General features: G+C 43.8%; 2 protein-coding genes and 1 pseudogene across 2 annotated transcripts; all 3 read right to left on the minus strand.

The window, feature by feature from the left end:
* Nucleotides 1-4,830: 4,830 nt before the first annotated feature.
* Nucleotides 4,831-8,182, minus strand: LOC146041578 (nicotinamide N-methyltransferase-like). Its single transcript, XM_083161528.1, has 3 exons — nt 8,083-8,182; nt 6,296-6,503; nt 4,831-5,453 (listed from the first exon to the last, which is right to left on the minus strand). The coding sequence occupies exons 1-3, from the start codon at nt 8,180-8,182 to the stop codon at nt 5,021-5,023; spliced, it is 741 nt and encodes a 246-aa protein (XP_083017654.1). The 3' UTR covers nt 4,831-5,020.
* Nucleotides 8,183-13,669: 5,487 nt separating this feature from the next.
* Nucleotides 13,670-42,821, minus strand: LOC146041579 (nicotinamide N-methyltransferase-like). Its single transcript, XM_083161529.1, has 4 exons — nt 42,407-42,821; nt 31,513-31,713; nt 27,096-27,119; nt 13,670-14,097 (listed from the first exon to the last, which is right to left on the minus strand). The coding sequence occupies exons 1-4, from the start codon at nt 42,819-42,821 to the stop codon at nt 13,670-13,672; spliced, it is 1,068 nt and encodes a 355-aa protein (XP_083017655.1).
* A 7,724-nt stretch (nt 42,822-50,545) lies between these two features.
* Nucleotides 50,546-57,131, minus strand: LOC146041580 (nicotinamide N-methyltransferase-like; annotated as a pseudogene).
* Nucleotides 57,132-72,089: the final 14,958 nt, after the last annotated feature.

A 72,089-nucleotide genomic window follows, 5' to 3' on the forward strand; every position in this document is an offset into this window, starting at 1 on the left:
AAAAATTGAAGGGGTAAAAAAAAAAAAAAAAAAAAGGCCCTGCGCCAAAAATTGAGCACAGATGTTGGTCAGTAACGTCCGTCACTGAACAGCGCTCAAAGGCAACAGGAATTTGATCAAAAAAAAAAAATAGATCAACCCTGTGCCGAAAAAGCTGATCAGTGATGTACGTCACTGATCAGCGCACAGTGGCCACAGGACACCCACAAAATCACAGTGTGTGTAAAAAAAAATTTAAAAAAAGACCCCACAGCACCCACAAAAAAAAAAAGGTGATCAGTGATGCGACACTGATTACCAGTGAGGGGCAGCAGGTGCACAACCTTTGGTGCAACTGACAGTGCAACTGGCAGCAACTGACAGGTATATATATAAAAAAAAAACCTCTGCACCCCCAAAAAGTTGCTGATCACCTCAGATATAGTGATCAGCACAAAAGGCGGGGGCAGCAGACACAAAATTTAGCACTCTCTATCACTCTCTGTCACTATCTCTCTCTATCTCTCTATCTCTCACTATCTATCACTCTATGACACTGCAGCAGCAGTGACAGGTATATATATATAAAAAAAAAAACCTGCGCCCCCAAAAAGTTGCTGATCAGTTAATTTATACTGATCAGCACAAAAGGGGGGGCAGCAGTCAGTTATATAAAAAATATATAGCACTATCTGTCACTCTCTCTATCTCTCTCTATCTCTCTATCTATAACTATCACACTGCAGCAGCACAAAATATAGCACTCTCTGTCACTAGGCCTCTCTATCTGTCTATATCTCTCTCTCTCTATCTCTCTCTATCTCTCTATCTATAACTATATCACACTGCAGCAGCACAAAATATAGCACTCTCTGACACTATCTCTCTCTATCTCTCTATCTCTCTCTATCTAACGCTATTACACTGCAGCAGCACAAGTTCACAGGACGTCACAAGTAACAGGATCCAGGAAGCATCCAGCACACTACAAGCAGGATCCAGGAAGCATCCAGCACACTACAAGCAGTGATCAGGCAAGGTATTTGCAAGGATCGGGTAAGTATTTGGCAAGGTTCAGGTCAGTATACTGCGGCAGCTAGGCACGGTGACCGCACTGCACGCAATTCCAGACCGGAATGGCGTCTGCAGTGCAGTCACCGTTAGTTTAAATCCCCCTCCTTGGCTGTGATTGGTCCGTCGGTCCGACGAACCAATCACGGCCTTTGGGGGCGGGCGGGGTGAGGTGGGGTGACACCAGTGTCACCCTTACACCCCGCGGTGATTGGTGCTGTACTTTACAGCACCAATCACCTCCGATCCCGTGTCACCGGCGAACGTTATTCGCCGGTGACACAGGAAAATGCTGTGAATGGCTGTTCACACTGAACAGCCAATCACAGCGATCGCCGACGGGGGGGCGGCATCGCTGCCCCCCCTGGGCATGCACGGACATGTCTGCTGTCAGGGACAGCAGACATGTTGAAACTGTCACCGCGTCTATAGACGCGGTGACAGTTACAAGCCATGACGTACATTTACGCCATGTGTCGAGAAGTACTTCCCGACCATGACGTAAATGTACGTCAATTGTCGGGAAGGGGTTAAAATACATCACCACCCCTCGCCGCCAGACAGCAGCAATGCTAGCACATACATATTAACATATGCAGCTAGCATCCCAGGACGGTGACGGAGGCCCCCCTGCGATACCTGTAATGTGGTCTCCGTCACCTTTCTGGGCACCTCCTCCAGCCCTCATGCCAGGAAGCCTAAGCAGGCTGTCCCCGGGGCGCTTCCTCTTCGCCTCATGCCAGGAAGCCTAAGCAGGCTGTCCCTGGGGTGCTTCCTCCTCCCCCATGCAGCTGGAAGGAGGTCCGGCTGCGTTGCTAGGAGTTTACCTTCCTGGGACCTGGAGGAAAGTAAGCCAGGGGGAGGGGGGTTGGTATCTGCAGTGGAGGCAGCGGGTTGTGGCTGGCGGCGATAGAAGAAAACAGGGCATCTGGGTGTTAGTACACTTGAAAATGCGGTATAACCCCCAAAAACGGGTGTTTTACCACATTTTCCCCCTTAGTACATCCCGCCCTATGTGTATTATGGTTAGCGGTCAGGGGATGTTGAGGTTGTTGTGTACTATGTCTGTATAGCGAGTAATTGAAGTGTATTATGATACTGTCCATTAGTCCTGTCATCAGTCACATCAAGTTGGGATACAGTACCCTATGATGTATATTATTTTCACTTTCTTAACCCTTTGAGTGTAAAGGGAATATATCAAAATAGGTGTGAAAATTTCTAGCAAATCTTTTATTATATCCTTTGAGTGTCAACATTGCTGTAAGAGATCCTCAAAATATGCCAGCGTCGCTCACAGCTTCCAATTACTATATACAGTAGACTAAGGAGACACTAATGTGGCTGCAGAACATTGAGCAGTTTAGGTGAACGCCAATACCTTTTATTACAGAGCAGAACTTGTTTTTGTTTATTATTTACAAGAAAAAATGCACCCCTACCCATTATACAAAGATTACAGTGATTGCAAATATACTCGGGAATCAACAGTGTGGACTCAAAAATAAAAAGGCGCTGGATTGCCCAGGATACACTAGGACCAATAAGCATGCTGCAACTCCACACTACAAAGGAAGGGGAGGAGACTGTGATATCCCACAATCCCCTGCTCCATCCGTACAGGATCTGGATCATCCTACTGTGGGGATGTGGGTCTCTTCCACACAGGTAAGCGGTCTGGCAGTCGCTGATAGTAATTGGCTGCCAGACTGCCAGCTCCATTTGGAGGTGGCTTCATATTTGCAAATGGCTCAGTGATGGGTAGCAGAAGCATGCTGTCCACTCTACTTCCATCAGAGAGGGATGGGTTGGCACAATTATGGACCAAATCTAACTATCTGAGATTGGACCAAGGGCGCCTGACAGGAGTTTGTCTTACCCAGCTGCTGCTCTAAAACAGGATAGTCAGTCTTGTATAATATACGAAAATAAAAAATTGAGCAGTGCTAATTGTTTTAAAAAAGACCAGATTTGTGGGTCTATCACAATAATTTATTAATACATACTAAATGAATAAGCCAGCAACATAAAACATTGATGGTATGAATCATAAAATTGGGTACTTATATGTTAGTTGGGCGCCCACTAAGCTATTTGTTTAGTTTTCCGCGTCCCCTCGTTGGGCTCGCTACGCTCCCCAAGCTTTGGGCTCGGTGGCTCACCGCTCGCCACACTATATAATATCAACTCCATGCCAACATGGATAGTGGGGGTATGAGCGTAATAACTATAGTGGGTGCCCAACTAACATAGAAGTACCTAAAATTGGATTAGCTTATAATAAAAGTTTACTCAAGAATCCTCACCAACCATGTAGATTTTAGAGGTCCATTGAAAACAACATGAGTCCGCAAAGCGAAGATCCAGAAGGAGAACTGATGAAATGCAGGTTTTGCGAGGAGTGGCCCAAGACGGCACAAATAACCAACTCCTACCGCAGATCTTAGCAAAGCGGGATAGTCACCCCAACCTCCTGGTACCATAATGTATTCAGTGCTTGTATCCAAATTGGAAATAAAGAAGGGGGTCCAAATAAAGATAATTGGGTCTGCAATCCAAAGACACTTGGTTGGGAGGATCAGCAGTTTTCTCTTTCCTTATGCGTTTCGCTACACCTGGTTGCTATATCACCTTTGATGGAGGTGTAGCAAAACGCGTAAGGAATGGGTTGCAGACCCGATTATCTTTATTTGAACCCCCTTCTTTATTTCCAATATGGATACAAGCACTGAATCCATTATGGTACCAGGAGGTTGGGGACACTATCCCGCTTTACTAAGATCTGCGGTAGGAGTTGATGATTTGGGCCACTCCTCGCAAAACCTGCATTTCATCAGTTCTCCCTCTGGATCATCGCTTTGGGGACTCATGTTGTTTTCAATGGACCTCTAAAATTAGGACTCTCCAGGTCACTAAAACTACATGGTTGGCGAGGACTCTGAGTAAACTTTTATTATAAACTAATCCAATTTTATCATTCATATCATTGATGTTTTATGTTGATGGCTTATTATTTATTTAGTATGTAATAATAAATTACTGTGATAGATCCACCAATTTGGTCTTTTTTAAAACAATTAGCGCTGCTCAATATTTTCTTTTTTTCAGCTGCAGTGGTGGAGGCTCGGGTGGCCGTGATTCATATTGCCATTATGTATGTGTCACTATTGGAGCATTATGTATAAATGGCACTACTGGGGGCATTATGTATAGAGGCACAGGTGGAGGCATTATGTACTGTATAGGTGTCACTACTGGGGTATTATATGTGAGTAGAACTACTGAGGCATTAAGTTTAAGTGGCACTACTGGGGGCATTAGGGCACATGTATTAAGCAGTGATAAGGGAGAAGTGATCCAGTGGAGAAGTTGTCAATGGCAACCAATCAGCGCTGAAGTAACATCTATAATTGGCATACTATAAAATTAAATAGAGCAGCTGACTAGTTGGGGGATTATGTATACTTAAAAATATTGTTATAGAAATTTTTATCTGTTTCATGATAAGAGCTATGCAGTACATATTTACGCATATGGCTGAGAGATATCGAAGGTAAGAATAGCTAAGGTAGATTAGTAGTAATTGGGAATGTTTTGAATGAATTATCCAGCTAAGGGTCTCTATTCTTAAACTGGCCATACACTTATACAGTTCGGGCCCTTTTCACTTGATTCCGATGGAGCTGGCCAAGAATTTGAGCGAAAGGTGCCAAAACCATATGTTCCTAACCTCCGATTCCAATCCCAGTCCCGTACAAATTGGATCGGATCCAAAGATTGCAAGTGCTACACTCAAGATTTATCGGACATACCATATATTGTATGCTAAAGGGAAGCATACGATATATCGTATGCAGTCCAGCTGCTGAAGAACTCAGCAGGCAGTTGTGAGGATGCATGTGATACCTTACATTAGTGTATGGGGGTCTAGGTATGCAGAATGTTCCCTTTGACAGCAGTGTATGGGGGCCTAGGCATGCTGAAGGTTCCCTTTGAAAGCAGTAAGGACCATCATTTGCTTATAATCCATGAGATCACTTTCTACTTTTCTATCAAGTAACTCACAGGAATCTATTACATATCCTTCATCAGTGAGGGTCTTTCTTACAAAGCTTTCATCATAATTACATGAATGCAGCCTATCATTACCTACAGTGCAATATGTGCAATGTAAACATCCAATGACAATGATGTGTCCCCCAGGTTTCAGCAGCTTTGACATCTTCCTCAGGTTGCTGGTGTACTCCTGTTGGTCCCGACAGGCTGCATCCAGCACCCAGGCTGTGAGCAGACAGTCAGCTTGTGGTAGCACCTCCGGATCCGTCAGGTTTTCTTTGCTGAAGTCAAATTTCACAATGCGATTTATTGTTTCCTTCAACTTTTCTTCCTGTATTTCTTCTTCACTACAAAATTAAATCAATCAGTATCAGTACTATATATTAGAGTGTGTTTTAGTGTCATTGCCACCCTTTCTGGTCCATGCCACAACACAGCTCTTGGAGCTGACACTGCCTCCTCCCTATAGTGTGAACGGACCCGGGTCGCTCAACCCTGATTATTCATTCACACTGCCTAGCAACCAGGGTCCAACCCGGATAAAACCCTTCTTTTAAAACCGGGTCGGATTGCCGGGTTACTGGACCAAGGATTTTTCAAAAGCCCCTTTCACACTGCACAGTTACCCAGGTTGACCGTGTGAAAGGGGTGTAACTGTATGATCTCCATTCAAGTTAAAACTGTTATTTTTTTATTTATTTTTTGGTTATTTATTTATCTATTATATACTTATATGCTGGATCGGACTGGGGCTAAAGCGCAGTTGATCTAACCAAAAATTTTTTGCGTAAATATTATGGGGCATGAAGGGCCAATCGGGGAATGTAGTGATAGGGGCCATTGCTTATGGGTGTGGCCAGTCACTACAGAGACTTAGCGAGTGCATGGACTGTACCTTTTTATTGATTGATAGATAGATATATGTATATTAAATAATTTTAGTGCATGCATTATAATATAACAGATCATTTACAGCAATGCTCTGTAGAGATTATACCATCGTCCTGTGCAGTATAAGGTAACATGTAAAATTCAAGTACACATTCTGGATTCAGATCCCAAGAAATGGAGATGGGCTCCCAGGCATTTTCCCTGTGGGCCAGTAAAATCCTGGTTATACAGGCTGGCGTCGCCATCCCCTGCAAGGAAGAGACCCGCTCCATCTGTATGTTTAGAATTATATATTTACCTGATACCTTGCAGCTGAGTAATCATCTTAGATGCATGAGTCCAATCAAAGGCCCCGGTGCGGGTGTTCACCCATTTGTTGAGTTCCATAATACAGGACTCCCTTAGTTTTAGTATAATAATCTCCTTAAAAAATTCACTGATACCAAAAAGATGATGGACGAAGGATCCAACACTGATGTCAATCAACGTATCTCCTTTAATGCGACCTGCAGAAAGAGATTCGCAAAATGAAATGCCACATTCTATAGAGGTAAAGTGAGTTGGTAGTGGTCCATGCTGGGACTTAAAGTTGGAATTGCCTTACTGTGCTGCCCGATTAAAGGACTTTTACTTGCTAAAGACTGGTGAGCGCACGCTTCTTTTGATTATATACAGTATAATTAGAAAGGTTTATGAACAATAATATACATTTATCACAAATGTTCTATAAGAAACTAACAGCACCAATATCCACTGTTCATATCTAGCAAAACAATCAAAATCCTCGGTTCCCTTTCTGTTCGCAAATCTTTTAGATTGTCTCCCTCTTCAATGAAAACCCGTATCCACACACGGTCAAATGATCTAAATCAATGAGAATAACAAGAGCACTTCATAGTGCATGAATCCATAGGTAATTTCTGTTGTTCCAACAGCATCAACATGAACACAGGTTTAAAGACAACTCATACCATAAAAGATGGTATAAACCATCCTCTGAATAATACACATGGACATTAGTGCAATATCACAACATGGAGAGAGTGTTGCATAAACCACTTCACGCTAGGCCACACCCCTTACACGTTTCATCATGATGACTTCGTCAGAGGGCTGAACCAGAACTACTCAGACGCTCATTTTCTAATCCCGCCAGTTTTTCAGCTAATTGAAAACACAGAGAATCCAATTATAGCAGGGAAAGAATTTATTCACATAAAGTCAAGGGTGTAACAGCATGATATTACAACATATAAAAACATACACAATTGTTACAAAGTTATTCGGTACTTGTTTCCTAGAACGGCGCCCACGATTTCCTTCGTATGGGCGCCTAAAAATCGCATCGCATAGCAATAACTGGTACTTGTTTCCTAGCACGGCGCCCATTGCATGGCATTGTGTACCTTATTTAGTGGTGTGCTTGTACAATTAAACATTGCATAGCATCGCATGCTGCGCTCGCCACGCTTCGGGCTCGGTGGCTCGCTTGCCACACTATCTAAAATCGACTCCTCGCCTATGTGGATAGTGGGAGTATGAAAAGGTCGGAAGAGGCGTACCGCGGCCCCTCGCCACGCTTCGGGATGGCGTGGATACTGGGGGTTACATCTCATTGTAAGCACCCATCACATCTCATGGCATGGGTGCTTGTACAATAAAAAATCTCATTGCATCTCATTTGCTGGCATGCGATGCTATGCAATATTTAATTGTACAAGCATCGCATCGCACACCCCTAAATAAGGTACACAATGTCATGCGATGGGCGCCGTGCTAGGAAACAAGTACCAGTTATTCTATTGTCACGCAATCAATGCAGTTTAAAACCCTTATCTATCTGATAATTATCCATCTTAACTGTATTAATAAGATCATCAAAATAACATATATCAGATTGGATCTATCATCCCCACATGCCGAATACATGTTATCATTACCTTTGGAGATACTGTAAGTTATATTTGTACTTTTTGAATATAGACATCAAGAGCCGGCATAGATCAACTAGGCAAATGCAAGGGATAATCTAAGCCTAGGGCTAAAAGAGGAAAGACCACTAGCTGACTGCTGCCCAGCTGGTACTCGGCCCCAATGTTAGTGCTTTAGAGTTTGCATTGCTGCTGCTCTGCAAGTCCTTTCCTATGGTGAAGCCATTGACTGAGTCGCCTGTGCAAGATTTCATGGTGGAGCACAGCAAGGAGGCATTCCTGATTTGGCAGTATCATTTTTTACCCCTGCTGCTTCCTCTCCAGCTCTCCCATACTCCTCTTATGTGCGTGTGTGGAGTATCTGTAGGTGAACCTGGACTATGAGCATGCATCAAAGGGTGTGTGTCGGTTGTGCAATGTGTGCCATATGCGTAAGGCATTATGTTTGGCATTGTGTATAAGGGCATTAATAATGTATGGCACATTCATGTGAGAAGCATTGTGTGGCATTGCATATAAGGGCATTGATAATGTGAATCATATATGTAAGGGCATAAAATAATTGTGGCATATGTATAAGGGCATAAATAATGAGTGGCAAAATATGTAAGATTTACTATTTATAAAAGTGCATTAATAATGCTTGGCATATTTGTAAGGGGCATTTACTAAGTGCCATTTTGTGCATAAGGTTCACTACTTTGTTGCATAACATGTAGAAAGGTCGATACGCGGTGGAATAATGTGAATAAAGAGCAATACAGGGTGACATAATATCAATTAGGAGCAATTCGCAATTGAATAAGGGAGACTACTGTAATAGTAACAAGTAAAAGTAACAGGGACATTCTTTTGTGTGATGTAGTGTCAATAAGGGCCATCATGTGATGTAATGTCAAAAGGGAACACATCCTATAATGTAAATAAGGGATACCATCATTTGACAAAACATGAAAAAGGTTGCACTACTGTGTGGCATAATTTGAATTGGGGATATTATTGTATGGTTAAGCCCCTTCCCAGCAAGAACGTCATGCCCCTTATTTGTGGCGCAGTGTTTCTCTTTAAAATATAGGAGGGGATCAATTATCTTGCTGGCACAGGGCACCAAAGTGAGTATTGGTACTTCTGAACGCATATACTGTACCTTATGGCAATGACTCTCTAAACTCCTAAGGATTTGCTGTATATACATTATATTGATACAGGGTTCTCATAACTGCTAAAAATGCAGAAAGTTTGTATATTAACTGTGGTTATACTGTGCAAACCAATGTAAAGTTGTGTAACGGAAGATACAATATTTCCTGAACACACACCTGTTGTTAATGCGCTGTGCAACTTCTCCATAATAAATCCCACTGTCTCATCTAGGAACACACTTTCTGACTCAAAGTAATGTTTAAGGTGGTCCCTGGAATCCATCCCATGTAGATGATAATGCTTCAACTTGGGTCTGACTTCCATTCTTGTGTCTTCTGTATCACAGGTTTGGAGTCTCTGATCTATAATCTTTTGTCTTATATTAAAATGAATGGCTGATCTATTTATATGAAGCAGTAGTTGTTTACTCTCCTTACACAGCTGACCTATAGTTGTTTACTCTGTTACCTATAGTTGGTTACTCTCCTTGCACAGCTGACTATACATTTGTTAATATGTGCAATATCTTATGATTAAATATTTGACATACTCATGTGATAATGTCACATCGCTACTAAGTTGTACATTGCACAAGTATTATTTGGATGTTTCTTATTTTTATGTTTAACCCTGTACACCTCCCCTATTTAAAAAAAAAAAAGAAACATTGTGCAGCAAAAAAGGGAGGCATTTGCATTGGGAAGGAGCTTGACAACACAATAGTGCACCCAATTCAATTGACAGCACACAGTAGTGCAACCCTATTGATGTTGTCAAGTGATAATGTCCCCTTTTGATGTTACAATATTGTCCCTTTTTCACTCTACATCATACAGTAGAGTCCCCTATCTTATACTTCTTACTCCTCAGAGTAGTGCCCCTTATTCACATTACACCATGCCATATGGCTGCTTATTCACATTACACTGCCCCAAATTGCTCCTTTTTCACATAAAGCCACCTCGTATTGCTCCTTATTGACATTACACCACATAGTAGTGCTGTTTCTTTATGTTATGTCACACAGCAGTGCACTATAAAAACATAGTAATGCTCTTTTTAAATGCCAAACATTAATAATGCCCATTTACCCATAATGCCCTTTACACATTATGCCCTTCATTATTAATGAGGGACATGAGACACACATTGCTAATACCCTTAGACACAATGCCAAATATGGGATGCGGCCAGCAGGTGGTCATTAAGTAGGTTGACAGTCAATAGGTGGTACTTGTGTAGTTTCACGGCACCAGTATGGCACCGTGCGTCTGAGACCCCTTGTGGGGCTCACTTCGCTCGCCCACGCTGCGGGCTCGGTGGCTCGCTACGCTTGCCACGATATTTAAAATCAACTCCATGCCAACATGGATAGTGGATTTATGAACTATCCATGTTGGCATGGAGTTAAGTTACTTTTTTAACATAGTTTGTGGCGAGCGTAGAACCCGGAAGTAGGGGTCTCAGACGCACGGCGCCATACTGGCGCCGTGAAACTACACAAGTACCATAGGTCAACCACTATAGATCGACACATGAAAATGGTCAACCTACTTTAGGTCCGCATGGTCAAAAGGTCGAAACATACAATAGGTCGATGTGGAAAAGGTCTACATAAAGAAAAAAGTTGACATGAGTTTTTATCATTTTGTTTCTGTCCACCTATGGTCTGTCAACCAATAATGGTTGACCTATTGATTGTCGACCTTAAAAGTCGGCCGGTATAACCCATACCGGCCAAACATAACTCTCTTTACAAACATACACTGCATTACACAACCAAGCACATCACTAGCATGATCACTAGCACATCACTAGCATGATCACGAGCCCTCTTCTCTCCATTCTTAGTACTCACCTAGCCCACATACATTCCAGGTTCTTCTGCAGATACTCCACACACACCAGTGCAAAAAATACTTTGTGAAATATCAATGCCTGTAGGTGCAATGCAGCCCTGAATAGAGTAATGACTCAAAAGATGTCACCATATCTTCAGACAATAAAGTGCTACAGGAAAAGAGTGAGTAATAATTTACTTCAATGGCGCTTGTGAAAATATAGTCATATACTTAAATAACGTCCCTTAGAGTGTCGGTGAAAACATTTATTTAGGTTGAATGTACAGTAGTTCAAACGTGTATAACCAGTTGTTTTTTCAAGTGCTTCCCATGAAGAATCTCAATATGAATATTGTGCTCCAAATTGATTCAGTGTGGAGAATGGAAAAAAAAGTGCATATAACTGTTTATAACATAGTGAATTTGATAATAACATAAAAGTAAAATGAAAAAGTAAAAAATATATTTATGGTCTTCTTTGTGTTTTTATTTCACTTACCTCGCATACCTCACACTGAGGGGTGAGAAAGCTCATCAGGGTATCTTTTCTCACAATAACAAACTTTTTCCACGACAACAAAGTTTCAAAAATTTCACTTCAAGCTTCAATCAATGGAGGACCGTACCCCTAATGTAGCTTTCACATCACATAAAACATTTTGAAACGTTTTGAAAAACTGTAATTTTAAATGGTATTTTAAACGGGTCTAGTGTTCATATTGCAGCAGATTACCATTTAAAAATACCGTTTAAGTACCATTCACATCACCAGTCAAGCCGTTTAACCTCTGAACACGTTTCTACCCACAGCTTATTTCCTGGTTCAGGGAAGGGACACAAGACAAGGGACAGCCTATCACAGTGCTCTAACCTTTATTTTTTACTAAATACCATTTCAGTGCCATTCAGACAGCACAAAAAACGGCTCTGAATTGGCTTTAAAACGGGTAGGACTCTGCTTTTTAAACGTGTTGAAATACCAGTTAACTTTAAATGGTATTTCAACTATGACACTTTCACACTGCAGCCTTAAACGTTTTAAAAGGCAAAAAAACGGCAATATACCGTTTTAAAAGTGTGATGTGAAAGCTAGAAAGTCAGGTGTTTTTTAAACATATAATGGTTTCTATTTAGATGTCACAATACTGGGGATTCCCCTGATCCTGGATGTGAAGGTTTAGGACCTCCAGCATATATGTGGCTGGCGTTATTTTTGGGTGAAGGAAAAAACCACCTTGTGATTTTTTTTATGAGGACACCCTTTATGATTTAGTGTACCTAACTTACAAAACGTGGTCGGTAATACATGCACATAACAGTTTCTTTGGTTTAAAATGCAGTTTGTTAGGGTTATGGGCATACCATTAATCACAATGCTACAGCTGCAGCCCATAGAATCCTCGGTTTGTGCATGTTCAGTACCGAGGCCGATACTGCCCATGCGCTGGTCCCGGTGCCTGTTATCTGCAGTGTACAGGCACCGAAACCGTGTTTTAGCTTCTATGGGCTGCCGCCGAGCAATCATGGCAGCAAGTAACTACGCAGCTCAGCTTTTCTGATTAGCAGAGAAGCTTTGCAAACCAGCACACCTGCTTCTGATGTATCCCTCTCCCAAGCAGATGCAATGAGTTATCAAACTTCCAAGGATCGCAGGATAGCAAATCCAACCACAACTAAGGGTGTGTAACAACAAAACAATACAAGCAGCACTCAGAGGACTTTGTAAAGGCACAGGAAAGACATCAAGTCACTGCAGTTAGCACTTCCAATGGACGAAAGATAAATGTATCTGAAATGCTTAAATCATTTTGGTATACTACATACATTAATTATTATGATTATGGTACTTGTGTATTATCACGGCGCCCCCGATATTTAGTCGCACGATTTTTCATCGCATCGCATGCCATACACCCGATGCACTGCGATGCGATGTAAGCCCCCTATACTATGTTAAATTGTATAAACACCCTAATGGGTGGTTACAATGTTAAATGCACCCCCACGCCACCCCCCAGTATGAACGTGAACCCGAAGCGTGGCGAGCGTCCTCTGACCTTTTCATACCCCCACTATCCACGTCGGTGTGGAGTTGATTTCATAAAGTGTGGTGAGCGCAGCGAGCCACCGAGCCCAAAGCGTGGCGAGCGGACGCTTATACCTGTGAAGTTACGCTTCGGGTTCACGTTCATAGTGGGGGTGCATTTAACATTGTAAGCACCCATTAGGGTGCTTATACAAGTTATAATCACATTGCATCACATTGTATGCCATATTCAATGCCATACAATTTTAACATTGTATGAGATTGTGGAACATTGCGCGATATCGCATACCATCGCATGCCTTATGGTCTGCGATGCGATGGGCGCCGTGATACTACACAAGTACCATGATTATTAATAATATTTTGAACTATTTAAAAGATAAGGAAAATAATTAGATATGGCTGCGGGCGATAGCTCAGAATAACTAAAGGTGCCCATACACGCTACAATTATTGTATACAATATCGCATTGCATAGGTTCTACAATGAAATGAGATGAGATCTAGTACAAAAAGTATGTGCAGCACGTACTTCTTGAGCTGTACGTCGAGATGTGTGATGGGAGTGCGCATCTCATCGCACATAACAATTGTACCGTGTATGGGCACCTTTAGGAAGATCAGTGGTTATTGAGAAGTTTGGATGGAATCATTCAGCCAACGATCACTATTCACAAATCTTGTTCCCTTTGACAGCAGTGTATGGGGGCCTAGGCATGCTGAAGGTTGCCTTTGACAGCAGTAAGGACCATCAGATGCTTATAATCTATGAGATCACTTTCTACTTTCCTGTCAAGTAACTCACAAGAACCTATTACAAATCCTTCATCGGTGTAGGTCTTTCTTACAAAGCTTTCATCATAACTAAGTGCATGCAGCCTATCATTACCCACAGTGTAATATGTACAATATAGGCATCCAATGACAATGATGTGTCCCCCAGGCTTAATGAGCTTTGACATCTTCCTCAGGTTGCTGGTGTACTCCTCTTGGTCCTGACTAGCCACGTCCAGCACCCAGGCTGTGAGCAGACAGTCAGCTTGTGGTAACACCTCCGGATCCGTGAGATTTTCCTTGCTCAAGTCCCCTTTCACAATGAGCTTTATTGCTTCCTTTAATTTTTCTTCCTGTATTTCTTCTTCACTAAAAAATACAATTAGTCCATTATATAATACAGTAGGTGTTAGTGTCATTTCAGATTTTTGAGTGGGAAGTACCAACCTCTTGCGGTACATCCCACCACACATCGGGGTAAATATACTAAGATGAAAGTTCTATAGAAGACGTGATGTTGCTCATAGCACATTGGTGACTGTTTCTTGTTTTTATATTCCTTTAGTAGGGGTGTGCACCAGGCATTTTTCAAGTCTTGTGTTTTGGATCTGGATCTCCCATCGTGTTTTGTTTCTGGATTGGTTTTGGCAAAACCACCCATTCGGGTTTTGATTTTGGATCTGTATTTTTTTTAACACATCATAAAAACACCTAAAATTAGCCCAGGTGTGATGACCGCATGATATTGGTGGCGTTGTCAGATATCACAAATCCCCTGGAGAGTCTAAATGGGTAAGCCATTTTGCGATGATTTCCCTCAGTTTCTCAAAGAGGTTCTCGGCGTTGTGCCTCTTAGTGAAACCGGTGATACACAGCATAGCCTGCCTTGGAACAAGTTGGCATTTCAAAGATGCTGGTGCTGCTGCTGTTGCTGCGGAAGGTGATGCATCTACTCAGTGGGCTGTCAGTCATATAGGGTGAGATTTAATAGGATGAGAGATTCAGAAAGTGAGAGATTTGGGAAGAAATCTCCAGTTTTTTTTAAAGCGGCAATCATTTACACTTCAAAATCAAACTGGTTTTGCAGTGTAAATGATTGCCGCTTTAAAAAAACTGGAGATTTCTTCCCAAATCTCTCACTTTCTGAATCTCTCATCCTGTTAAATCTCACCCTTTGTCCTTAATTTGCTTTGTACCACTGGTCCACATGTCTGTTGTTAAGTGGACAGTGGGTCAACCACATTTTTCAGGACACTGAGGACACTTTTGCGATGTCGTACTTCGTCTTCATCGCAAACAACTGTTGGACAATCATTTGATGATGAATGACTCCCAGCAGCAGTAGGCGTAGCACTGTAGGATACTCCGGATGAATCCTGGATGGAATAGGAGTCAGTCATGACAGTGACATAGCCTGTAGGAGTACTACCCATCCTGACTGAGGAGGAAATTTATTAGGAGGGAGTTGGTGGTGTGGATTGCAGGTGCTTGGATACACCAGGAGGCCAACAAATTTAGCTGTCACTGGACTGCTTATGCTCTTAGCCAAACTGTCAGAACTTGAGGGTGACTTATGATGTCAGCGCTGTAGGTGACATAATAGGGAGGATGTTCCCAGGTGGTTAACATCCTTACAGCTACTAATTTTACCATCACATAGGTAATGGTGACATAGTTGTTGTCCGGATTGGGGTAGAAATAATTCCAGATACATGAAGTGGATCTTTTGGTCCTCTGCCAAGGCATGTTGATGTCTTTTTTTCTGCCCCATGGACAACAACTGTCTCGCCCAGTGCCTGATATAAACAAACCACATCACCATCCTACTAGTCAACTTCCTCCTCAGCGCCAGCTACATCAATATCCTGCTTTTGGTTTATTTTAACAGTGACACCTTCAATCTCAACATCAGGAACTGAACTGTGGGTGCTCCTTCCAGCACTTGCAGAGGGCATGCAAATTGTGGAAGGAGCCACCTCTTCCCGTCTAGTGTTGGAAAGGTCAGGCATCGCAACCGCCAACACACTTGGACTCTCCTTGGGGATTTGTGATAGCATTTTAGAGTGCACAGTGTGTTCCTTTGCTTTTACTAGCTTCATTTCTTTCATTTTGCAAGCAGGAGGTGGGTTTCCATCATCATGTGAAGCTGAACCACTAGACATGAACATAGGCCAGGACCTCATTGACAGGCAGGGGGCGTTCCGGGGTGGACACCTAGCATACCCATAAAAACGATGGTTGCACCCATAAAAATGATGGGCGGGCCCCAGCGAATGAAGGATTTCCCGTGCCTGCTCGGGGTGGGTGGCTGACGTCACATTACGTCAGCGCCCACCCCCAATTCGGAGAAGACTGTGCAGCTAAAATTAAGTCCTGGGCTACTCTTCGGCTGCGTGCAGAGGAAAAGTTATTCGATGGTGACTAACCATCGAATGATTTTTTTTTCTGTGCGGGCACTTGTGAATAGATGTGTACATATCTGCTGGCAGCATAGCGAGGGGATTCAGCATAGGGGGGAGGGAGTGTGGTCGTCAAGGTGGCATTTACCTGCTCACTAGGCTTTGAATAAATGCAGCCAAGTGAGCAGGCTTGAATTACCTCCTCGATCTATTCCTGTATGTTGACATTTATTGATCTTTCTGACAGCACAATGGGAAAATAAGTTTCTATAGCAAGGGTGGGCAATTATTTCAGCCAGGGGGGGCCATATGACACTTCAAGTAAATATTCGAGGGCCGCACTCCAGAGAAGGGGGTTTGGTCACTCAAAAGGGGGCATGTCCACTCAAATAGGGTGGTGTCCCTGAGTGTAGTGTACCACAGCATATACCCATTATACACATTATGCAATACAAAATAAGACCCCCTTATACTTGCCCTCTACACATTATGCCACAAGCAATAAGAAAAAAATCCCATTATGCCACACGGAATAACCCAAAATTCACATGGAATAAGTCAACATTCACATTATGCCACAACGAATGATCCAAAATGCATGTTATACCACCCGGATTGAGCCAAAACTAACATTATGCCACAAAGTTTGAGCCAAAATTCACATAATATAAACCAGTAATAATACAAAAAAAGATCCAGTACAATGCTTAATATCTGCTGCAATCCTGTGCCCTACAGAGCATATATAACACTACCTTGTTACTGTACCTTGATGTCATACATTTAACCCCTGCGCACTGAGGGCTAGATTCTCTAAGCTTCAAAAGTGATAAAATGGAGAGTGATAAACAGCCAGCCAATCAGCTCCTACCTGCCATGTCACAGACTGTGTTTGAAAAATGTCAGACAGAAGCTGATTGGCTGGCTGTTTATCACTCTCCATTTTATCACTTTTGAAGCTTAGAGAATCTGGCCCTCTGTCTGCATTATGAATGAAGGCCAAAAGTTTACAGTCAGGAGGAACAAGCCGCAGTCACCATTATTCATATGTAAACAAGGGGGTAGTTAGGGAGTATGGAGGTGGCAGCAATTAGTCTCCTACAACTGGAATAAAAATTTCAATTATAACTTTGAATGGCAGAATAAAAGACTCTGACGAAACCTACTAGTTTGCATCACTGGGGCAGCCGGCTGGTATTTCCTGTCAGGCGCTGGGTGGTGTGGGAGCAAAGCCAAGACGCAAAAGTGGAGCGTAACTGGTGTGCCGCTGTGATTCTTTCCCGCGCTGTGGATCCGCCCCAACACTGCCCAGCGTCTGACATCACAAATGAAATCCCAGCCAGCCTTCCAAGTGACAAGAACAAGGTTTCTTCAGCGGGTCCCATGCTGCAGTGCAATGACCAGGGCAGGCAACAGGGGGGGTCAAGGGGGAGAAGTGGGACGGGCCCCAGAGATCTGAAGGGCCCCAGAGTTTCCATACCCCGGCACAGCCACTGCCTGTACTAGCTGGCCTGTCAGTGACCCTTGCAGCCCGGCCGTCTACTGTGCACCATCTGTTTTTTGCTGAGTCTGACTGACTCACTGTGTGCCACTGCCGTCTACTGAGTGTGCGTCCTGCAGCTTGGCACTCAGAGCCATCTACTCTGTGTGTGCGCACGGCCTGGGGCCGCAGGCGCACAGCCGTACCCGCCACTGGCGCTGTGGCCTCAGTCTCTGGCTCCTGTACATTTACTGCACATGCGCGGGTCGTCTGTTCCGCACTCTGCGAAAGACCTGCCCTGCCTGCTCGTAGTGCTCAGCATTCTTTTGTGAAAGTGACAGGCAGCAGCAGCCAGAGCCAGTTGGAAGCACCAGCAGGACTGAGAACGAGAGAAGTCCGCACCTGAAAGCAGGATCTGGAGCAGAGAAAGGTTAAATGAGGCTCATGCAGAAGAGCGTTGTGTGGCTTTGAGATTAGGTGGGGGCCCCAGAAATATCATTGCACAGGGCCCCAAGATTTCTGTTGCCGGCCCTTGCAATGACAAGCCGCGTTGGGCCACTTGTCATTGCTACCTGGTGGGGGGCAGCGGGCCAGGCATGATCGGTTCGCGGGCTGCATCCGGTCCGCGGGCCGTATGTTGCCCACCCCTGGTCTATAGGGTAATGCCAGCAGTTTCACTACCCTCTGCTCTAATGCTTGACATTAGCGTGCTTGGTTAATTTTGCAAATGTTGTAAAAAAAAACAGGAAATTTAGTCTTTCCTGCAATTTTCTTCAGTACATACTGCCCTTTCTGCTTTACTTTAATTCTTTTATACCTGATCCACAAAAATCCTCAAACATCTTACAGATGTGTCCACATACATCTTCGTTTTATTGTGCTATGTATGGCACAATTTGACACGTCTTGGTCTCTGCAAAAGTCAAGCTTTGTGATTTTTCAAAAAATTTACTTCTCTAATCTATTACAAATCTCTACTGTTGTAAAAAATGTATAGAATCCATCTACAGTACTTGCTACATTTGGAAAAACAGCTAAGCCATGTTTTGCGTGTTATGCCAAATTGCGAAAAATAGGCAAAATGTATGTGGACACATGTAGCATAAATATTTCACTTCTAACTCTCAATTAATTTTATAAAGCAGTGGGGTATTCTCTGCCATCTTCCGTATTCTTTATGTTTAACATGATTTAACCCCTTCACTGGCAATCCCGAGAATTTTCTTGATTGACAATGTATGTCTCTAAAGCTGTGTACACACGGGGGCGATAGGGGCTGAAATCGCTGGAAATATGGTCGCTGGCGACCATATTGCCAGTGATGGGAGTGTGCCCCGGCGATAAATCACCGGGTGCGCGCTCCCAGTTTCAGCCCTGTTCTAATTGTCGATTACCTCTGCGGCTCCCCCGGCAGAGGTTCCCTTTAATCAGCGACCATCTCTGGTTGCTGATGAAAAGGAGATACTGAGCAATATATTGCTCAGCAATGTATTGCTAGCAATATATTGCTGAACAATATATCTCCCCCGTGTGTACGCACCTTTAGGGCCTTATTGTAGTTCACTCTTAGAGGTAAATTCCTTCTTAGCTGGTCAAAACCATGTGCACTGCGCAGGGGTTGGGGGGAGATGTAAGATGTGCAGAGAGAGTTAGCTTTGGGTGATTTATTTTGTTTCTGTGCAGGGAAAATACTGACTGCTTTATTTTTACACTGCACTATAGATCTCACTTTGAAGAAAAACCCCACCCAAATCTAATTCTCTCTGCACGTTACATCTGCCCCACCTGCAGTGCACATGGTTTTGTCCAGCTAAGAAGGAATTTGGGTACTTATGTAATATCTGGGCTCGCCACGCTTCGGGCACAGCACTATATAAAATCAACTCCATGTGTAGTTGGATAGTAGGGGTATGAAAAAATGGGGTGCATTTAACATGGGAGCCCAGATAATACATAAGTCCCGGAATTTGCCTCTAAGAGTGAACTAGAATAAGGCCCTTAGTGCCGGGCAGCGCCGCTGAGCTGATCACTAAACTCAGCTTCAGCTGCTGCCCGGCTCCGCTCCCTATAAAAAAAAAGGTACTTGTGTACTTTCACGGCTCCCACGATGTGCATCGTACAGGGAAAAATCGCATGAGATCGCATGCGATCTCATGCGATGCGATGTCTTTTTTTTACAGAAATTATGGACATGAGTTGACATCATGTAAAATGCACCCCAAATGTCATTTTTCACACTGTACCACCCCCACTATCAACGCCAACCTGAAGCGTGGCCCGCGAGGAGCGGCGGTATGCGTCCTACGACCTTTTCATACCCCCACTATCCACGTCGGCGTGGAGTTGAAAATAGAAAGTGTGGCGAGCCACCGAGCCCGAAGCGTGGCGAGCGGGCACGGATACCTGTGAAGCCCGCGAGGGGACACGGATACCTGTGAAGGTATCCACGTCCCCTCGCGGGGCTCGCTGCGCTCGCCACACTTCGGGCTCGGTGGCTCGCTGCGCTCGCCACACTTTCTATTCTCAACTCCACGCCGACGTAGATAGTGGGTGTATGAAAAGGTCATAGGACGCGTACCGCCGCCCCTCGTGGGCTCGCTGCGCTCGCCACGCTTTGGGTTGGCGTTGATAGTGGGGGTGGTATAGTGTGAAAACTGACATTTGGGGTGCATTTTACATGATGTCAACTCATGTTCATAATTTCTGTGAAAAATGACATCGCATCAGATCTCATGCGATGCGACCCCATGCTATTTTATAAAAATGCATAAAAACACGGGAAAGTCGCATCGCATGCCATCGCATGCCACTACATATGGCATGCGATGGCATGCGATGGGAGCCGTGGAAGTACACAAGTACCAAAAAAAAACACTGAAGGGATTAATGTTTTTTTTTTCTCCTTTTGACTGCTACAATTATGTTTTGAACAGATGAATCAGCATCATATAGATATATGTCTAGTGCAGTGGTTCCCAAACTGTGCGCCTAGGCTCCCTGGGGTGCCTCGGGACACTTGCAGGGGTGCCTCAGGTTGGTCGTCCAGGACCAATTCAAATTATTTATGATCAATTATTTCTGGATAAAATCAGTGCTGGTGGCTGCCAATCATAAAATGTGTACAATCAGAACCAAATCCTGCCCTTTACCACATAACTGAACTTAAGCAGCACATATAAACACAATCTACTTAATTTGATATATATTTGTTGGGGCCTAGGGGTGCCTTGGAAAAATTATGATACTCTAGGGTGCCGTGATTAGAAAAAGATTGGGAACCCCTGGTCTAGTGTCTGTGTGGCTCTGCAACACTGCCATCTGTTAGCAGTAAGAGAAACTACAGCTACTGTACTAGCTTTTGAAGCAGAGCAAAGCTGAGTTTTGCCAGTCGCACTGGAAAAGTTTTTCAATAGTATATAGTGTGATGTGCTGCCACATATATTGAAGAAAGAAAAGATTGTCATAGGTGTGGCGCACCTAAAGAAAGTAAGAACCAATTATAAAATGTAACTTTTACTCTTTGTATTTCTAAAAACTTGCGACAAATAAAACCAAATAACATACAGTACAAGGGTAGAGGACAAGGTATGTATGTTAAAAGAAGGATATGAATCCTAACGTAGTGGACCCCAATGTCAATATGTCCCTATAATTAACTTTAATTGAATTGGGTCAATGCGTCTTGTCATGTTTTTCAGAATGTGTTTCCAAACATATATCACTGGGCAGATAATCAGATTTGATTATTAACTGTAACTTTATCTTTATTATGTATTTATAGTGTTTACTGTTACCAGCTGCGTATCTGTCTCTAGGCATGAGGTAGTTTCCTCCCATAATCCAAAAATATACTGGTAGGTCAATTGGCTTCCAACAAATGAACCCTAGAATGTCTGTGTATGGTGACATGTGGTAGGGAATATAGAGTGCAAGCTCCACTGGGGCAGGGACTGATGTGAATGTTCAAATATTGTCTGTACAGCACTGCAGAATATGTGTGCACTATAGAAATAACTTAATAATACTTCTAAAAAACGCTACATTGTATTGTAACTAACTATCTATATTGTATATTACTTTTCATTACATTATCTGCCTCAAGCACATATTCTGTCATATCTAAATGAAGGTCCCACACATTTACGATTTATTTAATCAATTGTGTCATTATGACATCCCCTTGCACTAAGGCCCTCCTTCTGATCGGTTCGCTATGTTGCGAATTCGAAATGGTGACCAATGTAGAAGATATGCGCATAATCGAATATGCGCTTGTGCAGGTCTTCACTGCGGGCAACTTCGGAGACTTGCATAGTCTCCGTAGTGCTTGCAGTTAGGGGGGGGGTGCAGGAGATGGGTAGGGGGTGTTTGCATGCGAATGCCCTGTGTTTTCTGGGCATACCCATGGCGACTACCGGCCTTCCGTGGGTGGGCAGCAGACGTCACCGGATGTGAGCTGCCCACCCTGTTCACGGAGCAGGGCACCACTAATCTATGGCACCCAGTGAGTGACTTAGATTGGCGAGCTCTTGAAAAATCATTAGATAGTCGGCGACCATAGAAGGATTTCGGCCACCCCACGCAAGGCTGCGAATGGATGTTTATGCCAAACATCCATTCGCAGCCATGTGGGGAAAATTGGTGAATAGTGTGGGGCGGGCGTTCGGACGCATGGGGGGCAGCACCACAAGGCTTTCAAAGCAGTGAACTAACGCTGCTTTGTGAGCCAACCAGAATAAGGGCCTAAGAGTGCCCTGCGGACCTTTTTCAAGGCGATGGCAATACAAGCAGCATTAAACAGCAAACCAATAATGGGGTAGGGGTACTGGGACAAATTGTTTTTGTCCCAGTACCCCTACCCCATTGTTGGTTTGTTGTTTACTGCTGCTTGTATTGCCATCGCCTTGATAAAGGTCCACACCTGGCCCCCTATCACCCTTGGTTTTTGCACTAGCCATTGAACCACTTGCCGAGACTATAAGATCATCAGATACTATTAAAGGCCCAAAGATATCGTGTGTACCATATAAAATTTGCCTATTTGCGGACGATGTCCTGCTCTCTCTCACTGACCCAGAGTATTCCCTTCCCGGCCTGCATGAGATCCTAGATGAATATGCCTGTATCCTATTACAAGTTAAACGGGTCCAAAACAGAAGCACTCCCCTTAAACTTCCCCTCTGATCTCCTCCAATCCCTAAAAACTAAATTTCAATACTCCTGGCAAACAAGTAGCCTTAAATATTTGGGAATTCACATCACCCCCACCATCGGGGACATGATTCAAGCTAACTATGCCCCACTCCTTCACAAGATCTCGCTGATGTCTACGGACTGGATGATGTTGCATATCTCATGGCTAGGGAGAATAGCGGCTCTAAAAATGATGATATTACCTAAGATCCTTTACCTATTTAGAACCATCCCCCTCCTGATCCCCACTCCTTTGTTAAATAAATTCCAATCATCCTTTACTAAATACATATGGCGGGGGTCCAAGCCAAGGGTGGCCCGAAGAACTCTGTCACTCCCAAAACGGGAAGGGGGGGTGGCATACCCTGACCTGCACAAATACCAAGTCGCTAGCATACTCTCCCAAATTGGGGCTTGGTTTGAGTTGGATGACCCCAAAGTGTGGGTGACCATGGAACGTAATTTAATGGCCCCCTGCCCACTTTCAGACTGTCTCTGGCTCCCCGTTTCAGTGGATATTCGCCATCTGACACCAGTTTCCTCTACCATACACACTCGTAAGGCATGGCTGGAGGCGATAAAACTAACATCAGACATATCATTACCTTGTACCCAGCTATCACTCCAGGCCATTGCTTCCCTAATACCAAACCTCTCCTTTACCTCATGGTCCTCGCGGGGGGTACCATCACTCGCTGAGGTTACAACCTCTGGAACCCTATTACCATTCTCACAACTACAATCTCAATTCTCCCTCCCACGTGGGGACTTCTTCAAATACCTTCAGCTCCGACACTGGCTGTCCACCGTAACCCAGAACCCACATGTTGTGTCCACACTCCCTCGATACATCCAGAATAAATTGACAAGTGCGGGTAGCAGAGGAAGTATCTCCTGGTGGTACAATTTATTAATAGAACCATCGAGCTTCACAAAATTCCCCTCCTTACAGAAATGGGAACAAGATTTGAATGAACCTATTAGCGAGGAAGAGTGGCATCACATCTTTCAAATAGGTTTCAAAGTGTCTAAATGTATCTCGCACACCGAACAATACTATAAACTTCTGCATCGCATGTATATGACTCCAGTATTACTGAATAAATTCAGTCCAGCCAACCCTAATCTATGTTGGCGAAACTGTGGATGTGTGGGCTCCCTTTTCCACATATTCTGGGAATGTCCTTATATATCCAGGCTTTGGAAAGCGGTCTTTGTACTTATCTCTACAGTGCTGAAGGCTCCCATTCCTCCGACCCCGAAAGTGGCGATTTTCCACCTGACCACCGGAGGCCTCCCCAATAACGATAGGTACATCATGGGCCATATTCTGATCACAACTAAAACCCTGATTGGCCAGTGTTGGCGCTCCACTCGAATCCCTACTATCCCCCAAATAGAACAAGCGGTTCAACATCACTGTGAATACGAGACCGCAGGAGTACATTACTCTTCCTCGGCCTCCAACCCGTTAATAAAGTGGTTCGGCTGGACTGAATACCAGGCCTCTAGAACGGGCGGGCCCCCGTAGAATAGAGTAGAGTCAGGATTCTAGTTCCTTGTCTACACTTAAATCTGACTATCATGGAACGGGCACTTGACCGTTTGACCTTTTGACCTTTCTCTACGGGTTAGTCTATAAATGCCAATTACAGAACTTTTTTGATACAGTTAAAGATGGAAATATTGCTTTGTGAATGAAAACTTAATTCACTGTGTGCTCTCCCCTCCCTTTCCCTAATATTATTTTTGTTGTTCTTTTTTTTTTGCCTCTCTGTATCCTACAATTCTGTCCATTATTTTGAAAAACTAATAAAAATTAATGTTGAAGAAAGGTCCACACCTGGACCGAAACATCGGCAGGCTATCGTTTCGATTGGAATAAACTCTGGACTTATATTTTCATGAGAAGACTGGTGAGTGCTATTTTTCCCTCTTTTGGGATTTCTGGGTATGGTTACATATAAAGAAAAAAAAGGGGGGTATTTACCAACAGGTAAAAAGCAGGCGCCAAGGATGGGAAGTGTGTGATTCGAGCTGCTCACACCAAGGAATAGTCAATTCCTTAAAATTGTAAAGACAAAAAAAGAGAAAGAGAAGTGGAGCGCTGAATATGGAAAATATGTGAAAATATGGTATTTAATATCTAAAAAAATGATCAACTGGGTATCACAAAATATAACAATATTTATTTTACCTAATATAAAGGATTAATGACCAATACACTTAAATAAATGTATTAATTATAAACAATATAAAAAAAAAGGAATAAAATTCAATTCAATGATAAAAATTCAAAGATAAAAATTGGACCGGGCAATATACAGCGGCGAATTATCCCAGCATGGTCTATGGATACACACTTCTTCAATCCCCAGTAAAGAACTAAGGAGGACAAGTCCACTCAGAACTACATACAAGCGGGAGTTCACCATAAGTATATTGCCCGGTCCAATTTTTATCTTTGAATTTTTATCATTGAATTTTTTTATATTGTTTATAATTAATACATTTATTTAAGTGTATTGGTCATTAATCCTTTATATTAGGTAAAATAAATATTGTTATATTTTGTGATACCCAGTTGATAATTTTTTTATATATTAACTACCATATTTTAACATATTTTCCATATTCAGCGCTCCACTTCTCTTTCTCTTTTTTTTTTATGGTTACATATGTAGACACAATACAAACTCAATAGGGTGTGGTACAGGGGTCCGACAGTCGGGATCCGACAGTCATTAGCCCGACGTCGGGATCCCGACTGGCCGGACGCAGATAGCATGGTGAGCGCAACTAAGACCCTTGCAGACTCGCTGCGCTCGCCACGCTGCGGGCACGGTTGCTCGCTAAGCTTGCTACCTACAGATGGGTCTTTTGCCATCCTTGCTGGCGGGTCGCCAGAACGTACGCGCTGGCGACCCGCCAGCAGCCTCGCCAGCGAGGAGACTGAGACGCGCGTGCGTCTCACGCGCACGCGCGTCTCAGTCTCCGTCGCTAGCGCGACGGAAACCCTGTCCGTCTCCGCCTCAGGGAGACGGACAGGGCTAGGGGGGTTAGTGGGGGGTGCGGGCAGGCGGCGGGGACCCCGGGTTACCGCCGGCAAGCCGGCGGGGACCCGGGGGAACGCATCGAAGCGCCGTCGGAAGGGGACGCGCGCGCCTCTCGTGCGCGCGCGTCCGCTTCTCACCGTCGCCATGGCGCTGGCGGGGGATGGCGGCTGGCGACGCCAGCGCCATCCCCTGCAAAGATGGGACAAGACCCATCTGTATTCTATTCTCCCTCTATGGCGGTCATGGACCCCCACGAGGGAAAATAGCAGGTGGCCGACGGGAACCCGGCTGTCTGTGTTTTGACAGCTGGGATCCCGACGTCGGGTAAATGCCTGTCAGGACCCCGACTGTCGGGACCCCGTCCGGCACCCACTCAATACCACTTATGTGCTGAGAACAGCAATTTGTGTATTTCTCCCTCGGCCAGCAGGGGACACTGCAGAGTCATGACGTATGGGATAGAGTTGGTGCTGTGGAGTCGGCACTTTAAGATGCTTTTGAAGTGGCTGGCTCCTCCCCCCTCTATCCCCACCAAGCCCCAGTCTTAGTAAAAGTGCCCAATGGAGTCGGTCACTGCGTGTGAGTCTCCTTAGGGAGACTCCATTTTTTTCTTATAATTTTTCTTTTAAACTTTTAATTTTTACTGAGGACAGGCATCTGCCTGCTACGTGGGACCTGGAGGGGTCCGGTCGACACTGCACGCAGTGTTTCCTCCGGTACCCAGGCCACCAGAGCCACCGCTCTGGGGATCCGTAGCGGCTGCACGCAGCTTAGCAGGACGGGTCCAAGGCTTCTCCCCCGCACTCCAGGAGCTGCCTACGGGTAAGCGGCGCTGAGCGCCATTAGCAGGGGGCCGGCTGTAGTGAGCGCGTCAGCCGCGACGGAGAAGGAGACAGCCGCAGCGTCCAGTGCTCGCGGCGGTCTCCGTTACTGCTGCTTTTAAGATTGGCGCCATTGATTCAGCGCGGGAAGGACACACCAGAAGGGAGGAGGAGTTTACTCTCCTTCTCTCCGGCGGCGCCATTGTTACCAGCAGCAAGTCTCCTGCACGCTGTGCATTGTGACCGGCAGCACCTGGCTTTCCAGCATCTGCGACTGTCAGCGCTCTCCCTGACGATCACAGGGACACTGTGAGTCTTAGGGGGTGAATTTGGGGCGCCATTATATATATATTGGCAGCCTTTTATTGGGAGGGTTGTGGCTCCTCTCTTCCTATCGAAGCACAAGCCTCAGCTATCCTTCAGCTGTCCTGTATTTGCTATTTCTGTGTGAGTGTGTGTTACTTGTTATACACTGTTTGTCATGGCTGACAGAACCACTTCTTCTAAAGCAGCCCAGAAGGTTTACACCTGTAAGACTTGTAAAGGTCAATACACTCAGCATGTTAAGGGAGTATCCCTCTGTGAGTCATGCTATGCCTCTAAGCAGGGAAACAGTGTAAGCCAGTCACCTTTACCTCAGTCCCCCTTACAGTCCCCAGAGGCTTTGCAGGCTATTCTGGCTAACCTCACAGCCGAGCTAGCGGCATCAAAAAGGGACAGGGAGGTTTTTCAGTCCCAATTGACTCAAATCTCCTCCACAGTGGATTCCCTGCAGCAGTCGGTGACTGCCTCAGTACAGGTTAGGCCATCCTCTCCAGGAACTGGGAAAAGGAAGGCTACTTCAGTGGTTTTTGTCACAGATGATGATAACCAACCGGACCCTGACTACATAGACGAACCTTACCAGTATGTACCTACTGATGATATAGATGATCAAGATGCTCAGGGCATTGAGGGTCTCATAAGAGAGATCAGATCTACTCTCAATATTGCTGACTCGCCTATACCGCCTCAGGTATCTATTTTTGGCAGGGTTCAGAAACAGCCAATAACTTTTCCAGACTCTGAGGAATTAGATACCGGCTCACTTGGGGGATCCCAAGGTGGGCGCCAGATTGTTACTGTTCGCGGAGGAATGGAGGTCTCATTGCACCGACGCGTGGGTTCTCCAGATTATCTCTCAGGGGTACAAACTGGAATTTGCCACACAACCTCCAAACAGGTTCTTCCCAATAGGCCTACCTCCATCGGTAGAGGCAGGTTTGAGCCTAGTTGGGGCCATACAAACCCTGCTCGAGGCGGGAGTAGTTATCCCGGTGCCTGCCCATCAGCAGTGCACGGGATACTATTCAAGCATTTTCGTGGTCCCAAAGCCAGACGGATCTGTCCGACCCATTTTAAATCTGAAACCCCTGAACGAATTTGTTATTTACCACAGATTCAAGATGGAATCAATTCGGTCAGTTATTGCATCCCTAGAGAAGGGAGAATTTCTCCTCTCTCTAGATATAAAGGATGCGTACCTGCACGTCCCAATCTGGGAACCTCATCAGCGATTCTTGAGATTCGCACTACAGGATCGCCATTTCCAGTTCCGAGGACTACCCTTCGGACTTTCTTCCGCTCCTCGGGTTTTTACAAAAATAATGGCATGTATGACCAAGGCTCTTCGTCTGCAGGGGATAACTATTATCCCCTACTTAGACGACCTCCTCCTCAAAGCTCCAACTCGGGAAAAGCTGATGGCAGATGCCATGACGACTTACAAGTTTTTAGTGAAAAATGGGTGGGTTGTGAACTTCAAAAAATCACAACTCAACCCATCACAACGCCTGCAATTTCTGGGCCTCATATTGGACACAGTAGAGGAAAGGATTTTTCTTCCACCAGACAAGATCATAGCCCTACAAGCAAAGGTCAGACAGGTACTGCATCAGAAAAGACTCTCAGCACATCTGTGCACTCAACTCTTGGGTTTGATGGTAGCTGCGTTCGAGGCGGTCCCTTACGGTCGCTTCCATTCTCGAACTTTCCAAGAGAATCTACTATCACAATGGTCGGGCTCACACCTTCAAATTCACAAGCGCATCATCTTGTTTCAGAAGGCCCGCTCTTCCCTGCTCTGGTGGCTTCACACCCCAAACCTGCTTCAAGGACGCAGTTTCAGCCCTTGCACATGGACAGTGGTCACAACAGACGCCAGTCTCAAGGGCTGGGGAGCAGTCGCCCTAGGCCACAGGTTCCAAGGACGCTGGTCGCTGCAGGAGGCAAAGCTTCCGATCAATATCTTAGAACTACGAGCAATCAGACTAACTCTACTACAGGCTCACAGCCTGCTTCAAGGTCTACAGATCAGGATACAATCAGACAACGTGACCGCAGTCGCATATATAAACCGACAAGGGGGCCCCAAGAGCAGGGCTGCCATGCGAGAGGTTCGTCCCATATTAGAATGGGCAGAAGCCCACTCCAGGGCCTTTTCAGCAATATTTATTCCGGGAGTAGAGAATTGGCAGGCGGACTATCTAAGCCGCCAGACGTTCCTCCCAGGGGAGTGGTCCCTTCACCCGGAGGTCTTCCATCAACTGACGCTTCGGTGGGGGACCCCCGACATAGACCTGATGGCCTCCAGATTGAATCATCGGGTCCCTCTCTACTGTGCCAGGTCCCTGGATCCAGGAGCGGTGGCAGTCGACGCCTTATCAATACCATGGCACTACCAACTGGTATACATTTTTCCACCCTTCCCGTTATTTCCAAGAGTTCTGAAGAAACTGAAAAGGGAAACAACAACAGCCATCTTAATTGCCCCGAACTGGCCGAGGAGGGCATGGTACTCGGATCTAAGACTAATGTCAATAGACAACCCGTGGTTCCTGCCTCAAAGAGAAGACTTACTTCTCCAAGGACCATTCACCTTCCAAAACTTACGGCTTCTGCATTTAACGGCATGGTTGTTGAGGCCGAATTGCTGAAACGCAGAGGTATCCCATCCAGGGTTATTCCAACAATGCTCCATGCTAGGAAGAGTGTGACTTCGGCACATTACCACAGGATTTGGAAGTCATACATTTCCTGGTGCGAAAGGCTTGGATATCCTAAGGCGGTGTTTAGCCTACCCAGGTTACTAGAATTTCTCCAGGAAGGACTGGACAAAGGTCTTCGTTTAGCCTCTCTGAAAGTGCAACTAGCGGCGCTATCTGTTTTCTTTCACCGCAGGGTAGCGGTCTTTCCAGAGATACAAACGTTCCTAAAGGGGGTGTTGAGGCTTCAACCTCCCTTCAGATCACCCACTGAGCCCTGGGACTTATCAGTGGTTTTGCGATACTTGCAATCAGACCTTTTTGAACCGTTAGACTCGGTACATCTAAAATATGTCACCTGGAAGACCGTTATGCTAGTTGCATTAGCTTCAGCGCGTCGTGTTTCGGAACTAGGGGCCTTATCATGTCGGGCTCCTTTCCTACAGTTCTTTACTGACAGGGCAGAATTAAGGACTAATAGTTCTTTTCTCCCTAAGGTGGTTTCTTCTTTTCACCTTAACCAGCCGATTATCATTCCAGCTTTCACTGAAGACTCTGCTTCCCTAGATGCTGTAAGGGCATTGCGTATATACTTGGAGAAAACGTCAGCATTGCGGAAGACTGATAGTCTTTTTATTCTCTATTGTCATGAACGCAGGGGATGGCCTGCGTCCAAAAGAACGTTGGCTCGTTGGATGTGCATCACCATTAAGGAGGCCTACAGACATGCAAACAGGAACTAGATCGGTTAGCACATCATGGGCCCTGGCAAGAGGGGTTTCCCTCTCTCAGGTGTGCAGAGCTGCGACTTGGGCAAGTGCGAACACCTTTGCCCGGTTCTATAAATTCGACGCCTTTGCCAAAGCTGAAACATCCTTTGGCAGGGCTGTTCTGGGGGAATCTCAGCGCTCTCCCACCCGGGAGTAGTGCTTTGGTATTCTTCCCATACGTCATGACTCTGCAGTGTCCCCTGCTGGCCGAGGGAGAAATAAGGAATTTGGTACTCACCGATAATTCCCTTTCTCCAAGGCAGCAGGGGACACTGCACGCCCTCCCAGCGCTGTGTTCTGACCAGGTTATATAGGTTACTACATGTTCCTACAGGTTGGTCCTTTCTCAGGGGGACTCAGTTACTATGAGTATATCATTCATGTTGTTATTATGTTGGATGATTCTGTTATCTATACCTTACTTACTAACTCAGATCGTTCAGCTGATTAAATATTACATGTTGTATGTTGTATATCCTCCTCCTTCTAGTTCTTCTTGACTTGTTTCTCTTCCTCTCTCGGTCACAGTTTTACTAAGACTGGGGCTTGGTGGGGATAGAGGGGGGAGGAGCCAGCCACTTCAAAAGCATCTTAAAGTGCCGACTCCACAGCACCAACTCTATCCCATACGTCATGACTCTGCAGTGTCCCCTGCTGCCTTGGAGAAAGGGAATTATCGGTGAGTACCAAATTCCTTATTTTGTGTCTCTGACTTACTGTTCTATTAATATTTGCTCTCAAGCCAGAATCGATCAATGCAGCCAAGAATTATAGTGGCACACATACATTGTGTCCACCCCATTCATGACTGTTACATTTTATCAATATTAATAGTAATACAGTATCAATATTTTGCACTGTCATTGATAATTCACAAATTCTTTACTGAAAAAACGGTTTCTATCTTCCCTATCTGTACATATCTTAATATTATTAAATATAACCAATAAAGTTACATCTTAATGTAAAGAGTTCCCATGCACCAGAGTCTATTCCACTCTCTGTTTTTCTGATGACAATCATATTTTACCTGATACCTTGCAGCTCTGTAACCATCTTAGATGCATGAGTCCAATCAAACGCCCCAGTGCGGGTGTTCACCCATTTGTTGAGTTCCAAAATACATGATTCTCTTAATTTTAGTATAATGATATCTTTAAAAAAATTACTGACATCAAAAAGATGATGAACAAAGGATCCAACACTGATGTCAATCAAAGTTTCTCCTTTAATGTGACCTGCAGGGACAGATGAGGAGAAAAATAAATGCAATATATATATATATATATATATATATATATATATATATATATATATATATATATATATATATATATATATATATAGAATATATAGTAGTAAATGTACCCCTGTGTTTGTGTTCCAATATTTAAAGACTGAAAACTGCAAGGTTTCAAAGGAAAATTGTAGGTTGCTAAACATCTTGTTTAGTTTTGTGGACATTATGGAGGGTGATTTACATTGACTCACTAAGCAGTGAAGCTAGTGGTTAAACGCCACCCGCTGGCACTGTAAACAGCCGTCCCCTTCTCAAAAAGTATGGCTGCATTTGCATGCAAATGGATGTGTAAGCTCACACATCCATTCTCATGTGTGTTTGTACGGCTGAGAAATCATTCCATGGTCGCTGACCATGAAATGATTGTGCCACCTGTTTGCAAACGCAGACAGGGCAGTCAGCTGATGTCCTGTGAGGTCACCTGGCCGCCCAGTGCAGGCTTTTTGGCAGACCTGTGTTCACATGTGGATGCCCTGCATTTTTCTTGAAGCACCCACTGCTCTACGGCGCAGGTCTTGTCTTCTTCCAGCTGGGATAGCTCCTGAGTCCAAGTCCAGCGGAGCACACAGGACAAAGGTGCACTGCGGTGGGGATGGGACACCAGCCCCCAGCACCACCACCCTGTGCCTCTTGCTGCAGACCTCCCCGACCTGTGACTTTAAGGTACTGATCCATCCACACAGTCACCGCTGAGTGACGGCACCCTGCAGGGGACCCCATTCCCTTCCCATGAACCCTGCATGGATCCCCAAACTCTAGGTCACCCCACTGTGACCGGTATGGGTGTAGATGGTGTGCAGATGAGATTGATTTAGCCATTTAGTGCGTGTTGAGTGGGGTTGCGAATGTTGAGTAGGGAAAAGGATGGAGTAGAGAGGAAGGAGGGCTGCGCTCACTGTAATGTTGTCTACTCAATGTTATGGCTGCAAGGTTACTGCTGAAAAGACCTAGATCTCAGCTCAGGGAAAAGGATGGCCTGCGAAACTTAAAACCTGCTTTTTTCTTTCTAATGTTTCTGAGGTTGAGGCGTACAAGCGCTCTTGCACACATGTGTAGCCAAACCCCAGCACTTGTTGTCAACGCCCATGTGTACGCCCAGGTATACACTAAGTTTTGCTCATTAATCTGAACACGCCCATACAAATGCCCACATCACGCCTACTTTCCATACAATCGTTCGCAAGGCTAAAGCTGCTCGGTAGTTTGCTTGCGAATAGGTTGGTGGCTCCTTGCACATGCGCATTGTGTATGTTGCGCATGCGCAATGGTTTCATTATGTAGATAATTGCGAATTTGCATGCGAGCGTGTCAATCTGAATGAGGGCCATTGTTTGCACGAGTGCGAATTTCTATTCCCTTACCACAATTGCATAAGGGCACTGTTTTCTGCCGTTCAGCTGCCCAAAAATCTACTTGTAATCAATGTCAAAGCACTAACTTCTGAAAACATTTAGGGTGATTGGCAAAAATAGGTGGTGTAATGTGAATAAGCAGCAATATGGTGTGAATAAGGGGAACTGCGAGGAGTAACATGTGCACGTTAAATGGACACTACTGTGTGATGTAGTGTGAATAGTGTCACTATTGAGTGACGTTACATCAAAACGGGACATTATAGTGTGACATAATGTCAATAGGGGATACCATTGTACTACTGTGTGGAATAATTTGAATTGAGGGTACTATTGTGTGGACATACCCTTTTCAAAGCAAAGATCACACCTTATTTTGTGGCAAATTGTTCATTTTAAATTGCTTTGCTGGCACAGGGCACCAGTAAGGACTGCTATGGGTATGAAGTGATGGTGCTGGGAGAGGGGAGCAGGAACAGAGGTGGATCTAGTGGGGGTGCTATGGAGCACCAGCCAAAATCTTGGCTGGGGCATCAAACTGGTTAGGGTCTGCTCTGTATACAGATGGAGCCCTCCTCATCTAGCCCTTTAATAGGATTAAGTGAGTAATAGGATTACTATGCTAATACCCTACTGTATTGTTCTATGTATTGTATTGCTGCTGAGAACAATAGGATAGCCATGGCTAGCCATGATGAGCCACAACCTAAGGAACAAAGTTGACAGGGGCTCCAACTGTACATCTCATTACTACTGGAAGGTAATCCTATATCACAGCTTGTGTTTGTGTCCATCAATAAAGCAGCAAATAATTGCATATGACGCACATATACCTTAAGGTGTGTACACACGGGGCGATATGATTGCTATATTGCTAGCACTGCTACAGTCATGGGGTGGAGTGGGGGGGAGGAAAGAGACCCGAAGGCAGGAGGGAGGGAGCAGCATCACGGGGCAGGAGGAGAGAGACCCGAAGGGAGGAGTGAGGGAGCAGCAGAAGCTGCTGCTGTCACTTGGAAGGGGGAGGGACGCGAAGGGAAGAGGGAGCCCTTCTGCCGCTGATCTCCCCGGCGCTGACCTCCTGCACAGCGCCGGGGGAAGCTGCTGGTTAGGGAAGCCAATCCTGGGGCATTTTTTCAATCCCGGAATTCGGGATTGAAAAATGCCCAATCCCGGGATCCCGGGATTGGCTTCCCTACTGTTAAAAACCCACCTCGGCCGCCCCGCATATTTACTTACAGATGCGTGGTGCGGCCGGGTGGGTGGGCGAGATGGGGTGATGGAGCCCGGGCTGGTCCGCTGGTGGCCCGGTGTGCCGGCAGGTCCGCTGCTGGGCGGGCGGGCTGGTCCGGGAACAGGACGGCTGGGCGGGCTGATCCGGGGACAGCCCGGGCTGGTCCGCTGGTGGACCGGTGTGCCGGCAGGTCCGCTGCTGGGCGGGCTGGTCTGGGGACAGGACGGCTGGGCGGGCTGATCCGGGGACAGGATGGAGGCAGACAGCCTGTGCGGCCTGAGCAGCGTGACCTCTGGGTCTGGCCTCCATTCTCCTGTCTTTTGTATAATGGGATGTGATGAGTCTCTGATCTGTGCATGTATAGTAATTTGTCAGTCTTTCCTCTTTATATGGAGTAGGTAGCTATAGTCATTTACTCTCATTACAATGTTCTCATACACAGATGATGATAAAGGTATCAATATGTGCAGATATCTTATGATTAAATAATTGACTTACTCAGGTGATAATGTCACAACACTTCATAGTTTGTACATTGTGCCAGCATTATTCAGATGTTTTTCTTATTTTTATGATGAACCTTCTACACAGCATCTTATTAAGCATGGAAAGACACATTATATATTTTCTTTAATTCAAAAATAAACAGAATGTTTTGGTTGCATTGAGTTACAGCACCTACTCAGGGCCGGTGCAAGGCACCGGAGCGCCCCAGGCGAGTCGTGCTGGGGGCGCCCCGGTGCGGGGGGGGGGGGGGGGGGTGGTGTGTGTGAGGTGGGGGGTGGTACCTGTCCTACCGGCGCTGTCTATTTCAATCTGGCGGCGGAGGCAGCGGGGGTCCCTGCAGTCTATTAAAAATCACGAGCGCTATCCGCCGGGCTATGCGGAAGCGCTTCTAGTGTGAAAACTCTGGCAGCACGCTGATTGGCTGAGATCAGCGTGCGCCGTGCTGCCAGAGTTTTCACACTAGAAGCGCTTCCGCATAGCCCGGCGGATAGCGCTCGTGATTTTTAATAGACTGCAGGGACCCCCGCTGCCTCCGCCGCCAGATTGAAATAGACAGCGCCGGTAGGACAGGTACCCGGGCGGCATTTTCCGCCCTCCAGTGGCCGGCGCCCTAGGCAAATGCCTAGGTTTGCCTAGTGGTGGCGCCGGCCCTGCACCTACTTCATGCAAATCTTCTCTACCTCCTGCAAATATAGAAGCAGCAGCATTTGCAGTATTTGGAGATTGCCTTTAGCAACTACAATGCCATATGATCAGACCAGGATGTTTACTGCCATAAACCTAAGAGATCTAGTGTAATTATTTTCACAGTCAAGCGTTCCAGCATATGAGTACTACATGGCCACATTCTGGGAAGTCTGAGTTTCATGCTACAGTATTTTCATGAAAATTCCCATGTCTGGTGGTTTAATGGGTATATCTGTAAATATGAAATTAGAAAAGAATTATCAGTTTCAAGTCATAGGAGGTCATGTTGGTGGTGACGTGACCTACAGTATGTAAATATAGAGTGTAATATACTTTTATTATGGTCATGACCATTGGTCAGGTTATGTTGGATATAGTGTCCTATGTCTGTGCAAAGTGTGATAGAATTGCATCACAGTATGAGCATGTCCAGTCATCAGGTCATGTGGGGGTGTTGTGTACTATGTCTACATAGAGTAGAGATCTTCATGGCCAAGTGGTATGAGAACCTAATTCATTTATTAACAGATAATCACAGAGAGCAACCTTAGGCCCTAGATACAAAAATCAAAACAATAAACCTTGAACTAGACCCTTACACCTGGTGCATGAGTACGAAATCAATTTAACTTGGGCTTTGAGGTGAAACGTGCCGGCCATGATCTTCCCTTATGCCTAAAACCACTATTAGAAGTTTATATCAGGTAGAGGTACTGTCATCATTTTGTCCTTCCTAGACCTCCTCCTTCATGTGCGATTCTAGGACCATCTGCAACAACTAGGGCATAAAGGTGAGAGGGTGTGAACCAAATAGGCATAGTAACAGGCATAGAAACAGGCAACAGCACCACAATGCACTCCTCTTACATGTGTGATTCATTTAAATACATTTTGGTTGGGGACAATCCCGGGATCAGAATTAGCGTGATCCCGGTATCTGATTGGGATCACAGGGGTCATGATGTGCAGCACACCAGTTGTACAATGCCGTCCCTCTAAACCGCTCCCTTCTGTCTGCTTGTCATAACTACTATCTTTACATTGGTGAACTCAATCCAGGGATTGAGCATTTTCAAACCTGAATCAAAGGAATGAAAAAAATGCCCCAGGATTGGCATCCCTACTTTTGGGGAATCTTATTTTTCTCATTGCCTGGAATAGTGGCAATAAAAAGTTATAATTATTGGCTCCAATAGGAATGCCCCAAAAAGTTTAGTTAAACCAATATATGCTGAAAATAATAAGGTTTAAAATCTGGAAATAATCAACCATGATTAATGGGAGGGTACAGAAAGTAAAGCTGATATGTTGGATTGTATTGCTAAGAAAGGGGCCGTCTAGGGAGACAATATTCTAAATAATTGAGAGGGGGGTCTGGGTTTCACACCCTAGCTACTCTTTTTATGATTGGTTCTGCTACCTATCTGATAGTAGGCACTACAACACAGAAACAAGATTGCAGGTGCACCATACAGATATTACAATTATAATAAATGTGATATTTGTACATCATTACAAGGGTTTTGGCATAAAATTTAGCAATATTATGAGTCATGACCCTAACAAACATCAAGGTACTTTACTGTAGCCCCATTTGGTAGGTCACTAACATCAAAGAGGTTCACCTCCATGGCTAGAATGGAGTGTTTGGGGGTTTCCTGCACCCTGTAAGTGAAAGTCTATAATGTTAGGGTACAGCCATTGAGGTTACCTTGACATTTGGTGGGGAGGCTCATAATATTGGACAATTATATGCCAAAAACCTTCTACAGTATATTCTATATAATTATGAAATGTATTACAATTGTAATGACTGTATGGTGCACCTGCTATTTGGTTTCAAGGTTGTAAATAATGGTTGCTTTGTGCTATACTTCCAGCTGTTGGCTATTCTTTCTGTTCCTTCTCTTTTGATATAAATGTCATCCACAACAGCCAGAAAGTGACACTTTATCCATCGCTGATTGTGACCATGACAGACAGCAGAGTGTGACTCAGTCTAAACTGTCCTGCTCCCCACAGTGATTACAGTGATGGGTGGCATACTCTTTTCTTCCCCCATGATATTGCCAATGACAACAGTAATTGCAAGGATTACAGTTATTGCAAAAATACTCAGGAATGAACAGTGGGGACTCAGAAATAAAAAGGCAATTGGTCAATACCAATACCAATAAGCAGTGCCACTCCTGTACTGCAGCAGTCAGCCACTCTCATGCCGCAGCTCCACACAACATGGTGGGATATGACATATTTACATTTACACCATGTGTGCAATCTTTCTTGATACGAATTGTGAATTGAAATATATATATATATGTGTGTGTGTGTATATATATATATATATATATATATATATATATATATATATATATGGACTTGCAGTGAAATGGGGTCCCTTGGCGATGGGCTGCAAGCTTAAATGCATTGATCAATTCATGAACTAAAACCCCATTATTTATTGATTGATTATTTGAATGTTAACGTGAGTTAGTTTTTTGTAGTGAGTGCTGGGCCCCCTGTGTTTGTATTTACTAGAGTGTGTGGTCACAGGCCACTGCACCCCACCCTGGGATGTGGGTGCTGTTTGCACCCCATTCCTAGGAATGGCGAGTGTGTTGGTACTTCTGTATCTATATATATATATATATATATAATATGGACAACAATAGTAAGTTGGCGCCCTTGTTGAGACCCTTAGTAACTGGGCCTATACAGCCTTTTAACAGATTTCAAAGTAAAACGTAAAGTCCAAAGTTTATCAATATTTATTAAAATGTCTCTTTTGCCACACAGCAGTTGTGGTTGTTTCAGATCATAAAAATTCAATGATGCAATTCACAGTTCTCAGAGTAGCAAAACACAATGTTTCCAACGCGTTTCGTCCCTGCAAGGGACTTCATCAGGTGTTCGCAACTGAAAAAATTCTCATTGAAGGGATTATTCCCAAACCAGACGTTTATTTTGGTAGTTGGTCCTTTTGGATTTCTGGAAAGCACTATTATTTTAGAACCTTCTCTCACAATGGAGGATTGGTGTTGATGTGCAGTTGTGGAACTACAAGGCCCAGCATTTTGATCATTTTTAAAGTAGGTGTAAACTGATGCCATTGACAGACCTTGCTGGGCTATGTAGTTCCACAGCACCACATTAATTAGTATAACAATACCAAATAACATTGCAGTTTAAATACATTGGCATGTATGTTTCATATTGCATGTGGTGACACTTACCAGCTCGGGGTGGGCTTGCCGGCCTATCGGTATCCGCAATGTGCATCCCAGGCAGGACCTCAGGGGGGATAATTCTTTGGAGCTTCACCTCATATGATGTGTACGTTATTGTGGTGGGGCTTCCTCCGCCAGTCTTGGTGGCCTCCTCCATCTCCATGGCCATTTTCTTTTTCAGCTGCCGCTTGATGTCGTTAAACCGCTTTTTAACGTTTTTGCTTAGCGTTGACCGCTTGGGTGATGTCCTTCCACATATCACGTTTACGATGTGAGGTGGTCTTGTGCTGGTTTTTCCCCAGTAAGCAGTCATACAGGGGTATGATGGCCCGGACAAGCGCCACATTCTCCTCATAGCTGAATCGGACCTTTCTCCCACTTTTGGTGCGGCCAGCTTCACCCTCCTCCTCATCCTCTATATCTTCCACATGCATGTCAAAATCCTCCATGCCAGTGTCTTCCTCCTCCTCCTCCTCACCTCCATCTCGGACATGTGGCCCCATCCTGTAGCCAGGACCTTGCCCATACCCCTCAGCTGCTGTGGCTACAGGATGGGGATGCCAGCGGATCCTCCACCTCCTCCTGCTGGGCCTGGTCCGCCAGGGCCTGGTCTGGGGCTGCCCTTGCAGTGGCCATGGTGGCTGCCACACTGCTGCCACTCCCTGTAATGGAGGTCGACCTCACCAGTCCTCTGCTGCCTCTCCCACTGGCTCCTCTTGCCTGGCTGCTGCCACTGCTCCCTCTGCCACTGGCCCCTCTTCCTCTGGTCACACTGCCACTGCTCCCTCTGCCACTCCTCACTCTGCAACCAACACCTCTTCCTCTTCTCACACTGCCACTGCTCCTCTCCATGCTCCTTACTTCCTATCAAAGAGTGAAATGGCGCCAATGCCCCTTTATATAGGGGGTGTGATGCAGAATGGAGGGGACCTAGGTGGCCCAATAGGTTAGGGGGTTATTTGTCATGTGGAGACAGTCTTGTAAATCGCACTCCGGTTGGCCTAAAATGCGCACATGACCGGCGGAAGGAATCACACTTTTTAGTGACATAATTTCGCATCAATTCGCCGCAAATCGCACTACATCGCACTTTTTATCCTCTAATGCGCATCCCATTAAATATGCAAATTATGACTAAAAAATGCGATTTCAGAAAGTGCGAATAGCGGAGATGTGGAGTGCGAAAAATATATGCGCATTTCTCTCAGCCCATAGAATGTCACCCATGACCTCAGCACTGTGAGGCAGTAATGCTAACCATTACAACATCCGTACTGCCCCTTTAAGTGTGGCCTCTGAAACACCTCCCTAGGTAGGGAATGTAGCTATAACATTGAGCACTGGCTGTACTAAAGAGCAATGCTAGATACTCTAAATAACAGGATAATTGTTAACAGAAATAGAAGTACTACTTGCGTTTTTGCACAACTGAGGATACCAAGCAGGTAATGACACTGGAAGGGGTAGCCAGAGGTGATCAGCAAATGAGACCGGATACAAGTACAGAGCAGCCAGGGAATACTCCTCACAAAAACTGTATAACCGGTATGTGAGACACCTAAAAAGGAGTCTCCAGCCAATCATCAATCAAAGGTCCGCCCAGGTAATTAACACAGCAGCTGAAAGCTGCAACAGGTGCCGCAATGATTACAAACCCCCGGCGGCTGCCTGGCATCCCCATCGCCTAGGCAACCGCTGGGGAAGAGGAGGCACCAGTGTAGGAGGCATCCTGGCAACCGCCGAGGCGATGCCGATGGCGCGGCTCCTAACAGTATCCCCCCTTGACTATGGGGACTATGAACCCTTCGCACCAGGTTTCCATGGGAACTGCTGAAAAATGCTGCTTTAAGACTGGGAGCATGCAGTAACCTCTCCGAAACCCAAGACCTCTCTTCATCACCATAATTCTTCCAATGCGCCAGGAACTTGAGTTGCCCCTGGACCCGTTTGGAATCCAGATTTATTTCTACCAGAAACTCTTTCTGACCCTGGACTATGACTGGTTTACTTTTTTTGAGCTTGGGCAACCCCAAATTTAGCAGAAAAAATTACCGGTTTAAGGAGAGAACAATGGAAGACATTATTGATTTTTAACGACTTGGGCAGTAATAATTGAAAAGATACTGGATTAACTCGCTCCAGGATTAAAAATAAGCCAAACATTTTTGGACCAAGCTTCGGAGTTGTCTGACGGAGTTTGATATGTTGAGTGGATAACCAAACTTTCTGACCGACTCTGAAGTCTCCTATGTTTATCAAAGAAATTCTTTGATCGAAGTGAAAGCTGCAACAGGTGCCACAATGATTACAACCCCCCGGTGGCTGCCTGGTGTCCCCATTGCCTAGGCAACCACTGGGGAAGAGGAGGTGCTGGTGTAGGGAGGCGTCCTGGCTGCCTGGCAACTGCCGAGGCGATGCCGTCCCTACCTGGAAGTTCGGGACCAGAAGTAGAGTGACGTCCTGGTTTCTTAGCAACAACCGGGGCGCACACTCCGGGTCCCGGCACTGGAGCAGGAGAGACAATGGATCCTAACAGCGATGCAATATTTCATTGTATAAACACCCATGCTATGAGATATGATGGATGCTTCCTTTTAAAAGCACCCATGCCATTTTTTCACGTCACCCCCACTATCCACGCCACCCCGAAGCGTGGCGAGCACAGCGTAATGTGTCCTCTGACCTTTTCATATCCCCACTATCCACGTCAGCGTGGAGTTGATTTTATAAAGTGTGGCGAGCACAACGAGCCACAGAGCCCGAAGCGTGGCGAGGGGACGCGGAATACATATAAAGTAGTCTCCGTCCACTTGCCACGATTCGGGCTTGCGGCGCTCGCCACACTATTTAAAATCAACTCCGCGCCGACGTGGATAGTGGGGGGTATAAAAATGTCAGAGGACGCGTTCCGCAACCCCTCACGGGACTCACTGCGCTTGCCACGCTTCAGGGTGGCGTGGACAGTGGGGGTGTTTTAGAAACACATTAACACCTGCAATATCATATCTCTGACACATTAATGATGACATGTGTTAACAAATAACTGTAATTTACTTAAATAATTATAAGGAAAAAGCATAATGAATTAATCACAGTAATGGCAATAAATAATGATAAGAATAACAATCAATCAACTTACAACATTACAACATTAATTACTAAAAATCATGAAAGCAAACATATTCCAAAACAGTCAATCTGTAAGTGCTCGAAGTATGCGTTGAAATGGGTTATCACCACCCAAAGTCTTTCGCCACATAAACTCCTGCAAATATGATTGGAGCTGGTGGCGTGCTGTTCCTCTTTGGCGCTTATTGCACCATTTGCATGCGCCCCAAAGTCTCTCCACATTTTGGGTATGAACCCCTGTGACTGGATCAATGAAATTTAACCTATGGTTTACTTGTGAATGCTGATAACCAGCCAGTTCCAGCTGTTCAGTGCTGTACACCCTCCAGCAGTCCATATAAATAGTGGTGCCTGGCTCAATAATTTCAGTTATAGCCGCCATCAAAGTGGTGGCATCACATCTGGGTACCATGGTGAGGAAACACTGTCCAGTTTGGCGACAAATTCCCCCCAAAATCCACTGCTGTGGTAACATACAGCTGACATTGCTCTTACGCTTTACAAACAAGCTCTCATCGACCTCCACGATGAGCCCTGGACCACCGATACGCCGCTGTGGCTGCACCATGAGGTCCATGGTGAAGGCCTTCCTCATCCATCTGTTATACAGGACCACTGTCTTCTTTGATATTTCCAGCTGTCGCTCACAGTCGTCAATGGAGGTGAGCTCCTGGGCCCACGAATATATGAAGCGCACCAAGGTGACAAAGGATAAGCGGCACCCTGGAAACCAGTGGGCCGCTCTGTGGCTCACCTTTAGACAACATGCTTTCACATGGCACCGCCAATTACACTCCTTCACTGACAGCTGCATAGCGTGCCCAATAGCGCAATTCTGCGTCAGTGGAAGGAGATTATGCTGCTGGAAGAAGTGGATAGCCTCCTCCTCCATCTGAGGCAAGCTGAACATGTTGATAATACAGCCATTTCTGATACTTGCGATACTTCACCAGTAGCTCTAAGGGATGCTTCTATTCCTGTCAGAAAATCACCTCAGAATAATTCTGAGAGGATCTGACAGGGAGCGGGAACGGGAGCAGTACTGAAATCGCATCGGATGCCACTAAAATGTGACATGCGATGCGATTTCAGTATGGTACCATACGTAAGGAAACTGGGCGCCGTGATAATACACAACGACCATAATTCTATCTGCCCTTGTTATATATTCCCCCCCCCCCCTGCAGTGCACATGGTTTTATCCATTTTAGAAGGAATTTGCCTCTAAGAGTGAACCAGAGTAAGGACCTATGTGTCAATAATAATAAAAAATATATAAAAGTGATAAGAGGAATGGCTGAACATCATTGTGTCACTGACCTGCCAATTGTCGGAAGCCACCCATCCCCTCAAGGGAGCAAAGGAATAACAACCAAACAACAATGCTCCCCCAGTTGGCAGGTTGGACAGTGACAACTCAATGCAGGAACGGAACAATATCAACACTTTCTTTCAAGCGGCTGGTGACAACGTTTCGGTTTATTAAACCTTTATCAAGATCAACAAATAAACAAATACCCTGATCCCTCACCATGCTCCGGGATCACTGTCTCTGTCTTCCGGGATCATCTGCATCATCCGTATGCGCGGTGCGTTTCAAGATGCTTCATGATGAGGTCACAGACTCTGTGACCAGCGGCTCCCTGCTTCCAGATACGAATGGCGCGTTACCCAGACAACACATCAAAATAAACAATATCCAAATACATTAAAACCTGGCATGTCTACACAGCATAAGAGGAAACACAGTATAACATAAGTATATACAAATTCCTGCACAGATGCCCTGATATATACTGCTACAGCATGTGAAACCCAGTTAAAGTACAGGCAAAAAATATACAGTAATCAGTAAGGACGCAGCAGGCCAAAAGCAGCACAATAACTAAATCGAACAATGTACGAAATGTACAAATCCTATGTATACCAGTGCAATCTGCTGCAATAATAATATATAGATTATGGCATTTGACCTTCAACTCCCAACAAAAGTCCATCTGGGGGACACTGTTCTCAATTTAAAGATCCATGCTGAAGCAAGATCTTGGCTCTATCGCCTTCTGTCAGTTTTTTGGGAATCTGCTCAATAATTTTGCAATGCCGAGTAGACAAATCCATGTCCAAACTCACGAAAATGGAATGCCACAGGTTTCTCTGCTTCCACTTTTTTGCCACTCAGAGTGATGGATAGACGACCTGTGCAGAGCCATTCTCTCCTTAAACTGCTTTGTGGTCTTCCCCACATAGAGAAGGCAACAAGGATACTGGATGATAAACCACGAAAATGGAAGCACAGTGCAAAACCTGTCTAATAGGGATCCTACTCCCTGTGTGATTGTACCTGTAGCAGTTTATTTTTTTGGCAAGAAAATTAATCGTCTGTGGGGGTTTGAAAATGGAAATATCATTGTGTACGAACCAGTCTTTTAGATTTCGCAGTCTAGAATAAGTGGGCATCAAGGAATTATCTTTCAAGGATTTGATATCTTTATCCAAAGTGAAAACCGACCATAATTGTTTGACCTTCTTGTTAATTAGACTGGTAGTGGAGTGATACACTACTTTTGGACAAATGATCATTTTTTTCTTTTTCTATTGAGCATGTTTTCATTTGGGTTCTAAGGCCTTTAATCTAGGGATTGCTAAAGCTTTTCTTTTAGCCTTCAAGAGGTCTGTTACAGCATACCCACATTCCAAAAACAAGTCAATTTCCCCCTCTGTCCAAATCAACAAGTCAATTTCCCCCTCTGTGTTAATGATATTATCTGAAATCTGATGAATCCACAAAAAAACTGAGAGAAGGGTAACCCCTTTTTTATGGAAATAGGGTGGGAACATTGGAAGTGGAGGATGGTATTCCTGTCTGTTTCTTTTTGAATAGACTGGTATGTAAACAATGGTAAACAATCCTGGATGCAAATACATACATCCAGGCAGTGCACCTCAACTGCACTGATGTAAAAGAAAAGTCTTTAAAGTCAAATTGAGCAACTCAATAAAAAAATCAATATCAGGCCCTCTACATCGCTGATTGTCAGACAGAAGTCTACTTGCAGCCTGCACACCAGCATCATGTTGGATGCTGGTGTACAGGCTCACCATTTCAATTTTTCCAACAATTGGGAGTCAATTGTGGTAAGGCCTGAAGCTTGGTAATAAGCATCATAGTGTCCTTCAAATAGGTAGCTTGCGCCTCTACCACAGGCTAAAAAGAGTCCAGATATTGCGAAAAGGTATAGTAGATGGAATACCTTGCCGGTATGATTGGGCGACCTGGTGGGGTAACAGGATTTTTGTGCAGCTTAGGTAATGTATAAAGCACAGGGGCTACAAGGTTGGTTTGATAAAAATGCTCTTCAGATGACCTCCGAAATTATGTTGTCTGCTAGCGCCTGGCGTAGCACAATTCTTTTTTGAATTGTACCGTGGGGTCATCATCCAAACGATGGTATACCAAGGTATCCTCTGATTGGCGACATATCTCAGAGTGGTGCTGCTCAATATGGAGAAAAAAACTTCACAAAGGTGAAGAGAGGGCACTGTTGAGGTGGGGTGTTTTGTTAGCAGCTCACACACTGGCAGTTGTCAGCCCCCTGAAGATTGGTATATGTAAAATAGAAACAAAGGGTGGTGGAGCGCTTTCTACTATTAAAATGAAAAATATATAATCACTAAAAAAGGGTTTGCTCAATTGGGCATCACAGTATAAAAAAATTGTTTAATAAAATAGCATAATCTACAGATCATATTACATATAAAGTGAATAAAGTATAAATGAAAATAAAAATAATAAAGAATAAGATTGCACTTCAATAAACTTCAATAAAAGAATAGTTGGATGGAACATATACTTAGAATATGCCCCGCTTGTTCCTAGTATGCTCTCCTGCAATTGTTGTAGTACCCAGATGTTATTTCGCAATCCTGGTTTGGTGGGTGTCCATGAACCTGACTGGATGCTTTGTACCTTGTAAGGTGGAATGATGGCCCTATCAAGGGCATTTGGTGTAGGCTCCAAGTTGTTAGCAGGTCGTGGTATCCCAAATATAATTGTCCAGTGGTTATAGTGAAAAGTAGGAGTCCCCAATGCAAAAGGTATTTTTATTTTTTATTGTATTATTTTATTATTTATTTATTTATTTTTTATTTCATTTCCATGTTTAGTTTTATGTTTATTCTCATTTATTAGTATTAATTCATGCATATCATACTCACTGCATTATCATTATTATTATTATGTATATAGTTATGTAATCACGTGTCTTTCTAGTTTAATAATATTGAGATAAGTAAGTCACATGTCCCTCCCCCATTCCAATATCCTTATTCTTGTATAATTAGTACCTTAATACATAATAAAGACCATTCTATATATAGATCGACATTGTGTTTACAGGTCACTATAGTAACCGTCTGATGAACAGCAATTCATGTAAATTTCTATAAAAAAGTTATACCTCTACTCTACAAGTATTCCACGAATGGCATAACATACTAATGAGTATCCGTAGATTATTTTGATTGTCTAAATTTGAGATAGATTGTCTATATTTGAGATGAATTAGCCGCCGCTGACAGACTGTGAATCATACACTAGCCGGAACCCGGAAGTATGATGATTTCTGGTTGCCTTCCAGCCTCGAAAAAGACGGAGATGCACGGAGTTAGTGAACCCGCCTCATACATCCTGCCGCCCTTGATTATTATACCCATCATCATATCCATTATCTATCCTATTAAAGGATATACATGCTACTGTAACCTTTCTATCAGCGGCCGACATAGATAAAATATACATGCTTTCCACCGACCGGAAGTTGGACGCGGCGTGCGTTCCAACTGCCGGAAGTGGAACGCAGATTGATGCTCTATGAATTTTTATGTGTTTTTATTGAATGTTTATCAAATTATTATTTAGGACTGCCTCCTATATTCAAGTTAGCAAATATTGAATATTAAAAAGAATGAAATTAGTACATTTAAGGTTATTGTAATAAGATCAATTGAGTAATTGAGGCACTGTTTGATGATGCACTTCCTGTTCAATGGTATATAAACCTTGGTTCAGCATAGAGTGGTACACCTTTGAAAAAGTTGTCCCAGGATGACAAAAATTGTCAGCCTACACTCTCAGTATGGACTTGGACCCACTTGATACCCCACTTGGACCAGCTCTCCACCACCCTTTTGCATTGGGACTCCTACTTTGCACTATAACCACTGGACAATTATATTTGGGATACCACCACCTGCTAACAACTTGTAGCCTACACCAACTGCCTTGATAGGGCCATCATTCCACCTTACAAGGTACAAGGCATCCAGTCAGGTTCATGGACACCCACCAAGCCAGGATTGCAAAATAACATCTGGGTACTACACCAATTGCAGGAGAGCATACTAGGAACAAGCGGGACATATTCTAAGTATACGGTCCATCCAACTATTCTTTTATTGAAGTGCAATTTTATTCTTTATTATTTTTATTTTCATTTATACTTTATTTACTTTATATGTAATATGATCTGTAGATTATGCTATTTTATTAAACCACTTTTTATACTGTGATACCCAATTGATCAAACCCTTTTTTAGTGATTTATATATTTTTCACTTTAATAGTATCAAGTGCTCCACCATCTTTTGTTCTGGTGCTGCTCGATGGCTTTGTCGGCAGAGCAGATTAGAGCAGATTATTATTGATTGATCTTCACTAAAACCTTTGAAAGTGTCCATATCCTTTTGTTCTGAAATGACTGTGATGATTAGATACCGAGGATATGGACTTTCCTTGTTCCTCTACCCATCTTGTAAAACACTTGAGGGAAATATTGTTGTTCAGTGGATCAAATGTAGAATGTGGGCGAAATCTAGATACAGGATCATTGGAATCATTTGACAAAGTAGATGAAAAGTGCTCTTTAAGACGTAGATTGCGCCCCAGTCTGTAGGTATCGACTTTGCATTGGAAATTGGCAAAAGGGGAGGACGGAATGAATGACAGCCCTTTACTCAGAATGGTCATCTCTGCCTCTGATAGTGTTGTTTTAGATAAGCTGAAGATTAATTCCCTTTTTTGACCTTGACTTTGTTTTTTCCTGAGCCTCCCCTGCGAGTTGATCGTCGTCTTTTGGGACTCGCTTTGCGCGGGACTGCACCGTTAAAAGGGGGGGGGGGGCTTTACATAGTTGGAAGAAAGTGGATGAACATTATAACTGGGGGATGAAAAACCTCCACTGGATGTCTCAGTGTCTTCTGCTGGTCTTCGTGCTCTGCATCGAGCAAAGGCTTTCCTTCTCCCTTCTGGGTTATAAACCCAGGGATACACTCTGTTTTCCAAGCAATCGCACTGTACTGTTTGGAGTTTGTCACGTTTGAATTTGACTAATTATTTTTTCTATCTATTTGTACCAGCAATTTGACTTCCTTATTTTGCTGCTTTTAGCCTGCTGTGTCCTTATTTATTACTGTATACTTTTTGGCTGTACATTAACTGGGTTTCACATACTGTAGCACCAGTGCATCTGTGTGGGAATTTGTATATGCTTATGTTATAATGTTTTCCCCCTGTGCTGTGCAGACATCCAGGTTTTTAATATTTTTGTATATTGTTTATTTAGATGTGTTGACTGGGTAACCCGCCGTCCGTATGCGGAAGCGGGGAGCCGCTAGTCACAGAGTGTGTGACCTCAGCATGAAGAGTCTTGAAACGCATGGCACGCACGGATGATGCAAATGATCTCAGAAGACGGAGGCAGTGATCCCGGAGCGTTGTGAGGGATATAAGGTCAGTGTATTTGTCTATTTGTTGATCTTGATAAAGGTTTAATAAACCGAAATGTTGATTGATTGAAGTCCCTTGGCTGTATCATTTACTTGAAGACCCGTGGAGTGCCATTCCCCCCCTCCTGGAACTTGTATGTATATATATATATTGTTCCATTGTCCGTGCAGATATAGAGATTGTCTGGTTAGCAGACTCTAGAAAATGCAATTAGAACATATATATATTTTATTACTGAGTTGCTAACTAAAAGGTATAGAGTTGGTAATCATAATATGGTTTTAAATGAGTAAAATAGTAAATTTGCTTCAGGAATATGAAATTATTATCGATATGAGAGTGATATAAGGAGGAGGCCAAACTCCCCTTTTACAATAACAATACACATAAAAGTAAAATTAAAAAGTAAAAAAAAATTGTTGTATTTCTCTTACTCTACTTCGCTTACCTTACACTGTAGGGAGAGAAAACGTATCTTTTCCCATGATAATAAACTTTTTCCACAACAAACTTTCAAGAATTACACTTCAAGTTTTAATCAAAGGAGTAGCGTACCCCTACTAACAGTAAGTCAGATGTGTTTCTTTTTAGATGTCACAATACTGGTAATTCCCCTGATCCTGGATGTGATGGTGCTCTAGTGTATATGTAAAGTAGTAAGAATTACCACAGTGAGAAAAGCCTCTTCTTATAAAAATGCTGGCATATTTTTTGAGTGAAGGGAAACAACCACCACCTTGTGATTTTTTTATGGGGACGCCTTTTAAGATTTAGTGTACCTAACTTACAAAACGTGGTCGGCAACAAATGCACATAATGGTTTCTTTGGTTTAAAATGCAGCTTGTTAGGGTTATGGGCATACCATTAATCACAATGCTACAGCTGCAGCCCATAGATTCCTTGGACTGTGCATGTGCAGAACCGAGGCCAATACTACACATGTGCCAGTCCCGGTGCCTGTCATCTGCAGCGTACAGGCACTGGGACCATGCTGTATTTTAACTTCTATGGGATGATACTGAAGCAGCCCATAGAAGCTGGGGGCCAGCGCATGTGCAGTACCGAGGAAGCTACAGTGCATGCGCCGGTTCCACGACTGCGGCAACTTACTCATCCATGGCACTGAATATTTACTAGGCTCTGGCAGCAAATCTGGAGCTCATTACTGCATTCGGTGCTTTTACTATTTCTCATCTTATTCATTACTATAATAGAGATAGAATCGCTCCAGTTTGACAACAGCCTTGAGGAAGAAGAGTGGTGATGGGGAGCAATGATGTAGGAAGACTAACCTATTAGAGGTCAGGCTAAAACTAACCAAGCATATCGAATAACACTAATCCATAAATATCCATGGGAGACAGAGTTCCTTTGCAGGGTAATCATGGCTACAGAGCTCAGCTTTTCTCTATTAGCAGAGAAGCTTTGCAAACCAGCACACCTGCTACTGATGCATCCCTCATCCCTTCAGAATGCAATGAGTAAACAAACTTCTAAGGATCGCAGGATAGCAAATCCAACCACACCGTAAGGTGCATAGCAGCAAAGCGATACAAGCAGCACTCAGAGGACTTTGTAAAGGCACAGGAAAGACATCAAGTCACTGCAGTTAGCACTTCCAATGGAAGAAAGATACATGTATCTGAAATTATTGAATCATTTTGGTATACTATATATATTAATTATTATTATTATTATTATTATTAATAATAATATTTTAAACTATTTGAAAGATAGGGAAAATATTTAGAAATGGCTGTGGGCTATAGCTCAGAATAACTAAGGAAGATCAGTGGTTATTATGAAGTTTGGATGGAATCATTCAGCCAATGTTCCCTATTCACAAATCTTAAATATTCCCTTTGACAGCGGTAAGGACCATCATTTGCTTATAATCTATGAGATCACTCTCTACTTCCCTGTCAAGTAGCTCACAGGAATCTATTACATATCCATCATCAGTGAGGGTCTTTCTTACAAAGCTTTCATCATAACTAAGTGCATGCAGCCTATCATTACCCACAGTGCAATATGTGCAATGTAAAGATCCAATGACAATGATGTGTCCCCCAGGTTTCAGCAGCTTTGACATCTTCCTCAGGTTGCTGGTGTACTCATGTTGGTCCCGACAGGCTGCATCCAGCACCCAGGCTGGATTATACAGTCGGCTTGTGGTAACACCTCCGGATCCGTGAGTTTTTCTTTGCTGAAGTCGAATTTCAGAATGCGATTTATTGTTTCCTTCAACTTTTCTTCCTGTATTTCTTCACTACTAAATCAAATCAGTACAATATCGGTATCAGTACAATATATATTAAAGTGGGTTTTAGGGTCATTGCGACCTTTTTTAGTCCATGCTGCAACATCTGCTCTGATACTGATTGCATGTGTACTAAACTATGCAATTAGTTTTTTTTAACACCACAAACAAAAAAATCATCCCGAATAGCATAAACATTGTTCTAGGAACAACAATTACTTTTGGGGGATATTCTCATTGATTTGCATTCCTGTGAGTTTGGCCCCATCTTAATGTTTGTGGGACTGCGCATGCGCGTAGTCTATTATACGCTTCTGCAGTTCCCATTTGCAAATGGCTTCAGTGACTTGCATAGTTGCGGAGCCCTTGTCAAACATCGGTCCGGTTTGGGGGCAGACTGCTGCTGGGACGGGGATTTCCCAGCGTTCCCATAGCTACACAGGCGGCCTGATGCCTGCCAGGGGCTGGTGGCTGATATCACAGGACATTCCACTGAATTTAATTTGCGAAGGCAGGAGAAATCATTGGATGTTCGGCGACCATCAAATGATTTTTCCTGCGGCGGAGATATGTGAGGGGATGTCTTTTTGTTACACATCCCCTCGCATATTAAAGAGGGGAATCATTGTCGAGGGGGGGTATTCAGACGGGCGGTGGGCGGCATCTATAGTGCTCGTGAAGCTTTGCTCCACGGAGCATACCGAGCCAACCAGAATGTCCCCCCTTTTGATACAATAGAGCAGGGCTGGGCAACACCGGCCCTCCAGATTTTAGTGAACTACACATCCCAGGATGGTTTGCATCAGTTTCAGCATAGCCAAATAGCAAAACTAATGCGAAGCATCCTTGGATGTGTAGTTCACTAACATCTGGAGGGCCGGTGTTGTCCAGCCCTGCAATAAAGTGTCCTGTTCCATCTTCAGTCTTCTTTATGTATCAGTTGTTTTTTTTTTTATTCCCTGGATTCCTACAGAACATTGACATTTGGAGCTTTTGAATCTGTATATTGGATATTCACTATTTTCCTCTAACTGTATGATTTCCATTGAAAACTAAAACAGTTACGTTTTCATTTATTTTTTGGCCATGATTTTGTTTAAATTGATTAATGTATTATATACTTTTATGCAGTGCTGTACTGGGGCTAAAGTTCAGTTGGTCTAACCCATACTTGCCTACCCTCCTGGACTGACCGGGAGGCTCCCGCAAATGGGGTCCCCCTCCAGGCCCCCCAGGAAGGTGGGCAAGTCTCCAGAATCACCCCTGCATCCCCCGCACCCCATTCCCCACTGCATAAAATTCCAAATTTTACGGGTCCGCGGGTAGTGTAAATTACGCAGATCACATAATTTTACGCCATTTTAGTCTCCTGCAACCCGCGGATCCACAAATTGCTTGGACTGACTGTTGTAGGTGCAGGGCTTTATTGACATCAGCCTCATCCTGCCTCCTGACATGTAGCCTCATCCCACCCCTTTCACTCCTCTCTGGCATCTTCCAGAGAGGAGTGGAAAAAAAGTAGGCAGGTATGGTCTATCCACAAATTTGTTTGCATATATTATAGGGTGTGAAGGGCCAATAGGGGAATACTGTGATGGGGGCCATTGTTTATGGGTGTGGCCAGTCACTACAGAGACTTGACTAACCAAGAGTGCATGGGCTGGACTTTTTTTTATAGATGATAGATAGATTGATAATTTTTAGATGGGTCCCCAGGCATGTTTCCCATTGGGCCAGACAAACCCTGGTAATAAGTTTAGAATTATATTTTACCTGATCCCTTGCAGCTTGGTAAGAATCTTCGATGCGTGAGTCCAATCAAAGGCCCCGGTGCGGGTGTTCACCCATTTGTTGAGTTCCATAATACAGGACTCTCTTAGTTTTAGTATAATGATCTCTTTAAAATATTCACTGATATCAAAAAGATGATGAACGAAGGATCCAACACTGATGTCAATCAAAGTTTCTCCTTTAATGTGACCTGCAGGGAGACATTCTATAGAGTTAAAGTGAGTTACTGGAACAATGTGCCTGATTTAGGTCCGCTTGCTAAACAGCAGTCTTTTGCAGCTTAGCGAGCAGGAAATGACCACCCCTCTCGCCACCAGGGCCTCCTGCATCCCCTCGCTAGCATGCGAGGGGATGTGTTTGAGAACACATCCCCGCGCATGTGGCCAAAGAATTCATTCTCTCTCCCCTTTGGTAATAAAAGAAAGTCAGAACTGACTTTTATATTTGTCGGAGAGCACTGAAGATGGGGCAGACACTGACGTGACATGTGACATCAGCTGCCCGCCCTGAGCAGGAAATGCCACGCCTGCTTTCCCCGGGGAACGCCCAGCGTTTTCATGGGGATGCCCATAAAATGCTGCCCATTCCCCTAGGGGCAGCTGTCCTTTGAGTCCAGATGTTAAACTGGCCCTGAGATTGTTAAAATAACATAAGTTCGGCTGGATCTATCATGAATATAAAATACTGTAACTCCCAAAATGACCCTCTGCAGGAGAGAGACAATGCTCTATTCCTGGACTTGCCTTCCATAGTCACACGGTCAATGCAGTTTAAACCCACAATAAATCTGATAATCCATCTAAACAGTATGAATAATCATTAAAATAACATATATCAGACTGGATCTATCATCCCCACATGCCGAATACAGGTTATTGTTACCTTTGGACATACTGTAAGTTATATTTGTACTTTTGGAATATCGACATCTAGAGCCGGCACTAGGAATAGTTCAACTACGTAACTGCAAGGGATATTCTAAGCCTAGGGCTGCAGGGGCAAACGCAGGATTTTCAAAAGGGGGTTTCCAGAGGGGCGGAGCAAAGCCGGGTCTGTTAAAGTATTATAGATATACCAAATGTATATAAATAATAATAATATTAAATTTATATAGTGGAGTGGGCTTATTATTCATAATTTTCTGGTGGGAGGACAGCTTGCTTGACTGCAGATATCTCCAGTTACCGAAAATAGATTTCTTAGATTTTAATGGAATTAAAAACTAGAGAATCCCACCTACCAAATGGTATTGGGGACTAGGGGATCAGAGTTCAGGAGGCAGAGCAATCTGCCAACGAGTATATAAAAACTACATACCAGGTGTGTGGAGCTGGAGCAGTAACCAGCTGCTGGAAGGCTGATATCTCTGGTTCTGGGAACAGTAGAGACAAGCTGCTAGTGTCCATCAGAGGATGAGAGTCCCAGCTTTTGGAATATACCCTCAGAAAAACTCTTAATCAGACAGAACCTGAAATATCTGACTGTGAAAAGCAATTAACATGCTTGGATGGGGACCACTGCTTTGAAGTCAGATATCTCCGGTTCCCAAGGGCCGATTTTTTAAATTATGGTACCCATGGAAAGAGGGGACCCTCAGCTTTCAGCCTAGGGCCCTTAGACTCCTGGGGGGGTTTATGGGTACTCAGAAACCCCCCCTGCGTGCGCTACTGGGCTTGAAGAGGAAAGACCACTAGCTTGTTCCCATGGTAATGGCCCAGTGACATGGGGCAGGCAGCTGACGTCAGCGGATATCAGCTACCAGCCCGCTTCCTGCACAGGGCATTTGGAGATCTGAGACATCACAGAGGCCGACCATTGAATAATTTCTCCCCCGCACCCAAGGCTGCGAATGGAAAATCATCAGTTTGCTGCCATGCGGGGGATTGCGGTTTGCAAAGGGGATTCCGGTCTTGGGGACTCGCAAAGCTGCAAATTTGCAGCCTTGTGAGTCCACTAGAATAATGTCCCATGTGCATGTATCGAGGGTGTGTGTGTGTGAGAGAGTTGGTTGTGCAATGTGTGCCATAAGGGACATTAATAATGTTTGGCATAATATATGGGCATACATGTGAGTGGCATTGTGTGGCATTGCATATAAGGGCATTAATTATAACTTGCTTGATACCCAAATGGATCAGGAAACAACAGGGGGACCTGTTGTATCCTGACCCATTTGGGTATCAAGCAAGTTATAATAATTACTACTAACTTGACACTAACCTACTAATATGCTGAAGGATTCTAACAAAGGATAGCTCAATACAAAAATGCATGCATTTACTAACTGCTGAAAACCTACCAATAGAGGTGTTATTTACATTTTAATAATTTTCATCTAATCCCCCTAAATGTATGTGAGTCTTGTTTGTCCCATCGTTGGCCACAATATTATACTGTAAAAATTATTTTATATTAAATGTTTATTCAGTACAGCGCTGTTCCACTTTTTTTTTTTTTTTTGGGGGGGGGGGTTTATCTACATTAAGGGGTTTGGTAATACCCCTTGTTTGGAATAAGCTGCAGTACAGAATAATTTGCAATCAGCGCTCAATATCACAGTGTTGTCTAGTTAAGCTTTCACATTGCCTAAACGTTTGAGACCCGGTATTTTGAAATGGTATTTAAAATGGTATACAGGTATTATCGTTTTGAAGCCCTTTCACACTGCACATAAATACCGGGTCTCAATCATGTTTGCAGTGTGAAAGCAGGACAACAAGTAGCTATAAGACAGCGTAGTGCATAGGAAATTAACTGCTCATTACATATGCGCATATGTAATGAGCAGCTGATTACATGTGCGCATATGTAATGAGCAGTACATTACATATGCACTGCTCTCATTACATATGCACATATGTAATTGGCGGCTCATTACATATGCACTGCACTTTCATAGCTACTGCCTGAGTCTTATATACCGGTTCAGAGCTGTTCACACTGCATTAAAAATGGCTCTGAACCGTGTAGGACTCTGCCTTTTACCCGTTTGCAAATACCGGTTATTTGTAACCGGTAAATGCAGACTGGTGCTTTCACACTGCAGCTCTAACCGTTTTAAAAGGCTAAAAAATCGGCAATATACTGGTTTAGAGCTGCAGTGTAAATGAGTCAAAGCTCAAGTGTTAGAAATTTCTCTAATTGAGCTCCTTCTTTTGCGCTGTTCCTCTCTGTGAAGATGCCATTTCCTTGTTCATTTATTTATTCATGTATTTATTTGTATATTTCTATATTGTTATTTCATATTATATTTCTTATTTTTATGTGTATATAATTAAGTTCTAGAAGATTTGATTGCACACTTACTATGATAAATCGATACACAATGATGAACACATGTTGCTTTTTTAAGCTAGTAATCTAAAACAGGTGTTGTCTGGTACACACCTGAACTCATTAATACGCCTTTCACACCAGAATTGCAGGGACAAACCCGGGAATTCAGTTCCCGGGACAAGCAGGGACATCCCCGGGTTTTTCTGGTGTGTGAAGGGGGCGGGAAGGAGGCGGGGAGGAGGCGGGCAGTCGGCAGGATGACGTCGGGCAGTCGGCGGGATGGTGGCGGAGGTGGACAGGAGGTGGGGAGAATACTCACCCCGGTTGCTGGTCCTCCACACAGGCCAGGGATCCACACAGGCGGCGGCGCAAATGACGGGACAGGCGGCGGATGAAGATGACGCCCTCACTGCCGCCGGAGATCTGCATCTTCATCAGCCACCGGCTGTCCCATCATTTGCGCCCACCGCCTGCATTAATTCCCGTCGGACAGGACACGGAGGACCCGGCAAGTATACCCTACACCTTTCACACCAGCCAGGTCCCCGGGTTGAACCCGGGAACAACCCTGCTACCTAGCAAGGTTGGATCGCCGGCAAATTAGCCCAGTAATTTGTCCCGGGTACCTTTCACACCAGAGGTAGTACCGGGTTGTTCCCAGACTCAACCCAGGAATTTAGGCTGGTGTGAAAGGGGTATTAGCAAACATGAATACTGATCGGATAGCCTCTGTGTTAAATACAGTAACTGGATCCTCAGTGACCCCAAAAATATGTACCGCCATTATACCATAAGCCCTTTCAAATGGAGGCTAACAACAGTGTGTTCAGGAGCCACCGGCGGACAACCCGTCACAAGCAACAGCTACTAATTGCGGCCATTGCCGGTAATCAACAGTCTTCATGGGAGTCGCAGACTTGCAGATACCGTTCTCTCCATAGACGACCCATCATCAGGTGGTGGCTGCCGTTTACGGTATTCTGCTGGAGCGGCGACCAGACCTACCGTTAAACACCAAGTTATTCTTCATTGCCTCCGGGCCAATCTTTGTTGCAGTCCGGCTAAACTGTACATTCGCAAAGGTCTTCCCATACAGTGTCATCATCATATTATCAGGAACATTTGTTATACAATTGGACCCAACAATCAATACTGTAGATCATTAGAGGGTGAGAATCAAGTATTGTTACATCAGGTCTTTTGACATTCCATTAGAGGTCAGTTGAACACTATAAATTAACAAGAAAACTTCGTCTGAAAGAATATTTTTCAAGACCTAAAAATGATGCAAGTACCATTATACCAACAAAGTCTGTGCCTGTTAACCGAGATACGGATATACTACAACAATTACACAAGCTTTTACCAGAATCAAAATTTGATCCTCAATCTTTCAATGCCTCTATTAAGACATTTTTGAGAGTGATCGATGATGAGGTAACATCTGAAGCTGTAACATTCAATATACTTAGAAGAGGAGAAACGGTGGTCCACTTTTTGGAGGCACACTTTTTAAATTGTTAGGTATGATGTAAAATGAGTGAATATAAAACTTAACTTTTAAATCCAATTATTCTAAGATAGTAATAACTCTGTAATATCGCATGATGAATAATTTAGCCATGAAGAGTTATTTAACACATAAACATCTTTTTTATTTTTTTATTTTTTTAAAATGTGAGCAAAAACGTAGCCACTGATATTGACCATGTATCAGTATCAGGAACAGTGGCGGTTAGTGGTGTTTTTTTGAAAAAACGTATAGGATTAATATTCAAATTAAATTGAATTCCTTAAATAGGACAGCTGGTGACACGTCCAGAGGGTGTGACAAGTCTGTATAAATCACAGTCAAAAATTCAATGTTTGACTAAATAAATATGTTACAGACGGTCACATCAGTACCCATTGATGGTAATCAGCCGTCAATTAGAGCGAAAGTGTAAGTGCTCATAAGATCACAGGTATCCTTAAAGAGGTGGGGAAAGAAAAAGTACAGTGAAGAGAGTTCAATTCTTTCTGCTGCCCAACGTCTTCACAAAGGTGAGCGGATGGAGGGTGAGAGAAGAGATTGATGCACTGATGGAAAAATAGCAAATGTAAGGAGGACACTTCTGTATGTGGTGTTAGGTCAGCCCTGATGCTTAAGCATTGCAGGGCTGAAATTCGCCACCAGAAAGTCTCTACTACACAGAAAAAGGAGGGAGAAGGGAGGGGCTGAGAGTAATAATGAATATTCGTGGGAGTGTCAATATAAATGTGCGGCAATATGTGATCCCTGTCAATCTCACAATTGATCACACCGGTATCTGATATAGTTGGACAACAGAGTATAGAGATTAGTTGAGTACATACAATGAATATATTGGTGATTGTCTGCAGAAAATGCTACTCTGACAGACAGTCATGCTAGTATCAATTTCTATAACAACTATTGATAATTTTTTCACTGTTTTATTTTACATGCCAGCACAGTCACCATCTATTCTCTTTTACCTTATTTTAGGTAATTGCTTCATTACATCACCTATCTTATATAAATAAATTATAAGCACTGGTTACTTGATCTTCATGTCCCTCAATTTGTGGCACGTCATCACATCATGACTCCATCCACACATGCACTTAGTTAACAGTACTCACTATATGGCACATACACTAACTTGGCCCAATCCTCACCATCATATCAATTCACACCCTCTTTTGCTATTGTTTAGAACTCACTTTTTGATTGACTCAATCCTTTAGCTAAGAGCTTAACTCCTGAATTCCTACTCTGGTTCCTTATTTCACTACACTACTTATATGCACATACTGCATTTTTGACCAATTCTTACACATAGGCACAATTCTCCACTATCATCTAAAAATATACAAATATGATGGTTACTATCTTATATATGTATTTTTCACAATTTTATATTTCATTATCTTTTATCATTATATTTTAAATTTTTTCATTTATATATTATTATTTACATTTATTATTATTTTCATTTTTATTTATTATCTTTATTATTATTATTATTATTTTTATACTTATTATTTATATTTATTATTATTATTTTTATTTTTATATTTATTATTATTATTATTTTTTTAATATTATTATTTATTACTTATATTTATTTTTATTATTATTATTATTATTATTTTTATATTTATATTTATTTTTATTATTTATGTTTATTATTATTATTTTTTATTTTTATATTTATTTTTATTTATTTTTATTTTTATATATTTTTTATTTTTTATATTTATACTTATATTTATTTTTATCTTACTATTAGTAATATTTTTGGTACTTCTTTACTTTCACGGCGCCAGCATGGCGCCGCGCTACTTCCGGGTTACGCTCGCCACAAACTAAGTAAAATAAACGAAGTTAACGCCATGCCAACATGGATAGTTCATACCTCCACTATCCATGTTGGCATGGAGTTGATTTTAATTAGCGTAGCGAGCCACCGAGCCCGCAGCGTGGGCGAGCGAAGCGAGCCCCGCAAGGGGACTCTGACGCGCGGCGCCATGCTGGCGCCGTGAAAGTAAAGAAGTACCATATTTTTTCTATATTATTCTTCAATCTCCTCAAAATCCCCTCTTCAAGTATTTACTAATTCAATACATCATTTATCTCCAAACTCAGAATTTTGAACATACATTAGCCAATTATCTCTCCAATTTATAGCATACACATTGGCAAGTATGTATCCAACCCACACATACTTGCATTATCATTATGCTATAAATTGCATACGGCCGCTTGTCTGTCTCAACTTATAAAAAAACTCCCCCTGTTTTTAGCTTAATAGCATCTTCACTATGATCAGGATCAGTCTCTCCAAGGCCTTTATAATATGCCTCTCATTGAAATTTGCACTGGTTCATTTAACCAGGCAGAAACTGTGACAAATCGCCAACGTGTCTCAGCTGTATTAGATACCCAATCAACTGCATATATATGCCCCACAATGCGCACACCACGTTAGGCTTCCAGGTGAACAAGGCCACGTGGTGAAACGTGTTCTGATGCTGTACGAGCTACACCAGCTCCCTGTCTTCATGGGGAACTGCTAGCCTAGACACCGTCCCAGTTACCCGCAGCTGCCGCAGGTATCCTTCCCGTCCCCCTCTTCCTTCTCTGTGTGTGAGGGACACGCTGGCGGCGTATCTCTGACCTGCTCTACCCTGGTATCAGGTCAGACCTAACACCGCTCACAGCGTTTGTCCCCACAGATCGATCCTATTGCCTCTCGCAGTGTGCCTGTCAATTACCTTCATCTCCCGTCCGCTCAGTGAAGACGGGACTCCGGTGATTGATCTTGGCTACTAGCACTGCTCCTTCTCTGATCTTCCCCTCTGGGAGTATATATACACATTTGTACTTTGTTCATATCCTTTTCCAATGCTTTATGTTGTGGAGTGTCAGGCCCATATGTGTTAACACATTTGTTATTTGCGCACAATTTTCCCGTCTGGCGCTCATGACACACTAGACATTATTGTTTTAAACTGACATATTGACAATTATCACTGGCAATCCATATTATATTCATTCTATGTGCATTATTCATTGCATTTTGTCACTTTTTACATCAGACAATTCAATGTTATAGTACCAGACTGATAGGGTTTACAGACAATTAATACTGTATTTATTGTGTACGCAATTAATTCAATAATTGATGTCCAAGTAATTATCAATCCATTTACTGCATGCACGGTCTCCTTGCATTGTTCAGTCTATCACATCAGTTACTATTATGATTAAATGTGAGTGTTACATACTATTACATACTATTACTGATATAATTATTGTGTGCACATTTTTTTCTGTATTTTGTCAGCAAATACAAATGTGACTAAGTGTTGGATCAATAGTTGTTATAGAAATCACACCTGATACTAGCGAGACTGTCTGTCATTTTCTGCAGACAATCACCAATATATTCATTGTATGTACTCAATTAATCTCTATACTCTGTTGTCCAACTATATCAGATACCGGTGTGATCAATTGTGAGATTGACAGGGATCACATATTGCCGCACATTTATATTTGACACTCCCACGAATATTCATTATTACTCTCAGCCCCTCGCTTCTCCCTCCTTTTTCCGTGTAGTAGAGACTTTCTGGTGGCGAATTTTAGCCCTGCAATGCTTAAGCATCAGGGCTGACCTAACACTACATACAGAAGTGTCCTCCTTACATTTGCTATTTTTCCATCAGTGCATCAATCTCTTCTCTCACCCTCCGTCCGCTCACCTTTGTGAAGACGTTGGGCAGCAGAAAGAATTGAACTCTCTTCACTGTACTTTTTCTTTCCCCACCTCTTTAAGGATACCTGTGATGTTATGAACACTTACACTTTCACTCTAATTGACGGCTGATTACCATCAATGGGTACTGATGTGACCGTCTGTAACATATTTATTTAGTCAAACTTTGAATTTTTGACTGATTTATACAGACTTGTCACACCCTCTGGACGTGTCACCAGCTGTCCTATTTAAGGACTTCAATTTAATTTGAATATTAATCCTATAAGTTTTTTCAAAAAAACACCACTAACCGCCACTGTTCCTGATACTGATACATGGTCAATATCAGTGGCTATGTTTTTGCTCACAACATTTTAAAAAATTGAAAAAATAAAAAAGATGTTTATGTGTTAAATAACTCTTCATGGCTAAATTATTCATCATGCGATATTACAGAGTTATTACTATCTTAGAATAATTGGAATTAAAAGTTACGTTTTATATTCATTCATTTTACATCATACCTAACAATTTAAAAAGTGTGCCTCCAAAAAGGAATCCCTTTCGTGAACGAGTATCCACCTCCTGTGGACCACCGTTTCTCCTCTTCTAAGTATATTGGTACTTGATTCCTGGGGGCACCTCCAACGTTACAAGCGTTGTATTTTGTCAACAAAATAATCTCTTTAGTTGGTTCTTCAAACATATGTATCGATCCATGTCCTTATCCTGTGCATGATACTATCACCATTTGTCTGCTGTAACATTCAAAGCTGGCTACAATAACCTCAGCAAAATCAAGAGGGACGCATTGAGAGGGTTAATAATGAATAAATTGCTCATTTTTAGATCTGCTGATAATGGCGGAGTATAAGTAATTCAGGACATCGATAAATATGACGCCCAAGTGATGGAACATCTTGAAGATACTACCACCTATTTACGTCTCAATAGTGACCCGTCGATTGGCATCGGTAAGGAACTAAGTCTAGTACTCCTGAGTGGGGTGAACTCTGGCATTATTTCACAGGAATTACAATCTGCATTATTATCGGATTTTACTTTAACACCTATCTTTTACTGCATCCTGAGAATTCATAAGACCCTAATTGATCTGCCTGGGAGGCCTATCATTGCTGCTAGAGGGTCCCTCATGCAGCCGACATCCGTATATTTGGACAGTATTCTCCAACCTTAGATTAGAAGACATGTGAGATATCTATTAGACACTACATTGTTGCTTACCAAGTTACAAGCTTGTTCAGCATTTACTGAGGATGTGTACATGTTTTCTATAGATGTGAGCAGTCTGTACACGTCAATCCCACATGAGTTGGGATTGGCGGCAGTGCAGCATTTTCTGAATGACCAAAGTGACTACTTTTGCCCCAATATCAAATTTATTTTGAAGTTATTAGAATTAATTCTAACAAGGAATTTCTTTCTTAACAAAACATTTTATATGCAGGCCTCTGGTTGTGCTATGGGGGCGGCGCTAGCCCCCTCATATGCAAATATATTTATGTTTCAGTTTGAACTTGATTTGTTTTTTAGCAATATCATTATTTCTCAGAGCATTTTGCATTATTTCAGGTATATTGCTGATAATTAGATTTTTTTTTTAAAGGGGAACCACAGGTCCTGGTCAATTTCATTAATTAACATAACATGACTGACAGTCCGATTAAATTCACATTTAATTACAGTAAAGAGGTAATCAATTTCTTAGATGTTGAAATATGGCTATGTGATGGTATTCATACATCTTTGTACACCAAACCTACTGATAAGAATAACCTCTTACAATATACCAGCTGCCACCCACGTGCCACTGTGAGGAGTCACCCGTACTCACAGATGGTGCATGTGAGAAGGATTGTTTCGGATCCAATATTGGCAGCCAAACAGATGGATGTCATGGTTATGAAATTCCAAGAGCGAGGGTATCCCAAGCATGAGTTGCTGGAGGCAAAGGAGAAAGCTTTGTCCCTCTCTAGGGATAACCTACTAACTGTTAAAGATAGGGTTGAACAATCTAACGCATATATCCCATGGGTTTGTACTTACAACAGTATGAGTCCGGTTGCTAATAAAATTGTGAAGAAGAATTGGTCTTTGGTCCAGAGAGACAAAGAATTAAAATTAGAGAACACGGTACTTATGCCTTGTTACAAGCGATCACGTAGTCTATGTGATATGCTTGTTAAAACGGATATGGCAAAAATCACCGACAGTAGAACAGAGAAAAACAAAGGTTGCATACGGTGCACTTGTGTTTCTTGTAGTTTTATGTTGCCAGGACCCTGCTTTGCACACCCCCAAACTGGTAAAATGTACACAATACGCCATACATTATCATGTAATGCCAGATTTACAGTGTACCAGATCATTTGTCCCTGCAGTCTTTCTTATATTGGAAAGACCGAGGGACATTTTAAAGATCGAATGCCGGCTCATAGGTCGGTAATACGTAATGCACTGACCACAGGAAGCAGCGAACAGCCGGTGGGCCAGCATTTTTTATTGGCCAAACACAGCGTTGCCGCAATTCGGTATAGGATGATTGACCACATCCCCTCATCTTTGAGGGGTGACAATCGTGGTCTACAGCTGCTAAAATGTGAGGCCCGATGGATTCAGAGGTTAGGTACTCTGGCACCTAAAGGTTTAAATAAGCAGTCGGGTTTGTCAGTCCTGATGTCTTAATGAATTCATTGAGTTGCCATTATGTAACTATCAGATGATTTAAGATATTCATGTATCCTTGTATTATTCCACTTGATTGTTTTTAATCTTTGTTGATACTAAATTGTATTATTGTTGTTTGTATCTGTTTAGTAATCACCATGGTGATACACATGAGAGGCGTGATGTTGCAGGCTGGTTGCCGTGTAACCAATGACATCATTTTATCGCGCAGTCCGTTGGGTGCGTGGTCCCGCCGGACGCCAACACAAGCACTGGGGTGGTGAGTGACAGAAATTGTTGTTTGTTTTATATGTCTTGTTGCCTGATGACAATGCCAGTTGTGCATTGAAACGTTGCAAACTGCAATAAATCTGCAAGCGTTCTAAGCAAGCTGTGGAGTGACGTGTCTTTGCTGTCTATATATATATATATATATTAGGACAATCGAGGGGGATACCCTTTCACTGCGCTATAGTATAATTGATAATTGGGCAGCAACTATGTATGTCCCCCCTGTTAGTGGGGGAAAAGGGAGAAATAGCAAAACAGGTAACAGAGTGCGCCCTATTAGTATATGTCCACCACCATAAGAACTTGTGACAATATAAATCACAATACAACAGATTTATTATATTATAAGTATAAAATGACAATAAAACATTTTGTTCATCTGTATGAAGTCATGAGTTCAACAACGGTCAATAGTATAAGGACACCCAACGCGTTTCGTCGTTATAAACGACTTCCTCAGGGGTAACCGTCCGTAGGCAACCTAACCTCGTGGAGAAAGATGTTTCCTTCTCAGATGAAAAAAGTCCTTCAATTAGACTCAATATATAAAGGATTGGACCCGTTTGGAGATCTCAATCCTGATGCCACACTGCATCTAAAACAAAGTCAATTTCCGTATAAAACAGGGGAAATAAAAGGAATATCCAGGGAGGATTCAGATAGCTCCTTATAGTAGTAGCCAAATCCTTAATCGTGTAGTACAATAGTCACTAATAGGACCAGACTCCAGGTGTCTGGTCCTATTAGTGACTATTGTACTACACGATTAAGGATTTGGCTACTACTATAAGGAGCTATCTGAATCCTCCCTGGATATTCCTTTTATTTCCCCTGTTTTATACGGAAATTGACTTTGTTTTAGATGCAGTGTGGCATCAGGATTGAGATCTCCAAACGGGTCCAATCCTTTATATATTGAGTCTAATTGAAGGACTTTTTTCATCTGAGAAGGAAACATCTTTCTCCACGAGGTTAGGTTGCCTACGGACGGTTACCCCTGAGGAAGTCGTTTATAACGACGAAACGCGTTGGGTGTCCTTATACTATTGACCGTTGTTGAACTCATGACTTCATACAGATGAACAAAATGTTTTATTGTCATTTTATACTTATAATATAATAAATCTGTTGTATTGTGATTTATATTGTCACAAGTTCTTATGGTGGTGGACATATACTAATAGGGCGCACTCTGTTACCTGTTTTGATATATATATATATATATATATATATATATATATATATATATATATAATTTTTATTTTTTCGGGTTATCTTATTAAGCAATATTCAGATCGCTGTTGGGAGCAGCCGTATTTTCATCTTTTTATATACATTTAACTTTGCATGTGCAATCTTCAACCCTATCATTAATTATGGCAATGTAACGTTGTGTAACTGAAGATACAATCTATCCTGAATACACACCTGTTGTTAATGCGCTGTGCAACTTCTCCATAATAAATCCCACTGTCTCATCTAGGAACACACTTTCTGACTCAAAGTAATGTTTAAGTTGGTGCCTGGAATCCATCCCATGTAGATGATAATGCTTCAACTTGGGTCTGGCCTCCATTCTTGTGTCTTCTGTATCACAGTAAGTGATGAGTCTCTGATATGTTCTTGTTGCCTCATAGTAAAAGGAATGATCAATCTATTTATATGGAGCAGGTATGTGGCATCCCAGAATTGGGGGTACCCTTGTCTTTATGCCACAGACTTACTGGTGGCCAGCACTAACTATGTTTGTACATAACTGCAGCCCATGCTGCTCCCAGGAACTGTTACAACTTGTGCTTCAGGTGTTAGCTCCCTGTACTATGTTGCTAGGCAACCACCCTGCAGTCTACACAGGAGGAACGTTAGGACCCAGCAAGGTGCTGGGAGAAAGCAGGAAGTTGAGCCCTGCCTGTTGCTGGGCAGATTGGAGTGTAACCAGTTTGCTGTGAGCAGTGAGAGGAACCAGGAAGGCAGTAAGGCAGAAGTGTGCCTGAGAGTAAGGAGTAAGCAGCGCGTTACGCTGGGCGTGCTGAGGAGGGTGGTGAAGAGTGGAGCAGAGGCAGGACAGAGCAGCCAGAGAGAGACTTCTGCAGCAGCTTCCCAGTGGTGATTGATGGTTGGGAAGGAGGGAGAGAGAGCCTGCAGCCCACACTCGTGTAGAGACGCCATTCACACAGCAGCAGTGATTGACAGCAGGCAGACCGGCCTGCAGGGAGACGTGACTGACAGGAGTCAGCAACAGCACCCGGTGTGCAGGTACCATACTACCACTCCACACTGACACTGTCCTCCATTTCACGCCACAAGTTAACCCAGCACAACGCCATTTTTAGCCTGAGGCACAGTCCACCTTGCAGTGACTGCCTTTACCATCACCCTTTCAGTTATTGGAAACCTTTTGAGAAGTAACCCCAGTGTTGGCATTGTGCCAGAGCTCAGGACATAACTTGCCTTGGATTACAACTCCTTGTATTAGCTGTTACTTCAATTTACGGTGCACCTAGGCCAAAAGGTACCTAGGACCAACAATAGAACTGCGCAGTTCAGGGACTTACTCTTTCGCCACTGGACAATTATTGTTAGTTATATATGGTTTAATATGCTGCATATTATTGTCAGTCATTTAAATTTCATTACAAATCTTTTGATTGAGGGTTGGAATTGTTTGCACTGTAGTCTTATGACATTGGTGACGCAGTATACCGTGCGAGTTGTGGTCCACAGAGGTTACCTGTGGCCCCATTGCGCACGATATCTTCTTGATGGAGTATCTTTATTCTTCCATCTTTACCTGAATTCATTGTGAAGAACAGTGCATTGCATTTGTTGCAGCGTATTGTGTGAAGTGTGGCCTACCTGTGCCACAGTGGCCCCATCGCACACAATATCATAGAAGGGAAACTGTCCTCATTCGTAAACTGTTAATTGTCATTATTGTATTGTTTAATTATTTCATAGCGGTGATCCACGGTCCTTTTGCTACTAAAATAAATCCTTTTGATCACCGTCCTCACGTGTGGTGACCATTCTGTGTGGTTGTGTTGGGGTATTGTCTTCCCGTGGTGCCTTTGTCCCTCCGCCCTCTGAATTGCAGGCGAGTGAAGCAGTCAGGTAGCCACCAAGCAGTGCCGAGAGGAGAACAGGAACATCAGGTAACGGTCACACACCTGCACGCAGTCTGACAACATCACACTTGGCGTCCGCGAACAGGATTCAGCGATGTCAGACTCAGACCAAGCAGAAGCTCCCACATTGACCAGAAGGAGGAGACGACTTCCTGCATCACCTGGAGAAGGAAATCCAGTGTCAATGACGGCGGCACCAATCACCATGCCATACTATTATGGCGCGCCCTGGGTACCGACTTATTCGGGAAACAACACCCCGGGGACGCAAACGCTGAAAGAATTAAAAAACCGGATACTCTCCTTGACACAGCTGTACCGGCTCAGCAACGAACAAGCGATTGAAATACTGGTGGGGCAACTGAGAGGCCCAGCACTACGTGAAGTAAGAACGTGGGAGGCCGACGAAAAGGAAACGGTGGAGCAAATTTTTGAAAAGCTGCAAGAGATCTTTGAATCAAAGACAATAGCAGATTTGAAGAGCCGCCTGTACTCGAGAAAACAGCGACCGAATGAACCTCTGCGGGAGTATGCACTAAGCTTACAGGAAGCCATGAAGGCCATACAGTTGAGAGAAAAGAAACCAAAGGAACAAGTGGATGAAACACTAACCAACCTGTTCATCGAAGGAGCGCAGGAGGAGGCAGTCAAGTCCCAATTGCGCATGTGGAGACGACAACAACCTGACAGCACCTTCGCCAAATTTAAGGAAACTGTCCTACAAATCCTGGGCCTGAACCAGAGTGGTCGGGATGAAGATGAGGACTCAGCGGAAGGGGAAGCCTGCCACCAGGCCTCAAAAGGGCAAATTGCAGACACCCTATGCCTGAGCAGAGCAGTCACCCAACAGACACAAGCCCCCATGGAACCGGGCCCACTGGAAGTGCTAACCCGCCAGATGTCTGAATTAACGTGTAATATGACGCGCATGGCGCAAAAGTTGGAAGACCTAGACAAAAATCAAGGCAGAAACCGACGCAGAAAATGGCGTCAAGACCGTGACACAAGGAACCATCCGTGGCGGGAGGTGACCCGAGAATCGAACCGACGACCCACCAACAAGTATGATCTACAAGGCCGACCGATTTGCAGAAGGTGCCACGAGAGTGGGCACATTGTGAGGTACTGCCCAAACGCCACCTCCAGACAAGAGGATCCCGAGGCAAGAGACAGACTTTCAAGAGAAGTCCCAAAAACAATAATTCAGAACCAAGTCCAAGTGAATGTGCCATCCGACGCTGTGGATTGGCGAATCAGAACAAGAAAGTTAACAGGCCAAGTGATGTGGTTTGACGTAGCACGTGGCTATGGTATTATCCGAAGGACAGATAATGGGAGAACCGTATATGTCCACTATACAGGCATCCAGAAGACCCATCGGAATGAATGCTTCCGGACCCTAGCAAATGGAGAGTGGGTCGAATTTGAAATGGCAAGTGGAAGGAGAGGCGTCAAGGCCATTAACGTGACAGGCCCCGGTGGTGCTGCGGTAAGAGGCAACAGAGACACAGGCCAGAGTGAACGCAGACGCTTCACGCATGACTGTAATGACCCACACAGCCACCTGCCATATGGTCAGCAGAACCAAAGGGAAAGAAGACTACAGGAAGGTCTTGGCGAGACTGACAGGCCTAACACGAATTCTCCGCGACCTGAGCAGATGCCCAGACCACCAGAACCTAAAGTCCCCAGGAAGAGGGAATGGCTGGAAATGAGCCAGAGACCAGTTGTGATGACTCAGAGCGAAGCAGAGCAGCAGTGCATGGAAGGTGTGGTTAGTCCACAACATTCTCCAGAGCAGAAGCGTGCTGCTACACAAGGAATGGAAGACGCATATGACGGAGAAGCCAACCCTCGACTAACAGACGTTGGAGCGACCAACCGAGGAAGTGGCAGTGAAACCGTGCATCACGTGGCAGCGGAAGAAAGGATGGACCGCATGGAACCGAAGGGCTCAGAACCCATTATGCCACCGTCTAAACCCAATGTCCCTACAGAGAACCCAAAGGAAGTCGAGAAGGCCGAAGCCCAGTCTAAGGAAGAGAGGCCTGGAAGCGAGTATGAGTACACAACGATTTCGAGTGAAAAATTCCTATTCTTGATGCAACAGGCCATCAACAGGTCCAAGAAAAGGCAGAGAGAGGAAGCACGTGCTCAATGCCGACCGCATGCAGTGATTTAAGGTGCAGTCGAAGAATACTGTTGAAGGGGAGAGAAGACTTGCCTGAGGTGGAGGAGCAGGGAACCCGGGGGGACATGCCTCTGCACAACCCAGGCCCCATAGTTGACAGGCTTTTACCAGGCTTAGGTAACCCGCCCTGAATGTAATTGTAAATGCTTTAATGTATGGATGTAAGGCAGAAATGTAGAAATGTTTTACAGTTTATAGGTAATGTTATCTTAGAATGCTTTGTTTCTAAATGAGAGACTGTAACAGGACATTTGTTACTTCAGCCGCCATGCCCGCGGACGGGCATTCTTCCAGCGGGGAAGCATGTGGCATCCCAGAATTGGGGGTACCCTTGTCTTTATGCCACAGACTTACTGGTGGCCAGCACTAACTATGTTTGTACATAACTGCAGCCCATGCTGCTCCCAGGAACTGTTACAACTTGTGCTTCAGGTGTTAGCTCCCTGTACTATGTTGCTAGGCAACCACCCTGCAGTCTACACAGGAGGAACGTTAGGACCCAGCAAGGTGCTGGGAGAAAGCAGGAAGTTGAGCCCTGCCTGTTGCTGGGCAGATTGGAGTGTAACCAGTTTGCTGTGAGCAGTGAGAGGAACCAGGAAGGCAGTAAGGCAGAAGTGTGCCTGAGAGTAAGGAGTAAGCAGCGCGTTACGCTGGGCGTGCTGAGGAGGGTGGTGAAGAGTGGAGCAGAGGCAGGACAGAGCAGCCAGAGAGAGACTTCTGCAGCAGCTTCCCAGTGGTGATTGATGGTTGGGAAGGAGGGAGAGAGAGCCTGCAGCCCACACTCGTGTAGAGACGCCATTCACACAGCAGCAGTGATTGACAGCAGGCAGACCGGCCTGCAGGGAGACGTGACTGACAGGAGTCAGCAACAGCACCCGGTGTGCAGGTACCATACTACCACTCCACACTGACACTGTCCTCCATTTCACGCCACAAGTTAACCCAGCACAACGCCATTTTTAGCCTGAGGCACAGTCCACCTTGCAGTGACTGCCTTTACCATCACCCTTTCAGTTATTGGAAACCTTTTGAGAAGTAACCCCAGTGTTGGCATTGTGCCAGAGCTCAGGACATAACTTGCCTTGGATTACAACTCCTTGTATTAGCTGTTACTTCAATTTACGGTGCACCTAGGCCAAAAGGTACCTAGGACCAACAATAGAACTGCGCAGTTCAGGGACTTACTCTTTCGCCACTGGACAATTATTGTTAGTTATATATGGTTTAATATGCTGCATATTATTGTCAGTCATTTAAATTTCATTACAAATCTTTTGATTGAGGGTTGGAATTGTTTGCACTGTAGTCTTATGACATTGGTGACGCAGTATACCGTGCGAGTTGTGGTCCACAGAGGTTACCTGTGGCCCCATTGCGCACGATATCTTCTTGATGGAGTATCTTTATTCTTCCATCTTTACCTGAATTCATTGTGAAGAACAGTGCATTGCATTTGTTGCAGCGTATTGTGTGAAGTGTGGCCTACCTGTGCCACAGTGGCCCCATCGCACACAATATCATAGAAGGGAAACTGTCCTCATTCGTAAACTGTTAATTGTCATTATTGTATTGTTTAATTATTTCATAGCGGTGATCCACGGTCCTTTTGCTACTAAAATAAATCCTTTTGATCACCGTCCTCACGTGTGGTGACCATTCTGTGTGGTTGTGTTGGGGTATTGTCTTCCCGTGGTGCCTTTGTCCCTCCGCCCTCTGAATTGCAGGCGAGTGAAGCAGTCAGGTAGCCACCAAGCAGTGCCGAGAGGAGAACAGGAACATCAGGTAACGGTCACACACCTGCACGCAGTCTGACAACATCACAGGTAGCTATAGTGGTTTATTCTCCTTACACAGCTGACAATACATTTGTCAATATGTGCAGATATCTTATGATTAAATATTTGACATACTCAGGTGATGATGTCACATCGCTACCATGTTTCTACATTGCACAAGTATTATTGGGATGTTTCTTATTTTTATGTTTAATGGTGTGTACACACAGGGGCGATATGCCGTGCAATGCGAGTCCCGATGCGATCAGATCGCATTGGGACTCGCATCGCACGGCATGCATGGAGGGGCACAATTTAGACTATATAGTGCAAATCTGCACTATATAGTCTTGGCTGCCCTCTCTATTTCACTGCCGATTTTCGCTCACACGGGAGCGTGCATCAGCAGCGCATCGGGCTCGCAAGCCCTAAAAAAGCATGCGATCTGCATGCAATATAGCTTCTGATGTTCACTATATCGGCAACATCGGAAGCAATATCTTACCGTCTGTACACACTATAACCCTCTACACCTCCCCTATTTTTTTTAAAAGAAACATTGTGCTGCAAAAAAAGGAGGCATTCTCATTGGGAAGGAGCTTGACAACACAAGAGTGCACCCAATTCAAATGACAGCACACAGTAGTGCAACCCTAGGGTTCTTTATCTTCTTTGGTGTTCTTTATTTATTTATTTATTTATTTATTACTTATCTGTCAAACACATCAT

The sequence above is a fragment of the Crinia signifera genome, chromosome 19 (genome assembly GCF_055691185.1).
Source record: "Crinia signifera chromosome 19, ASM5569118v1, whole genome shotgun sequence".
In the NCBI taxonomy this organism is placed as follows: Eukaryota; Metazoa; Chordata; class Amphibia; order Anura; family Myobatrachidae; genus Crinia; species Crinia signifera.

Excerpts from the sequence above, each read along its gene's own strand:
- LOC146041578 (XM_083161528.1), bottom strand. The coding sequence starts at position 8,182 with ATGAAATCTTGCACAGGCGACTCAGTCAATGGCTTCACCATAGGAAAG. Across the intron at positions 6,504-8,082 it reads AGCACTAACATTGGGGCCGA|GTCGCATTAAAGGAGATACG; the intron begins GTACCAGCTGGG and ends CTCTTTCTGCAG. Across the intron at positions 5,454-6,295 it reads ACTCAGCTGCAAGGTATCAG|TGAAGAAGAAATACAGGAAG; the intron begins GTAAATATATAA and ends TTAATTTTGTAG.
- LOC146041579 (XM_083161529.1), bottom strand. The coding sequence starts at position 42,821 with ATGTTCAGCTTGCCTCAGATGGAGGAGGAGGCTATCCACTTCTTCCAG. Across the intron at positions 27,120-31,512 it reads GATGGTTACAGAGCTGCAAG|CAAATACAGGACAGCTGAAG; the intron begins GTATCAGGTAAA and ends ACACAGAAATAG. Across the intron at positions 14,098-27,095 it reads TACAGGACAGCTGAAGGATA|AAGAAATACAGGAAGAAAAA; the intron begins GCTGAGGCTTGT and ends TTTTTAGTGAAG.